Source organism: Lissotriton helveticus, chromosome 11, assembly GCF_964261635.1.
Source record: "Lissotriton helveticus chromosome 11, aLisHel1.1, whole genome shotgun sequence".
Classification (NCBI taxonomy): Eukaryota; Metazoa; Chordata; class Amphibia; order Caudata; family Salamandridae; genus Lissotriton; species Lissotriton helveticus.
In genome coordinates this window covers 693,933,594-694,005,682 of record NC_136072.1, presented here as the reverse complement: position 1 = coordinate 694,005,682, position 72,089 = coordinate 693,933,594, and positions in this window count along the sequence as shown.

The window sequence follows — 72,089 nt, the reverse complement described above, 5'->3', positions numbered from 1 at the left end:
GTGGATATTGAATGACAATATGTATTTTCTTTAAATAAGGGCTTATAATGGACAACAGCATTTGCAGTGAAATAATACCTAGAGATGTGATTATGTGTTTATTATATGTTTATTACTGTATTCTCATCATTGAAAGAACAGGCTTAATCTTGGGAGACCACTGGACCTAGGGGAAGAGTGGGGGGGGGGGGGGGAGGGGAGGGTGGTCAGCCAGAAGGGATTTGTTTTCTCTCTTTTCTGTTTCATGTGTATCGGCAAGTCTGCATATTTTATAAAAATGCAATAAAGATTGAGAAAAAAAAAGAATTAGGGATTTGGAAATCCCTATTCACACATTAAATCCCCCATTCCTTAAGGGTTACCACACAATAATGTAAATTTCACATGCTGATTTACCACTCTTCCAGTAATATGCAACTTCTAATCAGGCATGTTGTGATTTGCAAAAATTGCTCTTATAACATAAATAAGTGAAAACTCAAATTATATTCTTCGATACTGTGATATGTGGCAATATTCCCTCAGGCAACCCTCTACAATGTCCCACTAATACATATAACTAACTTGTCACTTAGGCTACAATTAAGACAATGTAGTTCCTAAATAGGCAGCAGACACAATATTTGGATAGTATTTCAGAATCCTTCTGGCCTTCATAGACCGAAATATTTCCCCATGAACTCTCCTGTTTCCCTCCCATACATTTTACTCTGTGTTTGAACTTTCCATTGTCATTGTTATGCATCTGAATGTTATCACTTGATAAAGTAAAAATCTAAAAATTTGAAGATGAACAATATGATATATATTTTTGAAGACAAGCGTTTTGTTAAATACTTTTCAAAAGAGTATCAATATCAGGTGTTTACTTTAGAGTGAAATTGCGGTTACATTTAGTACTTAATTAAATGCTTTGTACTGAGAACATGACCACATACTTTTTGCAGTTCGTAAAAGGCACATTTTAATTAAACAACCCCTAACTAAAAGAAAAGAAAGGGAAATGCTATTGCTTAGTTGAAGGTTTAGAACCAATTAACATTCAGAAAAACTACAGAAAAAAGTTTGAAGATTTAATTGGTTTTTATTTCGAAAGAACACAGCAGCATTTGCATATTTCCCTTTCAAACAGTTAAACAATAGTAGAATGGAATCCTGGATTTATGTTTTTGTCTTACCTTTTTGACAATATTATGTACATAGGTAAAAGAATAGAAAATCAGGCGTTTCATAACATGGCTTTAGATAGGGTAATCTGCCAAGAACCTGCAGACTTGTGGTCCCATCCAGGTTTCCGGTCATGGGAATTTGCATGTGTTCACATTACACACTTTGGAGGCGGCAAGGAACAGGACTTTGTTTCCTGGCAACCTGCGTAGTGACGTGTCACATCCTGATCAACCCGGACTAGAACAGCTGCAAGAGCAATTTAAGGTAAAAGAAAGCACTGTCAGCTCGCGCAGTTCCGCATTCCGAGTTTCAGTTTGAGTCTCCCAAGGGCAGCAAAATGCTCAGTTCTGAACTGGTCTGGGCCTGCTTGCCCAGATGCTGACCTTAGATTGTGGTCTATGGTATGTACTTTGCATATCTAAGCAAGTCCGTGTAGGGCGTCTTTCTTTAAAATAGTTGGAGTCACTATTAATGACTTTAACGACACATACTGTAACAGAGTATAGCGTTTGCTGGAGAAAAAAATTGTTGGTGCTTTTTTTATTATTTGTACCCTGATAAACTGTCAGCTGGTTTAGAGGGCGATCTGGCTGTGTAAGAAGAGCCGATTTGACAAGCCTTTGTGCGGGCCGGTTTATTCGCTATTTGTCGGCATGTTTTATGTTGCACTGCTGATTTCCCATATATTACCGGTAGCATTGATTACAAAATGCCTACATCGTGCAATAATTACAAACCAGTATAGCATAAAAGGCAACTTCATTAGGACCGGTTTGTAGTTGGCTAAATTAATAGAAATACAACATTGTATCAACCTCTCTAATAGATCAAATTCCTGACAAGTCCCTCTCCCTTAAGCGATTCCCCAAAGTGTACAAACCATTACCCAAACAAGCCCTCTTACCCCGAGCCACATTTTTTCTTTGTTCATTCACCAACCTTCGCTTACATGTGCCACTTTCTCCCTCTCTCACACCCTACAAAGCATTCCCAAGTGAAACCTCCTTGTCCTTCTCCAAAGCCCCATACTTGGTGTTCCACTCACATGTGCTCCTCCTCTCTCCTAACTTGCGAGGGGTGAATACCCTGGCACCTGACTCTCCATCCCCCAAACTATCGCCTACAAAGCTAAACTACAATCACCTGTCCTAATGTGGCATACATTATGACTCTTGCTCACCTTGCTTTATAACAGTAGGGTGGGTGGGTGGCTCTAAAAACTTTCTCTGCCTACCCACGTGGTGAATGGAGTCAGCAAGAAACTGAACACGTCACCCCACTGTCCCTAAATACGCTGTCACTTTACTCCACCTTCAAAGTACTTAGGCCATTCACCTGCTTCATCTATTTGAGGCCCGTTCCAAACTCTTAAAGACACCCATGCGGGGAAACTGACTTTGCCTTGCTCCCTCCGGGTCCCTTCATCATGCAATAATCACATTTCACAAACCAGTATAATGTAAAAGGGCAATTTATTAGGACGATTCGGTAATTTTTCCGATTCGGTATTTTACCGATTCGGTAACTTTACCGATTCGGTAAATTTACCGGATCTGACGATTTTCGCTTTCCTACATCCCAATTGCTCAATACCGGTCGATAACGGCCGAAAATACGATTTTCGGCCGTTACCGACCGGTATTGGCCTACCTACATCTGGCCCTAGATGCCTTATCCCTTCCTCCCCGCTCATGACAAAACATTTCACCCTGTCTCTGCCCAAGCCATAACATAAAACATTCCCTCACCGAACATGCCTCTGCTCTTCCTTCTTTGTTGAGCCATATCCATTTTCCTCTAACTAGCTGATCTGTTTTTGAACTACGAAGCCATATCTTCAACTTCCTCCCTTCCAAATGAACTTATTATGGCGTACTCCTGCTTTAAAATTGATTGGAACCTAGAAACTCAGAAACCCTGAAGGCACCAAAGAACATCCATAGCATACATAATCAGAAAATAGTAACTTCAAGGAATTTATAGCAGCAGACTTCCAAAAGTTTTCGCATCAAATCAAATGTCACTCGTTCTCTCATCCTGGCAATTGAATTGCGCTCTCTGGCCCAACCTCCCAAGATCCTTCATACCAAGTCACCTTCTACTGGAACATATTACAAGTATACCTTTCCATAAAATGACACTGCTAGGCAAAGGCCCGACCACCCTACTCCTCATATATCCAACCGACGGCTCCCGCAGCTGTATCTCGATTCTGGTGCAGGACTTGTGAAAACAAAGAAAAGCCCAATAAAGTAAATGAAACCCCAACACTAACAAAGGACTATTGTTGTCTAAGGCAGAGGGGCGGAGTGTCTGGGGGCATCAACCAATCCCTGGATCCAGGAAGCAGTGAAAAGAACATTGAGGCAGAAGGAGGATGGATACGGAAAAGACAGAAGTCATGAAGGGAAGAGGAAACAATACAGAGAGCAGAACACGAGCCAAATGGACCTACCGGAGGAAAGAATACACCGATTCCGACGAGGGCCCGGCTCATGAAGGAAGACACTGATTCTGACGAGGGCCCCGGCTCATGGAGTGGAGAGTGTGGGACCCCCCAGAGGGAGCAGATGAGCGGGCCCAATTCAGGAGAGTTGCGGCATGGTGTGTAACATGAAGTTGGGATGGTGGGATTGTATTGGGGCAGGCCAGGTGGTAACGGGACCACGGTGAAGGGGAGCACCACATTGTTTGATTTGTTTTGCATTGGGTAACACTGAAAATGCCCCACTGCTCTTTTGGGTTTTGAAGCTTTGATATTTGGTAGAGCGCTGTCAGGTGTGAACCACTACAAAACGTATTTAAGTGGCTCATGAACTAACGCTAAAGGGGGAGAAGATCACTCCTATGACGGTTCTGGAAGAAGGTGATTGCAGAACACTTTCTTACGCTGCTCTTTCTTTTCCTTGAGTCAGGGAATCTGAAGGAAGAAAAGAAGTATCATGAGACCATACAGAGTCTTACTAGACGCAGTGGGTCATGTTATAAAAATACTTTGTGTGTTAAATCAATAAAACTTCATCATTAAAAAATATATACAGCCTTCTCACCTATTCACTTTCCCAGCCCTCCCACAGACACACCTGCTAATTTACCAGCTATTTTATTTGGAGATAAGTACTTGGTTATTAGTTGTAGGACAAAGCATATCACCATACATTCCATATTCTCATAATTCTCATCATTACACAACGGTTCAACTTAAACAAAACTCAATATCTCCTCCTTGTGGATTCTGCAATTGACTTATCAACTAGCTCAACCTCTCTTATTCACACCACACCCAAATGTCTTGTGATAACTGTGACTTCATGTCTTCTGCTTCCAGTGCAAGCATTCAAAATCTTTGCTACTGGGAACGACAAAGCATCAGCTATATTATTGTTCACACCAGGCACATGCTTTGCCCAAAACACAATAGTTAGCAGCAACACCCTAAGGCAGAGATCTTCAAACTTTTGGATGCCGAGAACGCCTGGCAACATTTTCAGGTGTAAGGACCCCCTCCTGACAAAAATTTCTAAACCTGTAGGTAGGGCTACTGGAATTATGAGGCAGTTGAGGACCAAATTACACGACAGGCTTGACTAAATTGTGTGGGAAGAAAATGTAAATCATGTTATGTGATGCCGCGTATTTTGGGATAGCATTGCTTCATTATTTTGACATTAATTTTTTACACACAGTAACACTGAGGAAAGATTTCACCCCATCAGTACCTGTTTATAACCAAAATACAGCAATTAACATCAGAAAGATTTATAGTCAACCTTTGTGAAGGGCCTTCCACTCTGCAGGAATACATGGTGCCACATTAGAAGCTCACCTGGCCCTGGCCGGGAGAAGCAGGGGTCCCTTAAAACCCTGACAGTTTTGCGCAGAGTTAAGCAGTTTACCCATGCCGCTTCCCTCTCACCCCCTCCCTTCCATTCCTTTCTCCTCTCCTAACCCAGGATCCTTCTCTCACTTTGCAGGCCATTTCTTTCACCCCTTTTTACAACTTCTGAACTCTCCCCATTCAACCTCTCACTTCACCTTTAATCACCTCTTGCCCTTCTGTCTTTTCACTGCCCTCAACTCTAACAGTCTCTCGCCTTTATCTCATGGCTTCTCTGGCCCGTCACCACCCGTTCCCCTCAGCACTTCTCATTCACCTCATCAATCCATACAACTTTTTGTCTATTTGTATCTTACACCTCTCCAGTCCCCCCATTCATCTTTCACATCTCCCTTTTGTTCTAACAGAAGCCCTCACCTTTGGCTGAAACTCACTTCTAGCCTGTCCACACTTCTCTTCTGCAATTTACATTTCACCTCATCCCTGACCTCTTCAATCAAATTCCCTCACTCCCTTGCGGTCCTCTCTCATCACCTCATCTCTCCTCACCAAGCATACAGGTTGGACCTGTATGCTCTTCTCAGCCTGTGCAACTCTGCTTATTGTTCCCTAATTCAAGAAGGCATGAGTTGTCTGTTTCGCTGTTTTGGTGCAGGCCACGCAGTTATGGGACTAGCACCCTCCTTTGCTTCGCTCCACCAATAATCTATTGTCCTTAAGGAAGATAAAAAACCTTTCTCTATGCTCTGTAGGTTACCCCATTTGGCTGGTTCTCCTTCTGTGTGTTTCTCATTTGCCTTCAGGCAGCAGAGGGTTATTAGCCCCAGGACGTCTTTTGGTAATAATAGTGAACTACAAATGTAAATAATAATAATTAGAAGCAGGGGAGCCACTAGACCAGAACTTCTGGAGGGGGGGCTAACACTCCCAGCCAGGGCTGGCCTTACCACTTACGGCACACGGTGCAACAGTCTTTTTTGGTGCCCCACCACCGTTTCCTTCTTCTCCAGGAATTCCCTCACTACCACTCACCAACAATGCACCTCATCTCTCTATAGCACCTTTCTGACAAACATTTCATTGTTTTGTAGCGCTACTCATAATTTACTCACACTCACTTCTGTGATCTGCATGGTACATATTCTTTGTAGCAGGCACATTGACCCTCCGCACTGTGTGGGTGACAAGAGTGCCCATGTGAGTGCACGTTGAGCGATGCAACAGTGTGAGACTAGGGTGAGAGGAGTGACTGCAGGTGAGTGAGGTGGCCATACGAATTTAGGTGCGGATGCAAGTTCAGAATGGGATGAATGAATGTATGATTACTGCTGGGCTTGTTTGAGTGAGTTGTGTATTCAGCAGTGAGGGGGAGAAGTGAGTGAAGTGTCACATGAGTGCTGTATGACTGCAGGGTGAGGTATAGGGTGAACAGCGCAAGTGCATTGTGAGTGCAGAGTAATCACTGTGAGTCCAGAGTGAGGAGGTGAATGGTGTGAGTGCTTGGTGATCAGTGTGAGTGCCTTGTGATCGCTAGGAGTGCAGGGTGAGCATGAAAGTGAAGGGCGATAACGAGGAGTGAGTTGTCTGAATGCAGTGTGCATTCCCAGACACTTGAAGTAACTCAGCATGTTATTGACGGCGGTGTAGGGTTTAAGGTCTAAGTTAAACTATTGCTAATAAGGCATTAATCGGGGATCGTGGGTGGAGGAAATAATGTGCTGATCCTGCAACAAACTTCCAGTCCTATGGTTAGGGTTGCCAGCAGATTATTCTGATGGCCCAGTTGGTACAAAAACAAGCAGTCACCTAAAGCTGTATTTTAAGCACTTATCTGTGCATACTTCGAACAGCAAATATAAATAGAAAGCACTTTTAATTGTGTTCTAGGACTGCCTCAATGATCCATGACTGATAATTAAAGAGAACAAAGATAGAAAAGTCACATAATGAATGAATAAATAATTTTAATTTGTAAAATAATTTAGTGTCAAGAGGAGGTCTCTGCAGGATCTTTAACCCCTTCGCTGCGGCGGCTATTCCGCCGCAGCGCCAAGGGGGTGGGGCGGCGGCGCGGCGGTCACGTGCTCGTGACGGAACCGCTCCGTCACGGCACGCGGGTGAGCTGTGCTTGTGACGGAACGGTTCCGTCACGGCCCCGCCCGCTCAATAGAACGCGCCGCGCAGGCGCGAAATCAGCGCCGCACAGGCGCGGCGGCAGGGCCGTGACGGAACCGTTCCGTCACCAGCACAGCCCACCCGAGACTCGTGACGGAACGGTTCCATCACGAGCATGGGAGGGGTTAAACAACACATGCAGGCATTTTACTTTTGGCAACCCTACTTTATATTCCTTTTCATGAAATGCATTCTCACACTACAGCAGTAAATGTAAAATACAAATGTAAGGAATAGGCAGAGTGGGACCCAGGGGGTACTGGACTCAGGAAAAAACACTAAGCCTCTGTAACCAGTTTACAAAGGCATGTAAATATGTAAATAAAAACCTGTGAAAAACTCTGACGGGCGTGCCAGAGATAAGACTCCAGACATAGCCCAGCTGAGACCCCAGCAGCTCGAGTTGCATTGCAGCAGCCTGGGCTGAGACACAGGATGGGGGAAGAGGAGGGTTGAAGCCCCTGGGCCTGAGCAGAAGTGTGACTGGGAATGCATGACCCCCCTTGCATCGCTCCTGGGGGTCTCGCCCTACAGTTTGAAGACTCCTGCCCTAAGGTCATGTGCTTTCTGTTTATTCACCAATTGCACTACTGTTGTGTTATCCACATTGAACATCACTGAATTGTTTGATAATTCACTTCCCCAAACCACTAGAGCTACAACCAAGGGAAAGAGCGTCAAAAAGGCAATGCTCCTACCTTGTTTAAACCAATGTGTCAGCCATTTCTCAGTACTCCGCCTTCTTTCCCCAAAAATGCGAAAACCATGTGCCCCTAAAGCATCCCTCAAAATATGAACTTGCCAGATTGCCTTGTCATCCAGGAAAAACATAGATACTCCATTGCATTTTTCCCAAATTATTCTGCAAATGCATAAATCGTCTCTTACTGCCGGATGTATGACATTACAACGCATACTTTTACAACGCCTACCTTTACAACGCGGTTTTTACCACGCATAACATTACAACGCATAGCGCTTTGGGGTGCTGGATAGTGAATAGTTTAATTTACTATTCCAACTCCAGTCCCCGTGGATAGTAGGGAAGGTTATTGGATAGTAAATTAACCTATTCCCTATCCTAGAGCGCCCCCCAGAGCAATGCGTTGTAATAGTTTGCGTTGTAAAAGTTGCGTTGTAATGGTAGGTCGTTGTAAAAGTTTTGTTGTAAAGGTTACATACCCTTACTGCCATGGAGATTTTTATTTTGTTGTGTGGTAGAGTTCCCCCTGACATTTCCATCCCCAGTCTCCTGACATGATCCTGCCCTAATTCCAGCTGCACCAACCCAATTACACTATTTAGAAAATCTCTTTTTTCTAATGTTTTTCTCTGCAGCATCCTTGCCACCAACTGTTGCATATCCAGAACAATGCTAACAAATGTCAATACTGTACTAGAACTTCTGGTTTCTCTGGGGTTAAAGGTACCACTAACTCCAATGACAGACCCTCAAATTGTTTTAAAGCTCACCTACATTTTCCTGTAAACTTTCTTCCAATGAACAAAAATGTCATCCAAGTAATGCAAAACAGCTATGTGCCCACTGCTTCCTGAAACAGCCCAATGCAAAAATGTACTGAACATTTCACATAGGGAACAAGATATTGTGCATCCCTAAGGCAGGACTATAGTCACATAAATTGCCCCTTCGAATTGCATGCCTAACAGGGAAAAATCAGCCGTATGTACTGGCAATGGTCTGAAGACAAATGGTATTTCACATTTTGCAAGCCTCACCCCCTTTCCACTCTTCCTTGCTAGCTTCAAAGCATCATCCACAGATACACACACTACTCTTGTTTCTTGGTCAGGAGAGATGCAATCATTAACTGATGCCCCTTCTGGTCAAGATAAGTGATGAATTAGTCTTAAATCTCCTGTACTCTTCTTGGGAACTACTCCTAAAAGAGAAATGATCAGATGTGGCATAGGCCATTCATAAAATGGACCTGCTACTCTCCAGTCTTTTAACTCTTTGTTAGATCTGGGGGTCTCTAGTTGGCAATGGTTACCACCTTTGTCCAAATAGGGACCCTTACTTCTAAGTCAGGATAAGGGGATTACTCTCCTCCCTTGGTAGCTTGGCATGAGCAGACAGGCTTATCTCAGAGGCAGTGTGTTAAGCATTTGTGAATATACACAGTAATACAGTGATAGCACTACAGATGGACACAGCACAGGTTTTATAAAAATAGGTATTCTTTATATAGGCTTAAACACAAGACCACAAACGACAAACATCCACAATACTATACTAAAGGTTACTTAAAAGATGATAAAAGTCTCCTAATTCAAGTTGATGGTAAATGCGACAAAGTTCTCAACATAGTTCTTGGATGCGGCACACAAAGTGAAGAAAAGGCTCGCAAAAGGGGAGATGCGTCGGTTCCAAGACCCAATGCTTGCGCAGAGTAGGGGACTCGTCGTGAGCCTTACCGGTGCGGAGGTGATGCGTAGATTCTCGACCTGTTGCGGTGCGCAAGATGGCGCCTTGATGCGATGCGATGCCGATGCGATGATCCAGTTGCGATGCGAGAAGATGGAACCCTTGATGCGGCGATGCGATGATGATGCGATGATGCCCTGGCAGCCTTGCGACGACTCTGTACTTTGGAGCCGCGACAGGCCCTGCGATGCGCTTCTCCGGCGATGCGATGACAGCTCTCTCGATGCGTCGCGCTTCTCCGGCGATGCGACAGCAGACAGCTTCGATGAACACACGCTTCTAGGGAGATGCGACGAACTCTCGCTTCTCCGACGTTGCGATGATTTCAGCTGCGGCGGCGACACGCTTCTTCTCGATGCGTCGCGCTTCCAGCTCCCAGTGGCACGCAAGTGACTGGAGTCAGAATTCCCAGCAAGGAAATTCAGGAGGGAGCTGGAGGTGAAGTCTTTTGGCCCTGAGACTTCAGCAGGAGGCAAGCACAGTTCAAGCCCTTGGAGAATATTCTGTAGATGAAAGTCCTTACAAAGTTCCTTCTCCTTTCCCTTGGCAATGAAGCAGCCACTGCAGGCCAAACCAGCAAACAGCACACTGGCAGAGGGGCAGTCCAAACTCCAGCAGCTTCCTTGGTTCTTCTCCTTGGCAGAAAGGTTTCTTGTTCCAGAAGTGATCTAAAGTCTGTGGGACTGGGTCCCAATATTTATACCCAAAAATCCTTTGTTCTCTGAAGGCAGAGAGGCCTCTGCCTAGTTTAAACCAGTTCCTGAGCACTGGGTTTACAGGAATCTTCTCTTCCTTTCACTGTGCAGGGCAGAAACATCAGACGCCCCACAGGAGGTGGAGCCAGCACAGGGAAGGGAAGATGCAGCTCTGAAGTACTCTGTTGACAAAATTCCCCTTCTCCTTTCACTGTACAGGGCAGAGACATCAGACAAGCCACAGGGGGTGGAGCCAGCATTGTGGAGGGAAGGCCCAGCCCTATTCAGGTCCCAGGTGCACTCTACCCCTCCTATCTGGAGGTAAATCTCCCTAATCACCACTGGGCTGTCCCAGACTGTCTCCTGGAATTTCCCCAGCCCTGTCACACACAAACCCAGACAAGGAATACACAAGTCAGCAGAGGCGGGCTCAAATGGTTAGGCAAGCAAATAGCTACTTTCTAAAAGTGGTATTTGCCAACACAGAATATTAAAATAAACTTTACTAAAAGATGTATTTTATTATTCTGAGTTCAGGCATACTAAACTCGAATTTCTACCATGTTCCCTGAGTCAGTTAGGATTGTAGGAATGTAACAATCTTCACTGCCATTCTAGTCTATGAGAACAGGTAGCCTTCAATAGTGAAAAAGGAAAATGTCTGTCATTCACTACTAGAACATGCTACACACATCAGAGCATGTCCTACCTTATACTTACAATGCACCCTACCCTTGGGCCTACCATAGGGGTGTCTAATATGAAGCAAAGGGAAGGTTTAGGGACTGGCAAGTGGGTGCACTTGGCCAAGTCAACATGGTATTCACAGACTACACACAGGCCTTGCAATGGCAGGCCTGAGATACATTTTACAAGCTGCTTCTGTGGGTGGCACAACCAGTGCTGCAAGCCCACCAGCAGCATTTGCTATACAATCCCTGGGCACACATGGTTCACTGTACTAGGGGCTGACAGTAGATCAAATAAGCCAATCATGGAATCCAATCAGTATATCAATTTAACATAGGGAGTACTTGCACTGTGGCATTGATTAGCAGTGGCACAGGGCCCAAAACATGCAACCAGCAAAAATATGTAAAAACTGAGGAGGCAATCCGTCATAAATGGAAGGGAGACTCACGTCAATGATGTCAGGTCTAACACGTGTCCCCTCCAGCTGAAATGTGGGGAGAACTACCCTTCCCCTTGGGAGTTCTCTTCACTAAGGCGGAAAAATCTGGACAGACCATCAGCGTTGGCGTGTTCTGTACCAGGGCAGTGTTCCACCGTAAAGTCCATACCCTGTAGGGAGAAGGACCACCTCAACAACTTTGGGTTCTCACCCCTCATCTGCATCAGCCATCTGAGGGGCCTGTGGTCGGCCTGAACCCGGAAGTGAGTCCCAAGCAAGTATGGTCTCAACTTCTTCAGTGCCCAAACCAGAGCAAATGCCTCAAGCTCAAGTGCACTCCACCTCTGTTCCCGTGGAAGTAACCTCCTACTGATGAAGGCTACAGGTTGGTCAAAGCCCTCTTCAGTAATCTGTGATAGAACAGCCCCCACACCATGCTCTGAAGCGTCTGTCTGTACAATAAATTATTTTGAGAAGTTGGGTGCCTGAAGCACAGGTGCTGTGCACATGGCAGTCTTAAGGGCATCAAAAGCTTTCTGACAGGTGTCAGTCCAGTTCACTTTCTTGGGCTGCTTCCTGGAAGTTAGCTCAGTCAAAGGTGCAACAATGTTGCCATACCCTTTGACAAACCTCCTGCAGTACCCTGTGAGTCCTAAAAAGGCTCTCACCTGTGTCTGGGTCTTTGGGGCGTCCCATGCCAGGATGGTGTCAATCTTGGGTTGTAGGGGCACCACCTGGCCGCTTCCTACCAGGTGACCCAAGTACACAACGGAGCCCTGCCCGATCTGACACCTACTTGCCTTGATCGTGAGGCCTGCCTTGCGCAGTGCCATCAACACTTCCCAGGGGTGCTGCAGGTGTTCCTCCCAACTGGCGCTGAACACTGCAATGTCATCCAGGTAGGCGGCACTGAAATCCTCCAGGCCAGCCAACACCTGCTTGACCAACCTCTGAAAGGTGGTAGGGACATTCTTCATCCCAAAGGGCATAACCCAAAATTGGTAGTGCCTATCTGGTGTGGAGAATGCTGACCTCTCCTTAGCCCCATCGGTCAAGGTGATCTGCCAGTACCCAGATGTCAAATCAAACGTGCTGAGGTACCATGCAGTCCCTAGCCGATCAATGAGCTCATCAGCTCTGGGGATGGGGTGTGCGTCAGTCCTGGTGACTGAATTGAGCCCTCTGTAGACCACACAGAACTGGAGTTCAGGTGTGGCACCCGGCGAGGCAGCCTTTGGGACCAGGACCACTGGGCTGGCCCAAGGACTGTTGGAAGACTCAATGACCCCTAAAGCAAACATCTTGGAGATTTCCTCCTTAATGTAAGCCCTAACCTTGTCAGTCACTCTGTAAGCCTTGTGCTTCACAGGAGGACTGTCACCAGTGTCCACATCATGGACGCACCAATCTGTGACACCAGGAACCAAGGAAAATAGATCAGAGAATTGCCTCAACAGTTGGCGACAATCTTGCTTGTGATCAGGGGTCAGTGTGGCAGAGAGGCTGACACCATCCACTGACCCATCTTGCTTTGTTGCAGACAGGAGGTCAGGAAGAGGCTCGGTCTCCTCCTCCATTCCATCATCTGTCGCTAGGAGCATGCCCACTTCGGACCTTTCTAAGTGGGGCTTCAGGCGGTTAACATGAAGGACCCTCAAAGGGTTCCTTGGAGACCGCAAGTTCACCAGGTAGGTGACATCACTCTTGCGCTCCACCACCTCATATGGACCAGTCCACCTGTCTTGGAGCGCACAAGGCTCCACAGGGGCCATGACCCAAACTTTCTGTCCAGGCTGAAGCTCAATCAGAGTGGCATTCTGATCGTACCACCGCTTCATCTCTTCCTGGCTGGCTTCCAGATTCACCTGAGCGAGATCCCTAAAACGCCTGGTTTGGTTTCTGAAGGCCAGCCTGTAGCTATATACATCCTGGGGAGGTTTCCTGGGAGATTGCTCCCAGCCTTCCTTTACCAATGTCAAAGGTCCTCTTACCGGGTGACCATACAAAAGCTCAAAGGGGCTGAACCCTAGAGACTTCTGCGGCACCTCTCGGTAGGCAAACAAAAGGCATGGCAAGAGGATGTCCCACTTACGCTTCATTGGTTCTTCAAGACCCGTGATCATGCCCTTAAGGGTCCGGTTACATCTTTCAACCAGCCCATTACCTTGTGGGTGGTAAGGAGTGGTGAACTTCCACAGAGACTTCATATAATTGGAAATTAAGTTTGTACCTCGGTCAGATACAACCTCTCTGGGGAACCCCACACTGGAGAAGATCCCCATCAGTGCACGTCCCACCACGTGGGCCGTCACTGTCCTGAGTGGAATGGCTTCCGGGTACCGGGTAGCATGGTCCACCAAGACCAGGATAAACCTGTTGCCCATGGCTGTCTTAGGGTCCAGTGGCCCCACAATGTCAATGCCCACCCGTTCAAAGGGGGTACTGACTACAGGAAAAGGTTGGAGAGGGGCCTTGTGCCTCCTTCCACTTTTCCCACTTGCCTGGCAAGTTTGACAAGTCCTACAATGAGTATCTGAACTCTTTCTCATCTGGGGCCAATAAAAGTAGGAGACAAGCCTTTCAAAGGTCTTGTTCTGCCCCAGATGACCAGCTAATGGAACATCATGAGCCAAACCCAGAGGGAAGGCTCTGAACCGCTTGGGTACCACCAGCACACGGGCTGACCCAGGCTCAGCAACCTTAGGCTCGCTATACAGGAGACCATTCTCCCAGTAGAGCCAATGTGATCCAGACTGATCACATTCTGCCTGGTTTGTGGCCTGTTGCCTCAAACCTACAAGAGAAGGGCACTTCTTTCGCTCTTCACAAAATTCCTCCCTGGAGGGACTACCTTCTTGCTGCCAATGGGTCAGCTCAGGTAGGTTCCCCAGTTCAGAAACTTGCTCACCAGTGGGTTCCAGGGCATCCCCCTCAGGGTCTGCCTCCTCCTGGACCGCGGGAACAATAGGGGCTGGTTTCCCACGCCCCTGACCTCTTCTCTTTAAGCCAGATCCCTGGGCCATATTTTCAGGCTCCAAGGTCCCTTGAACACCCTTAGCTGCCATAGACCGAGTGGTCACACATGCCCACTCAGGCAGACCCAACATCTCCAAATGCGCCTTCCTCTCTACCTTCGCCCAAGGGGAGCTTTCTAAATCATTGCCTAACAGACAATCAACAGGCATGGATGGCCTCACAGCTACTTGAAGAGTACCAGAGACCCCCCCACTCAAAGGGAACTTGAGCCACCTTGCAATGGCTCTCTGTGTTGTCAGCGGCAACAACTGGGAAGAATGCATGAGGGACTACCTGCTCCTCAGAGACCAAGTGACACTTGACAGCTGTCACACTTGCTCCTGTGTCTCTGAGAGCCTCCACTCTATGGCCATTGATGGTCACCCACTGCCTGTATTTTTTAGTGTTATCAGGCAGCTGAGTTTTAGGCACCATCTCAAAATCTCCTAATGAGACAAGGGACATTTCTGCGGGACCCCACCCACCTTGGGCACCCATCTCCTCCCCACCCAGGGCTACACTGGCCATCTGATGGGGTGGTGCACGGGGTGGCACATACTGTCCTTTCTGAGGACACTGGGGATCATACCAACGGTGTACCACCTGCTTACACTGAAAGCAGGAAACAGGCCCCCTGTGAACAGGTTTACCTGTTGGGGGTCCTGACTTCTTTTCAGTGGGAGGCTAGGAACCCTTACCCTGGTTCCCTTGGGAATTACTTTGGGGACCTTTCTGGAACTCCCTCTGTTTACCCTTGTCCCCCCCACTCTTCTGCTGGGGACCCTGCCCTCCTTTGGCGGAGACTCCCACTAGACCCGTGTGGACCCTGGTACTGACCCAGCGGTCTGCCTCCTCAGCAAGCTTTCTAGGATTAGTCAGCTTGCTATCAACAAGGTGCTGGCGTAGCTCTGGAAAACAATTAGCAGATAAGTGCTCCCTGGGAATCAAATCATAGAGAGCTGAAAAATTATCAACATTGCTACCCCTCACCCAACCATCCATGGCTCTGCAAAAGAAAGACACATATTCTACCCAAGTGGTTCCCTCCAGTTTCTTACAATTCCTAAACCTTCGTCTATAGAGCTCTGGAGTTAACCCATACCTTGTCATCAGTGCTTCCTTCATGTGGCTATAAGACATCCTATGCTCTTTGGGCAGGTCTAACAAAGTGTCCCTACCATCAGTGACAAAGCGGCCCCACAACACCGCTCCCCAATCCTTCTCAGGGACCCGGTGGGCCAACATTGCTATCTCATAGGCTGCAAACCACTGACCAATATCTTCACCTTTGTGAAAATCTTTGATGACATCCTTGGAAATATGTACCCTGCCTTCTGAAGGCACAGATGGTGCGCTGCCACCAGAGGAATTGATCTCTAAGCCCTTGGCCTTGATCTCTAACTCCCTCAACATTCTCTCATGCTCCATTCTCATTCTCTCTCTTTCCAAAGACAACCTGTTATTCTCTGCTTCCCTCTGACCCTCCCTCTTAAGCTTAGCCAACTCTTGCTTTGAAGGACTGGGCTAATTTAAGGCCCAGCGGTGCCAGGGGACAACACCTGAAACCTTCGTGGAGATACCTGTTCCGGCGTACAAATTACAGAGACACGGGACACTTCCTTCGGCGTCAAAGATCAGCGTTTATTTACTGCAGGGACACAGAAATCGCTAGAAGTACAACATAGTGTATGTTCAGAGAGTCTGCTTCAAATTGCAAAAGTGGATCGCTCCTTTTATACACATCTTAGCCATTGCACAACGTAGCGAACAAAAGGTTACAACTCAGTTCCCGCAGTAAACTTCAAAAGGATCGCATTCATGTTTTCAGAAGCCCGGAACATAATTCCAGAAACATGTTGGTTCCCAACTGTAAAAGCACACTATCCCACCATTAGGCACATTTCATTCTAGTCGTAAACGATCTAAGAGAAGGAACAGAAACAGGTGCAGGAAAACAAGGACAGACAACAGATTGAAAGAAGTGTGGGGGCAATATCGGAAGCGTGATCACAGGATCAAAGGATTCGGGCCTAATGTAGGCAAGGCTGAAACAATAGACCGGCAGGGCAAGATGAGCCTCGAGCGGAGCCATCTGCTTTTGACGTGTCACTTCCCTAGTCATAAAGGCACATTCAAAGGAATATGCATCTTCCGCAAGAGCTTGGGAATCCCAGGGTCATCAAGCGGACATTGTCCGTTCGCTGGCTACGTGAGGGCAAGAAACAAAATGGATGCTATATCTAAAATGGAACCCGAAGGTTCAGATGAAAACCCGTAAATAAGACGAACCCTTCCAAGTAGTGTATCGAAAACACGTACATGTACTAATCTCGTCATTTACGGTTCGTAGATACCAGACTCATCCATATGCGAACAGACCCAAAACGTCGTTCCGATTCTCACCGAACCTCAGACGCTCCTTTTGCCCTCATGTAGGCAAGCACTAGTCGATATCAAAATCAATTTTGATATTCATCAGGTCGTTTAGATGTTGCTGGAGCATTATTCTATCCATCAATGCCTCTCTGGTAACAGATGGTCTTCTTATACACGTTGTAGCACAAAGGCTACATAAGGCTGGACCACACTGTACACAAAGACAACACGTGAACAGAAACGTCATAACAACCCCAACAATCATCAGAATCTTCCAACCCCAAGTCGACATCAAACCCCAAAACCATCCTAGAAGCGTCCAATCACCTTCGTCCACGTGTATGGACTCGGAGATTTTATGCAACTTCGAGATGGCTTGATAAACAGTTGGAGCGTTGTCAGGTATGTAAATACAGCAGCTCGAATGGATCACTTTGCACACACCACCTCTATCTGCGAGTACAACATCTAAAACCATATGGTTCTGTAACGTCATCAGTCTATCCGCTTGTAGTTCTGATGTCAGGTTACCAAGAGCACTTGCAGTTATGTTAGCAGTTGATTCCACCACACGAGTCAACCGTCTCAGGTTCCTGCTATTAATCACAGGTCCCCAAAATGGTAGGAAACCCTTGAAGAAGTCTCCTGCTTCTTGACCGGCAGTATCCTCTTTACTAATAACGCCTCTCACAACTCTAGTTTTGTGATAGTCTGAGGCAACTGTGAAAGTCGGTGGCAAAAGATTAGCGATATAACATGTACCCGAGAAGTCACGGGGCAACCACGTATAAGCGCGATCATAGCACACAAAATAGGTACCCTTGGCAGTCAGAAATACAGGGGAAGAGAGCATCGGTAAAACGTACGTCTCAGTACAAGCACTCTTCCCAAGCTGAGCTCTCGGATTTCGACCAAGACCTTGCAGACAAAAATGACCAAGGTGGGGTACAATCCAGATTGGAGACAAGTTCTTAAGCTGTCCATCACCTACTGAAATACTATACTCGGCCTCACTCAGATCCTTGTAGGCTCGCACCTCCTCCTCTGGAATAAGCGATGTATCAAAAATATCTCTATCCAGATCAGCAATTGCTATTGTCAAAGACTTGTGGTACGGGCCAGAACCAAGGTCTGTGGAACGTGGCTCTCGACGGGGGTAGGAATCTAGTGCACTACGGAACATGGTTTGGAATGCCCGAGCTGACCCCTGGGAACTGTAGGGAAGAACTAAATACGGAACCCTTATCCATGGTATGTGACATTAACCCACACACCCAACAGTTGGTAGTGTTCATCACTAACTGATGCTGATGCAAAAGTTGGACAAAGGAATTGTTCATAAATTCCGCACGTCTGACCTGTTCATGTTGGGGCAGAAGATGAAAAGAATGTGAAGAGATAGTGGGAACGAGAACAGAATTCAGATCACGAGAGGGGGAAGTAGGTGAAGTGGAAGGCAACAGTAACTGAATCCCAAAATACACTCCACCCACCAACAACATAAACACAGTTAGGAACAACATGAAAATCTGAAACAAAAAACACTTTGTTTGTAAAATCTTATGCAACTTAGATCTTTGTGCCAACATCATTTCAATTTCTGACAGCTTAGGGAACTCCATCCTCTAAGGACCGTCCGTTACGCTCTTGACGCACCTAATTCTGAGTAGCGATTGTCAATTCCCAGGTGTTCCCAGAAACTGACAAAAGAAACCGACCTAGTGTCAGAGACCTGCCAAACAGAAGTAGGTACACGTTACGGCCCTACAGCCAACCCAGATGGTAGGTTTAGTCAATTAAGAATCCAATTTCATATAAGTCTCCTAGCTACGCAGAAAAGGAATACACGTGATATGTAAAACAAAATTAAAGAACTCAAGATCAGGAATAATGCAAATGTCCACAATGTCCATAGCAACAGGAAGGGGGTAATGTAGATTCAAAAGCAAAAAGGGAAACAAAAAAAAATAATTTTTTATTTGTCCTTAATCACGCGATCGAAGGAAATATCGACATTTTCCAGGTCGAGTTTGTTCTTCAAACAATGGTTCAGGTGGCAAGGCAAAGTTCGATTGTTCAGGTAACAGTTCAGAGCTTGAATTCTCCAATGCTGAAGACAAAGGTACAGTTCCAGATGATTCCTCAAACGTATCTGACTGAGCTGGATCTATCTCTACAGGTTGAGCATCACTAAACGGCACAAACTTCGGGATTGTATCAGTTTCAGTCGGGGCAAACCCTTTTCTTATCCAATTATTTGCTGGCAATGGAAACGGCACTCTCTTCGTGTGGGTGGCGTGCACCCAATGTTTCCTGCCGTCCAACCGAACTGCAGTCCTTGTTGCCAACAAGACTTGGTAGGGTCCCACAAACCTGGGCTCGAGATTTCGTTTTCTCCCGAAACTATGAATCAGCACCCAGTCGCCGGGTTGGAGTCGATGTCCAGGTCCTTCTGTTTGTGCCGGTAGAGCTTCAAAAACCTGTTGATGAATCAAACTCAATTTAGCAGTCAGATCGTAAAGATAATCAATCAACATTGGATATTCAATTCTGCTAAATTCCTTAGGCCTCGGAACCCCCCAAACGTTTGCAGGATGGCCGAACACAATCTCATATGGGCTAAGCCCTACTCGAGAGTGCACAGTCGCCCTGGTCGACAGGAGAGCTAGAGGCAATGCATCAGGCCATGATAACCCACTCGTTGTTTGGATTTTGGCAAGTTTCAGTTTCAGAATACCATTGTACCCTTCTACCAAACCTGCCGATTGAGGATGGTTAGCACTATGAAATTTTTGGCGAATACCCAAACCCGCACACACACTCTTCATCACCTTTCCCACAAACTCACTACCATTATCCGACCATACAATCCGTGGCATTCCGAATCTGGGGAAATATTCTTTGAGTAGAACTTTTGCTGTGGACAGGGCAGTATTATCCTTAAGAGGGTATGCCTCAATCCATCTGGAGAACGCACAAACCACAACTAGTACATATTTTAAATTATTGCATCTCTCCATATGGATGAAGTCCAACTGGATAACTACAAAGGGGCATGTAGGAGGAGCAAAATGACCAGGTGGAGTGGGGGTGCCCTTGCCAGGACTATGCATCAGACATACCATACAATTCCTGACCACTCTCTCAGCACACTTAGTAATCCCATCATTCTTCCATACGGGAGACAACAACTTACATATACCTTTCGTGCTAATATGTGACATGCCATGGGCCATAGTAACAACAGCAAGCACATACGCATCCGGTAACATCCATCTCTGATACTCCGACAAATCAACCCAACATCCATTCATGTCCAACTTCCCCGTGCTTTCTTTCCACTTAGCCTTTTCAGTTTTGGTGGCCTCATTCTGAATCGCTTTCACACTTTCAACTGTATCCTCACACATACCAGTCTCCGCCGGCCATCTCACTGAACTCGTAACATACATTCGGTTTGTCAGATTCTTGGCCGTTTCCTTAGCAATCTCATCTGCAAACGCGTTACCATGACCAACATCATCTGTAACCTTTCGATGCGCGCTACATTTAATGATTGCCACTTGCTTAGGCAATGTAAGTGCATCTAAAAGATCGTTCACGAGCTGTCCGTGTTGAATCTTCATGCCATGAGACGTCATGAATCCTCTCTCTCTCCATAATCGACCAAAACTATGTGCTACGCCAAACGCATACTGACTATCAGTAAACACATTCACTCGCTTTCCTTTAGACAAAACACACGCTCTCGTTAAAGCAATCAACTCTGCAGCTTGTGCCGAATTCTGACTCAATCTCGCAGTTTCCACAACCGTACTCAACGTCACTACAGCATACGCAGTCGTCACCTCACCATTCGGCAACTTGAAGCATGAACCATCTACATACAAAGTACCATCAGGATCTATCAATGGAGTATTTTTCAGGTCAATACGACCCTTCGTCTCTTCTTCAGTTCTTAAGTAACAGTCATGTGGTGCTACATCACCTGATTCCATATGAATCGGCAACAATGTCGCTGGATTCAACACACTACAACGTTTTATCTGTATATGACTTGCCAAAAGTGTCAACTCATAGCCGGACAACCTTGCACTCGTCAAGTGTTGAGTCTTCGTTCGATTCAAGAGAGTGTCAACTGCATGCGGAACCATCACTGTGAGCATATTATCCATGACCAGACCTGCGGACTGTCGAATGGACACCGCAGCTGCTGCTGTCGCCCTTAGACAACTCGGCAACGCTCTAGCTACTGGGTCTAAAGTCGAAGAAAAATATGCACATGGACGCTGTTTGCCGCCAAATTGTTGCGTCAAAACACTTAACGCACAACCTTCTCTCTCGTGAACATATAGTGTAAACAGCTTACTGTAATCAGGAGTACCTAACACAGGAGCCGAACACAACGCATCACACAATTCAGAAAAACTTTTCTGACAATCTTCAGTCCATGGCAAAGGAGTCGGAACATCCTTGCACGTGAGAGCTAACAATGGCTTCGCTAACAATGAGAAGTTTGGAATCCATTGTCTGCAATATGACGTGATACCTAGAAAGGCACGTACTTCTCTCTGAGTTGTTGGCACAGTCATTCGAGCAATCGCTGCAATTCTTTCTGGGGTCAACCTTCTTCCCTCCTTTGACAATAAGTGACCTAAATAGGTTACTTCTTGACAACAATACTGTAACTTAGAAGGTGACACCTTGTGATGTAAATGCCGTAACAATGATACTGTAGCAGTTTTACAAATTTGCTTGGTGTCGGCAGCCACTAACAGATCATCGACATACTGAATCAATGCCGCACCAGCAGGTAACACAAATGCATCAAGTTGACTCTTAAGGGCCTGACTGTAGATCGATGGACTCTCACAGTAGCCCTGTGGTGCGCGTTTAAACCTAAAACTGCGACCACCTAATGAGAAGCCGAAAAGATCTCGGCTTTCCTCAGCAATCGGAATACTAAAGAAAGCATTCTTTAGGTCTATCACCGAAAACCAGGAGGCAGAGGCTGGAATCAGGGTCAGCAAAGCTGTAATGTCAGGAACCACTGGAAACTGTGGAACCACGACTTTATTCACTTCTCTCAAATCAATTACAAAACGGTACACAGGAGGCTTGGATGGGTCAGTTCGTTTCAAAATAGGTAACACAGGACTATTACACACATTTCCCCGAGTTTCTTCAATAACACCCTTTTCGAGCAAGTCATAAATGATCGCTAATAGCGCTCGCTCACCATCAAGAGAGATACGATACTGGGGGATACGTGGTAATCTCACATTTGATTTTAACTGGACTACATAAGGTGGTATTTCCAGTAGGCCCACATCATTGGGACCTGTTGCCCATAAAGACTCAGGAAGGGAACTCAATTCCGGTGGGAGCTTATCAGTTGACAAATACATAGGAGAGATCACTCTCTGACCTAATGTAAGCTCCACTCCCGTAGGAGAGCAATACAGAGTCGCATATAACCGCTTTAACAAATCCAGACCCAAGAGATTCTCACCACAACCAGTAGTCAAAATCAAAGGAGCCTCTAGCTCACGTGTCCCGATCGTAAGGGACAAAGGGCTAGAAACTGGATTGCTAACCGGGGCGCCAGAGAATCCAACAGAAACATTCGTTAAGCCAGACAAAGGTGCGCCAGGGAGTTTCGAATGCATGATGGAACTTTTTGCTGCACCAGTGTCCAACAGAAAAGGCTCAACTACGCCCGATGTGGTAACTGCGACGTAAGGTCCTCTCTGATCAACCGGAACTGATACTACTCCCTCTCTTTGTCTATGGCTGTCCTAGCAATCGTTGTCTGCACCAATCTCATGCTCAACATAATAGTCATCCACATGATACTGTGCAGATCTACCAGACAACGCATTCCGCTGGTCAAAACAATTGTTCGTGTTCGATGGAGGAGCAGAACGCTCATTTTGATTTTGTGAGATGCCACGACCTCTACCTCGAGAGACTTGCTGATAACCACCACGACCTCCTCGAACCGAGACACCATTCGTTCGGTCACGTAAAACAGGACAATTAAACTTATAATGGCCCTCACCCTTACAATATGCACACTGATTATTCCCAAGCATAGGTCTGGATGCTGAGTATTCAGAGCGCGGCTGCATCCTAGAATACTGCACCTGTGGTTGATACTGCACATGCTGCTGTTGCGAGTCACTCTGATTCGAGCGCGGAGGATACGCTTGCTGCAATAAGACCTTAGTTTTTAGCTCCTTCGTTTTCTTTTCTGCACGATCATTCTTCTCTTTTTCCCTATTCTCATAATATTGAGCCGTTGCTAATATCTGAGCTGTAGTGGAAACAGCCCAAGCACTTTCAGAGTTTTTCAATTTGTTGCATAGCTCAGGCAACAGATTGAACACAAACTTATCGACGAACAATCGCTGACCTCCCTCAGTGCTCATATCCTGACCACTATGATCAATAAATGCCTCCTCAAACCTAGTAAAGAAATCGGAGACACTCTCGTCTTTCTTTTGTTTGCAAGCAGACAATTTGTCCCAATTCACCTTCATCACTGGCATGAGTGTTTTCATGAGCGCAATGATTCTCTTCGGTAAATCCGTAATTAACTGATCATGCTTGGACCCACCATCTTGCTGTCCATCGGCCGCTACAATTGCAGCCCAATCACCACCTAACTCAACTGTATGATTCTCATTACGAATCTTCGCCCAAATCGGTTGCGGTACTACATTACCAAACAACATGTCGATATCAGCAAGGTTCATAATGAAAGCATCTATGAATTGGGATAACTCCTTGTAATAACCCGCCGGATTCTTCCGTGGGTCAGGCAAAGATTGTTTCACCTGCAAGACTTCTGATCGCTTCCATGGGAGGTGTATCCAAACTCTCTGGAAGTGTGGCAAAACTGGAGGAACGACAGTAGCATCACCTGGCCTCCACACTGGGGGGACCTCTCGCATAGGATACTGACCAGATTTCAGTTTCAGGTCACCGGAGTCATCGTCAAACGACACTCTCGAAGGCACTGTGGATCTAAAAGCTAACAAACGCTCTAATGCACGCCGTACATCACTACCTGCAATCATACCGTTTGAAAACTGACTCTGAAGCTCATTCATATCAGGCGGTACGATATCTAGCTCATCATTATCCCACTCTTCTCTCAATGACTTGCACATCTCTTCGAACACGAATCTCTGTGTGGGCTCATTAAACTGAAAGAACGTATCGAAAACTATGCGTGAAGTGTACTTAGCAGGATGTCTAATCCACCTACGCGCCATAGATTCTAACACCTCACCTTCCCTTACAGCAGGCATTTGACTACTCTCTGAGAGATTTCAGAGACATCGGATTCAAATAACGATCCGAAAAAAGTGGAGAATAGAAATTAGCAATAGAATGAGGTATACGTTTACGAACAGAAGGAGAAGAGGAAAGAAGAACAGGAGCAACAATATTAGGACTAAATGTAGGAGCAGTGGAAGTAGCCAAGATAACAGGAGTAGTAGTAGCAGTAGACTGAGAGACTGCGGGCAGAGGAGCAGTAGGAAGAACAGGAGCAAGAGGTGGTAAAGGAGGAGGGCCCACTTGGAGAACAAGGGGATTTGGAGGAACAGGGCCAACTACAGGCAGACCAGTAGCCACTGGAACAACAGGCGGAAGAACAGGAGGAACTATAGGGGCTATAGCACCCTGTGCATAAGGAGGTGGTGACTTCAGTAAATAAGATAACAAGGGATCCTCTTTCGATTCTTCTTCCTTCTTATCAGAACTCGACGGCAAGACCGGATAACATCTATCCACCGCCATGCTATGCTGTCTGATAGAAACTTCCCTTTCCTTTTCTGCCGTTTCTCACTGATGCTGTTCTGCACCTTGCATTATCGAAAGGACACTTTCTGTCTTATTTTTCTTAGCCAGCTTGATTTCTTTCTGTCTGGCCTCTTTGCGCCATAACCTAAAGGAATCAAACATTGCTGGCCTAGCTTTCTTTTTAAAAAATTTTGCTTCGAGATTATCTAAAATCTCAGTTTCAAAGCTACCATGGGGTGGCCAACTCAGGACACCATCTTTTCTCGTATAACGAATCCAAAATACGTTATATATAATGGGGCCCACTCCATGTTTACTATAGAGCTCATAAATCGGAGTTCCGACTGGAGGTATCGGACACGAGTCCTCCAACCGGGAATCCGTGTTGCAACATCTAAGGAAACCAAACAAGATACTACGGCAGGCATCATGCACACTAACCGAATTTCAAACTTCAAGGGTTATCAAATTACGATATCCTCGCAAAAATACGAGACCCTCAGTTTAAGGACCAAAAATGCAATGAAACCATGCAATCAACCAAGTTTCAACAACAACAACCAAGTTTCAAAGTACTAAGCAAATATCAAGCAAATGCCAAGTTTTCAATTTTGAAACAAATGTTCCAAAAAGGAACCAAAGAGCTGACCTAAGAACAGGGAGCGACCCACAAATACTTAACTGAAAGACCGATGGCGTCACCAGGAAGCCCGTCTATCGTCTCGCTGTACAAAGGACTACGCCAGGCGCCAAAACAGGTCGACAGTCAGGGCATCAGTCCGTCGCAGCCGTCGGGAAGCGGGAATCTTCACGGGAAAAATCTTCGGACCACTTATTTCGACAACAGGATCGATGAAGCGGGGTGCACCTTCCCTCGGAGATTTCAAACGAAGTTCCTCACGATCGTCAGGCTTTGGACCGGTACCACATGATGTCGCCCAACGTTGGGCGCCAACTGAAGGACTGGGCTAATTTAAGGCCCAGCGGTGCCAGGGGACAACACCTGAAACCTTCGTGGAGATACCTGTTCCGGCGTACAAATTACAGAGACACGGGACACTTCCTTCGGCATCAAAGATCAGCGTTTATTTACTGCAGGGACACAGAAATCGCTAGAAGTACAACATAGTGTATGTTCAGAGAGTCTGCTTCAAATTGCAAAAGTGGATCGCTCCTTTTATACACATCTTAGCCATTGCACAACGTAGCGAACAAAAGGTTACAACTCAGTTCCCACAGTAAACTTCAAAAGGATCGCATTCATGTTTTCAGAAGCCCGGAACATAATTACAGAAACATGTCGGTTCCCAACTGTAAAAGCACACTATCCCACCATTAGGCACATTTCATTCTAGTCGTAAACGATCTAAGAGAAGGAACAGAAATAGGTGCAGGAAAACAAGGACAGACAACAGATTGAAAGAAGTGTGGGGGCAATATCGGAAGCGTGATCACAGGATCAAAGGATTCGGGCCTAATGTAGGCAAGGCTGAAACAATAGACCGGCAGGGCAAGATGAGCCTCGAGCGGAGCCATCTGCTTTTGACGTGTCACTTCCCTAGTCATAAAGGCACATTCAAAGGAATATGCATCTTCCGCAAGAGCTTGGGAATCCCAGGGTCATCAAGCGGACATTGTCCGTTCGCTGGCTACGTGAGGGCAAGAAACAAAATGGATGCTATATCTAAAATGGAACCCGAAGGTTCAGAGGAAAACCCGTAAATAAGACGAACCCTTCCAAGTAGTGTATCGAAAACACGTACATGTACTAATCTCGTCATTTACGGTTCGTAGATACCAGACTCATCCATATGCGAACAGACCCAAAACGTCGTTCCGATTCTCACCGAACCTCAGCTTCAGTGCTCTATTTCTCTCCCTGTCTTCCAGTTGTCTGGGGGACAGGTCTTTGGAAGAGATGCTGCTGCCAGGTGGGGACGGTACCCCTCCCCTGCTGGTAATTCTAGCCCATCAATTGGTCGTTCTGTATCCCCAACAGGCTCCACAACAAGATCAGGGACATTTCTGGCATCTACCCAGGCCCTCAGCGCCTTTTGGTAGTCTTCCTTTTTAAAAATGCCTGGTGTAGCAACTTTCAATTTCCTGCAGAGATACTTGAGCTGTTTCACAGTGTAGGTGTCCAACCTCTCTTCCTCAAAATCAAGATCCATAGATGCAACAGATGCTGGTTTACTCATGGTAGTACGAATTGTGAGTCTTTAGGAAAAATAACAGTTCCAATGAAAAAGGATTCTATCAAAAAAAAGTATGTGGTCGCGTTTGGTCTGCACTCACTAGTAGTGTACATCAATTACTGTATATGAAACACAAACACAAAGTCCAAATCCTCACCTCTGACCAACAATGTTAGATCTGGGGGTCTCTAGTTGGCAATGGTTATCACCTTTGTCCAAATAGGGACCCTTACTTTTAAGTCAGGATAAGGTGATTACTCTCCTTAATAACCCCTGCTCACCCCCTTTGTAGCTTGGCACGGGCATACAGGCTTATCTCAGAGGCAGTGTGTTAAGCATTTGTGAATATACACAGTAATACAGTGATAGCACTACAGATGGACACAACACAGGTTTTATAAAAATAGGTATTCTTTATATAGGCTTAAACACAAGACCACAAACAACAAAAATCCACAATACTATACTAAAGGTTACTTAAAAGATGATAAAAGTCTCTTAATTCAAGTTGATGGTAAATGCGACAAAGTTCTCAATAAAGTTCTTGGATGTGGCACGCAAAGTGAACAAAAGGCTTGCAAAAGGGGAGATGCGTCGGTTCCGTGACCCGGGGGAATGGTTGCGTCCTTCCTCAATGCTTGCGCAGAGTAGGGGACTCGTTGTGAGCCTTACCGGTGCGGAGGTGATGCGTAGATTCTCGACCTGTTGCGGTGCGCAAGATGGCGCCTTGATGCGATGCGATGCCGATGCGATGATCCAGTTGCGATGTGAGAAGATGGCACCGTTTAAGCGGCGATGCGATGATGATGCAATGACGCCCTGGCAGCCTTGCGACGATTGTACTTTGGAGCCGCGACAGGCCCTGCGATGCGCTTCTCCGGCGATGCGATGACAACTCTCTCAATGCGTCGCGCTTCTCCGGCAATGCGACAGGAGACAGCTTCGATGAACACACGCTTCCAGGGAGATGCGACGAACTCTCGCTTCTCCGGCGTTGTGATGATTTCAGCTGCGGCGGCGACACGCTTCTTCTCGATGCGTCGCGCTTCCAGCTCCCAGCGGCATGTAAGTGACTGGAGTCAGAATTCCCAGCAAGGAAATTCAGGAGGGAGCTGGAGGTGAAGTCTTTTGGCCCTGAGACTTCAGCAGGAGGCAAGCACAGTTCAAGCCCTTGGAGAATATTTTGTAGATGAAAGTCCTTACAAAGTTCCTTCTCCTTTCCCTTGGCAATGAAGCAACCACTGCAGGCCAACCCAGCAAACAGCACACTGGCAGAGGGGCAGTCCAAACTCCTGCAGCTTCCTTGGTTCTTCTCCTTGGCAGAAAGGTTTCTTGTTCCAGAAGTGATTTAAAGTCTGTGGGACTAGGTCCCAATATTTATACCCAAAAATCCTTTGTTCCCTGAAGGCAGAGAGGCCTCTGCCTAGTTTAAACCAGTTCCTGAGCACTGGGTTTACATGACTCTTCTCTTCCTTTCACTGTGCAGGGCAGAAACATCAGACGCCCCACAGGAGGTGGAGCCAGCACAGGGGAGGGAAGATGCAGCTCTGGAGTACTCTGTTGACAAGATTCCCCTTCTCCTTTCACTGTGCAGGGCAGAGACATCAGACAAGCCACAGGGTGTGGAACCAGCATTGTGGAGGGAAGGCCCAGCCCTATTCAGGTCCCAGGTGCACTCTCCCCCTCCCATCTGGAGGTAAATCTCCCTAATCACCACTGGGCTGTCCCAGACTGTCTCCTGGAATTTACCCAGCCCTGTCACACACAAACCCAGACAAGGAATACACAAGTCAGCAGAGGCGGGCTCAAATGAGTTCAGGCATACTAAACTCGAATTTCTTCCATGTTCCCTGAGTCAGTTAGGATTGTAGGAATGTAACAATCTTCACTGTCATTCTAGTCTATGACAACAGGTAGCCTTCAATAGTGATAAACGAAAATGGCTGTTATTCACTACTAGAACATGCTACACACATCAGAGCATGTCCTATCTTATACTTACAATGCACCCTGCCCTTGGGCCTAACATAGGGGTGTCTAATATGAAGCAAAGGGAAGGTTTAGGGACTGGCAAGTGGGTGTACTTGGTCAAGTCGACATGTTAGTCACAGACTACACACAGGCCTTGCAATGGCAGGCCTGAGATACATTTTACAAGCTGCTTCTGTGGGTGGCACAACCAGTGCTGCAAGCCCACCAGCAGCATTTGCTCTACAAGCGCTGGGCACATATGGTGCACTGTACTAAGGGCTGACAGTAGATCAAATAAGCCAATCATGGAATCCAATCAGTATATCAATTTAACATAGGGAGCACTTGCACTGTGGCACTGATTAGCAGTGGCACAGGGCCCAAAACATACAACCAGCAGAAATATGTCAAAACAGAGGAGGCAATCCGTCAAAAATGGAAGGGAGACTCACGCCAATGATGTCAGGTCTAACACTCTTCTTCTAGCTTTGTTGCTACAATTTGTTTCAATGCTTTTGCAGATTGCAAATTGTCTGCACACCTTTGAATTTTAGGACCTTGGTATCCTTATCTAAAGCCTTCTTTGAAACCCGACTCAAGTTTAACAGTAGTTTCCCTGTCCGGGTATGCCTTCAGCTCATTTAATATTATTACTTTAAGTGGTGTAGAAGCCCTTTGGTGGGCTGTGTCTGATATCCCCTGTGCCTGTGTAGCCTCCCTTGCTCTCCTGCATTGAGAATTGAGAAACAACCAGCAATTGAGTGCCTCCCCCCACATGTCCAACATTCGTGTTTAAATTTGCAAAACTGACTTGGGCAAAAAACTTTGTTGAAATTCCAGTATGCCCTCATAATGGGATCTTGTGCTCTTGCTAAAGCCCCCGCTGCTTATTGAACAGCGTGATACTGAAAGGGCCGAAACTGAAATGGGTTGTACGTTACCGGGAGGTTGCATGCTGTGTGTGTGGTTACAGGAGGCTGTGTAGATGAAATCAATTGTAGCCATATTTTCCATTTCTTTTCAGTAGGTGCGTAATCTGCTGGTAACTAAAAAAAGAAAAGCTTGCAACGATCCCTGCACCTGGCTTGAAGGTCCTGCCAAGTCATACCTTTCCACCCACCCAAAAATTGCCCCATTTTTTAAGGCTGTTTGCATGCCAAACACCCTGATGGCTGTTTGGTATTTGTAGGCCCAGCGCTTTGCATTTCTTAACCTGCAAATATTCATACACTTCAGACTGAGCTTTTAAGGAATAGAATGCTTAAAGTGAATGAATGAATGAATGAAAATTGCACTTGTATAGCGCTAGACTACCCGGAGGCCTCGCAGCGCTTGTGACTGAGTACTCAACGCGAGCTCGGGCAGTTCAGCAGATTTTACCATACAAGTGCGTTTTCAGAGCTTTCCTGAAGGACATGTGGTTACTGTTACCTCGGAGAGATAAAGGGAGAGTGTTCCAGAGCTTAGCCGCAGTATGAGAGAAGGAGCGGCCTCCCCAGCGGGCTTTCCTAACTCTGGTGAGGGTGGCCAGCTGGAGGGTGCAGGAGCGAAGGGAGCGGGACGGGACGAAGGGTGTAGCCAGAGGATGAAGAATTGCGGGACCTGTACGATGAAAGACTTTGTGTAGAATGCACATAGCCTTGAATTGTACTCTTGCGTCTACAGGGAGCCAGTGGAGCTCCTTTAGGGCATTCCTCGCTGACTGCCAGCGGGGGAGGTTATAGAGTAGACGGGCCGCGCTGTTTTGTGTGACTTGGAGCCTCTGGGTGACGGAAATCGGAGCTCCCATATAAAGAGCATTCCCAAAGTCCAGGCGGGAGAGTATGAGGGCCTGGACCAGAACCCTCCTTGCCTGGAATGGGAGCAGAGGGAGCACCTTCCGCAACATCCTCATAATCCCAAAGCAAGTGGCGGCGGTCTTAGTTGCTTGGGCCGAGAAGTCCAAAGCTTTGTCGAGCCAGATCCCGAGGCTCTTTATTTGGGATTTGGGGACGGGAGGCGAGCCCAAACATGGAGGCCAGATGGATGCAAGGGCAGCGGGAGAAGGGTTGCCCAAGAGAATGATGTCTGTCTTCTCCCCATTAACTTTCAAACAGGAAGATTGCATCCATCTGGCAACAGCCTCGAGACAGGGACCTAAGGTGTGGGACGATCCCTCAGAGTGGTCTAAGGAGACCACGAGTTGGGTATCGTCCGCGTAGGTGACAATATGCACACCGAAGGGATGGACTATCCTGTCTAGGGGTTCCATGTAGGCGTTAAAGAGGGTGGGGCTCAGGGAGGAGCCCTGAGGGACCCCACACCTGAGTGGGTGTTTAGGAGACACCGTCTCACCCTCAAAGACCTGGAAAAAGCGGTTAGCCAGGAAGGATGTCAGCCATTCCAGGGCCGCGCCCGACAAGCCCATGTCCGCCAGTCGTTGTAGTAGCGTGACATGGTTAACCGTGTCGAACGCGGCGCTGAGATCTAATAAAATAATGGCGACTTTTCCACCCCGGTCCAACACAGCTCTCGCCTCCTCCGTTACCGCTAAAAGGGCAGTTTCAGTCCCGTGTAAAAGGGTGAAACCCTGTCTGAGAGGCGCGCAACAGGCTGTTGGACTCTAAGTAGTCCACCAAGATGTTATTTACGTGCCTCTCGAGCAATTTGCTCAGCCAGGGGAGTAAGGAGATGGGACGATAATTCGCCAGGTTGTTCTGGTCAAGATTGGGCTTCTTCAATAGGGCTCTCACCATCGCACACTTCCAAGGAGGTGGTACGGATTTGGAGGTGATGGATGTATTGAGAACGTCCAATATGACCGGGCGGATAACGTCCATAACCTTAGTGAGGGTCTGAGGGGGTGCTGGGTCGTTGGGGGAGCCAGAAGTGATCTTGGTGGTTAGTCCATCCAAGCCAGGAATGTCCAGGAGTTGGATTGTATCGAGTGTGCAAGAAGCAGAGGGATCAGAGGTAGTGGGCAGGCGGAGTTCCAGTTCATTCTTAGCGTCCCCAAATGAAGAATATATGACCTGGATTTTTTGGGAAAAGAAGACAGCCAGGTCATTACAGCGATTTTGAGCACCTTCAGCAGAGGGACGCTCCACCGAAGGTGAGATGAGAGATTTGACGATTTTCAAAATTTCCTTTGGGGCGTTCGCGGCCGCGTTGATTTTCCCTCCATAAAAGGAGGCTTGTGTTGCCTTTATCTCCTGTTTATAGAGCTTTATGGCAGCTCTGTACTCAGCCTTTCTGAGTTGAGAGTGATCATGCCTCCATGCTCTCTCAAGTTTACGGCAGGCTAATTTCATGATTCTAAGGGGCAACTTTGGGTCTTTTTATGGAATTGCAAGAGTGTTTGGGAAGGACCAGGTCAAGGGTACTCGAAATCCAATTGTCGAAATTGTTAGTGGCCGTATTAGGATTTGTTGCCTTCCTAGGTGGGGCCCTGACGAGGGCGGCTTCCCACGCATGGAGGGGAAGTGAGGACCACTTCCTACCTCGATGCCTAGCAAGGTATTGAGAGGAGGAGGGGAGGTTAGTGCGCCAAATAAAAGGTATTAAAAAGTGGTCGGTCCAGGGTAGTGGTGTAGGGGTCTCCACCATTAGATCATCTACATTACTGTAGATGTGGTCAAGAAGGTGACCCCTATTATGGGTTACATGAAAGCCCTTTTGATATAGATCCATAGCTTGTAGATTGGAACGGAGATTGTTAGCTGTAGTGTCGTGGGGATCATCTAGATGTAGGTTAAGATGCCCCAGCAAAGTAAAGTTGGGCGAAGACAGCACTACACTTGCAGCAAGGTCTGTTATTTTCGTGGTAAAATTGTTAAGGGAGCCAGGTGAACGATAAGCTAAGATCCCGGAGAAAGTGGTGGTGGGGGAGAATTCTAGCGAGAAATGAAGACACTCGCGAGATGGAAAGGTGGTAGGAATAATGCGGCATTTATAGCTGTCTCGATATATAATAGCCAGTCCGCCACCTCTCCCAGATTGGCGATCCAGTCTTTTAAGCGTGTGTAATATTTATGCACTGTTTCATATCTGTTTTTTTAGAAAGGGTTGGTATCTTTATAAAAAACGGGAGATGGGATACAGCATCCTGCACCAACTTTTCCAAATAAAACCTAGCAAGAGATCCCTTGCTGTGAGAAGTTGGCCTGGTATATGCTGTCCACTAATTAAAGTGGGCACCTTGCACCAGTCCAAACAACCCTTATGGTGACTTAAGAAGTCAAAGAGAACCTTAGAAAGATATCCAAGTGATAGCTGGTGAGAGCAGCCTTCAGGCTTAGTCTTGAATGAATGGTAAGCAGCTTGTTTTACCACAATGCAAACTTATAGTATTGGTTAAATGAAAGGAAGACAACACAGTAGTTATAAAATATGTATTTATTAACCCTATTTAGTATGACACAGTATCTGCTACACTCAGATAATCACAAAGCTCACAATACTGAAGCATAGACGCAATAGTAAATAGCACTAATACACCTTGGGCTCCGGGGGAGACCAAACCATATACTAAAATAGTAGGATAAGAACCACGACTCGAGTCAAGACAGTTGCTAGAGGATGTAGAATCGCAGGATCCCCACGGTACCACCCAATGTGAGTAATTAGGGACCCCACAGACAATACTTGCATCAAACAAATAAACCTTGAGCTCACTGTTACCAGATCTCTGATGCCTGGGAGCATTCTGCAGCAGCTTTGATTGTAGTAACTCCCATTTGAAAGTATCCCGAATGCTGGAGTAATCAATGCGATTCATGAAAGGGGGTGGTGATGGACTGAATGTACTGAATCATGGAGTAATCATTGCAGCTGGGGTGCCCCTCAGATGACAAGACAAGTTAGCTACAGAACCATTACAAGACCTGTACAGCATTATGTCCTGACATATGAGTGATCCACTTAAAGCACTTTCACGGTTTGTACCGCCTAGAAACACTTCTCAATCCCCACTCCAGCTTCGGAATCTGTATGGTAATTTCTATGATTCCTTAATGTATTCTTTACCCTTTTTTTCATATCTGCCAACCGGGAAACATCCTTTACAACGCAACTTTTACCACGCAGTGCCTTTACAACGCAACTTTTACAACGCAAACCATTACAACGCATTGCGCTGGGGGGCGCTCTAGGATAGGGAATAGGTTTAATTTAGTATCCAACACCTTCCCTACTATCCACGGGGACTGGAGTTGGAATAGTAAATTAAATAATTCACTATCCAGCGCCCCAAAGCACTATGCGTTGTAAAGGCATGCGTTGTAAAAACCACGTTGTAAAGGCATGCGTGGTAAAAGCATGCATTGTAATGTCATACATCCCTGCCAACCTGCTTTTGCTCAAGGCAATACTGAAACTGAAAAGTAGTGAGCAGTTGAGATATGTGGCCATGAATTAGCCATTCCATGGACGGTGATTCTGCCACTGTAAATGGAACCTATCCAGTTTTTCGATACTCAGCATTGTATATTTTTCTCCCCTTTGGCCTTTTCTATCTGTTTATCTGTTAGATTGTATGCAGAAAACGGAGACATGCTGTTGATAAAACACCAAGGCACATAGCCTGCACACAAAGATTGCAGCATCCAGCTTAACAACATATTTGAACATAATTGAGATTGCCCGTGTTGTAATATAGCTAAGTCTTGTTCTAGTATGTCCATCGCAGAAGATACAATGTTGCCTAAGGAATATATCCTGGAGGTCAATGTAGTTAATCCATTGTCTACCACTGCTAGAAATTCTCCAGATTTATACGGTCTATCTCCTGTAGTCTCTCTGCGGCCTCTAGTTGGGATATTTTCCATATTTCATTCTAGGCAGCATAAATGCCAACATAAATGAAACTTTTCTGTCGTAGCTTCCTGGGACCTAGTAAAAAATCCCTAAGATCCACATCTTGTGACAGTAAGGATAAGTGTTGTTTTACCTGTGTGAGTGTTGAGGTTTTCAGCCAATCACGGCACAACTCCCCAACACTGTAGGATGTCACTAACCCTGGATGTTCTCTCTGTGTATAACGTGGATCTGGCCTTTGGATAGTGATCCCTTCGGTTTTACCCATGAATCTCGCCTGACAACTATTCATATCTGTGGGCCAAATCAACCATTCCTTCCAATCAGGGTCTGATCTGTTGTATTGTATAATGTCATATACTGTAATCTCTTTTTGTGATGTTATGTAGCCCTCGGTGTGTGTGATTTGGCAGCCGAGGTGTGTTCAAGTCTTTGTTCTTGGCTAGGCCAAGGCAAGACGTCTGTTGCACTGTCTTGTTCAAAAACATGATCTGTTGAGGGATAAGGCATGCTCTAAATAAAACTTCTGTCTCTTGAATTTGCCATTCCCTGGTACCCCGGACTGATTTTAAGTCTATGGTGTCTTTCTGTAAGTCGTAACCTTGTTTAGACAACTGGGCAATAAAGGATGCAGAGTAGATCTGTTTGGTGTTTGTTAACATGTTTTTCTGTGCTGATGTTGGTACAATCTTATAATTAATATGCGGCTGGGTCAGACATATTAAACCCTGAAAAATATGGGAACTTTTGGGTAAATGTTTTTTGTTTTTAATTCTTTTTATTGAATGTGAACAACAAACAACAAAACATGACCACCAATCCAAGGCATCAGCATAGCAGAAACAGAGAGTACAGATTCCAACAATTCAGAATTATGTAGGAGTATAGCAAAAGGGCTCAGGTCACATCCAGTTCCTCCCGGATTGGATCAATATTGGGTGGAGTGCAAATATCCTCTCGATAGGAGTTCCATGCGTCCCAAATCTTCCCCCACTTACGGGGTCTCCCCCTAGCGACATACACTGATTTCTCCCGGAACATGCACCAATCAAGGTCCTCCATCCATTTCCGCATCTGAGGAGCTCGACCCGCCGCCCACAACTGAGCTATGTGTCTCTTGGCAAGCATACATGCGAGGGTAACCCAAGTCCTACCATGAGTTGTGAGGTCGGTAGGCTCCCAAACATTGAGCAGGTAGCGCCGCGCCTCAAGCGCAATCGATACTTCCAACACCTCGCTCATTTTTTCATGTATCTTGCTCCAGTAATCCTGAACCACTGGGCATTCCCACAAAATATGTAAAAAAGTTCCAGGCAAACCACATCCCGTATGGCAGTCCGCGCTTGAGGCCAGCCCCATACGGCACAGACCGGGGCTCGTGGTATAGGACCGGTGGAGGATTCTAAGCTGTAACAAGCGAAGTCTCATGGAGATCGCAACCTCCCAGGGGGAAGAAACAGCCTCTACCCAGTCTTCATCTTCCAGAACTAAACCATCCGCAACCCATTGTTCCCGGACTCTGACTAGGGGATCCTCAGTGTGATTACCAGTTTCTTATAGACCAGAGAAATCGCCTTAGTGGGAAGGAACCCATCCAAAAGTCGATCCTCTAGCGGGGAGGCCGGCTGCGGCCTTTCACCACCAGGGACAGCCGCCGCCAGCGCGTGTTTAATCTGTAGATACCGATACCTCTCACTGTCGTTCAGTTGGTGCCTGGCTTGTAATTCCTCAAAAATCAAAACCCCCTCTTTGCCCCACATATCCCGGACCGGCAATATGCCGATCAAGTCCCAACGATCAAAGCCCTTCGACTTCCACAAACTGCCCAAAGCTTCAGAGCTCCACAATGGCGTGGACATCGTTATCCTACCGTCCCATTTAAGAGCACGGTTAGCCTCGTGCCACACTCGCGCTGAAACCGACGCCGGACCCAGCAATGGATACCTGCCACGTCTAGCATAAAGAACTCTAAGGAAGTCCCCACCCGGCGAGCCGTAGACCGCATGATTAATAGGGGTCAACTGGGAGGCCCAATAATATTTCCTGACATTAGGAAGTCCGATCCCACCGTCATACGAGGGTAGCATCAATTTGGATAGTGCGATCCGTGGCTTCCCAGTCCAGAGAAGCTGGCGCTACAATGACTCTATTTCGTTAAAATAGGACTGAGGGACGGGATCAAAGGAGTTCTGTAGGGCGTACAAAAACCGCGGAAGAGCCATCATTTTGAATAAAACCGCCCGACCGAGCAAGGAGAGCGGCAACTCCCTCCATCTAATAGAATCACGACGGAGTCTAGCCAAGGGGGGACACAAGTTGGCATCAAAACGCACCTTGGGATCCTTCGAGATGTGTATACCGAGGTAACGAAAGCTAACCAGTTCGATTTTCACTGGACAATTAGCGGGGACTCTGGGAGAGTCTCCGCTCAACACAAAGAGAACCAACTTCGCCCAGTTAATAGCAAAACCAGAGTATCTACCGTAGATTGCCAAAATATCCATAAAAACTATGAGGGACTGCCGGGGGGAAGTCAGGTACAGGAGTATGTCATCCGCATAGAGCAAAATTTTATCTTCCCACTCCGGAGTCTATCGCAAACCTTTAATCGATCGGTCCCAACGTACACAAGCCGCGAGCGGTCAAGGGCCAGGGCAAACAAAAGAGGTGAAAGGGGACAACCCTGACGGGTGCCCCTCCCCAGGTGAAAATCGCGGGACTTATGATTATTCACTACCACTCGGGCCAACGGTGCTGTGTATATCAGACGGACCCAGCGTATGAACTCTGGACCAAACCCAAGCTTTTCCAACACTGCAAACAGGTAAAACCATTCCACCCTGTCGAACGCCATAGTGGCATCCAAAGACAAAAGTACCGCCGGTTCATGTATATGGGAAGCGGAGGCCACCACTCCATGGAGTCTACGAAGATTAAGGGCAGTATTACGGCGCGGCATAAACCCAGATTGATCTGGGTGTACCAAACCGGAGACTACCTTCACCAAGCGGTTAGCTAGCAACTTGGCCAATACCTTGGGTTCCGCATTAAGGAGAGAGATCGGACGGTAGGACGAACACTCCAATCTGGGCTTACCATCTTTATAAATTACTATAATATTGGCTATACGTTGGTCATATGGTAGTACGCCAGTCTCTCTACTCTCAATATACATTTCTTTTAGAAACGGAGCAAGACGGTCCGCATGCAATTTATACAATTCTACTGGAATACCATTCGGGCCCGAGGCCTTCCCGGAGTGAACTCCCCGGATCGCCATCGCGACCTCATCGTTAGTAATCGCAGAATCTAAAAACTCTCTATGTTCAACAGACAGTACGGGCATCGGAATATCTCGGATAACCTCTGCATTCTCCTCCACTGTATAGAGGCCTTGCGAAGCATAAACCCCTTCATAGTAACGAGCCAATTCATCCACGATGATCTGCGGGTCAGACGTGACGCCCGAGCCCGCTGTATGCAGCTCCGGCACCAGTCGCGACCCCCAGTCTCCCTTTTCCAGCCACGCAATCAATTTCCCTGCCTTATCACCATGTTCATAAATTCTACTTTGCGTGTTGTTCCTTCGCCTTATCACGCGCCAAACGCTTGTACTCATCCCGAAGAAGAGCCAGGCGGTGTACCGCCCCCTGTTCTCCGTGTGCTGCCACCTCCCTCTCCAATGCCACCAGCTCCGCCTCAATCCTATCAATATCCGCCCTACTCCTCTTCTTCTGCCCAGAGATAAGGGAGAGCGCCTCCCCCCTGATAACTGTCTTGTAGGCCTCCCAGAGAGAGCAAGCAGAATCAACCATCCCTGAGTTCTCAGTAAAGTATCTGTCCATTGCACGAACCAACTCCTTTTTAATGGTAGGGTCTCTCAATCTCCAGGCACTAATTGGAGCTATCTTGGCCACATTACCTTGCCCCAGTGTAAGTTGAAGCCAAATCGGTGAGTGATACGATATTCCTCTAGCAAGGTGACGCACCTCCCTAACAAACATCGCCTGTGACGCGGGCACCAAAACGTAGTCTATTCTAGAGGAGGAACGATGCGCTGCGGACACATGGGTATACTCCAGTGCACCAGGGTGCCGCAATCTCCACACATCAACCATGCCAGTAGTGGAAAGAAAGTCTGATAGCCATCTACGGGAGGGCAACAACATACAAGAGGGGTTTCTGTCAAGCCCACCGTCAGATACTGAATTGAAATCTCCCCCAAGTACCAGGATACCAACGGGCAATGATAAAAACACCCTGCCCAAATCGCGAAAGGTGTCAGATTGCAAAGCAGGGGGGGACATATATAGAGAGGAATGTAACCAACCTCCCCTCCCAAATCCCTGATATGCCCACGTATCTGCCTCGATTGTCAGACCAGGTCTCTTGTATGGTGAACGGGAAGGAGTTTTTTACTAAAATCCTGACCCCCCTGGAACCCGAAGTGAAACCAGCGTGAGCCACAAATTTGTAACCTCCCCGGTGTAAAGCCATACATCCCTTACCCAGAAGGTGGGTCTTGGAGCAAAACCACATCTGGTGAACGTCGTCTGATTAATTGCCCCACCATAGCACGCTTGATCTTATCTCCCAGACCATCCACGTTCCAGCTGAGGACGGACACACCCAAACCCTGCCTAGCGGAAGCCATACTCATCCCCGGATAATCTTAGTGCATTTCGTGACACCCATGGAAGGCAATGGTCATAAACATAACACAAATAAACAATACTACAAAAACGAAAAACCCTACCCCCACCCTGCACCCCTGCATGCAACATGTGCACATCCTCAACTAGCAGTGTGCCTGTCTCCCCGAAACTAACTAGGTACTCTAAAAGTAGAAAACGGAAGAGGAGGACCCACTACAGGCCACCAACCTCCACACTCCCAACCCACCAACAAAACCATCGCTAAGAGCAGGGAAAGAGGAAGGATAACTGCACTAATACACAGTAGGTCGATGGTGAGAGACACACCCCAATAAAACCAGCACCCTCATCACCAAGTTCAAGTATTACTGGCAGTAGGAAAGTCACTGTTCCTCATTGTCCGTTCTGGTGTCGCCCTCCGTGGCCGGCCCCTGCACATGATCCAGCCAGTCCGCCACGGCCTCAGGATGGTCGAAGAACCATGTTTTCCCAGCGCGCTCCACCCGCAGTCGGGCAGGGAATAGCATAGAGTATTTAATTTCCGAGGCTCTCAGTCTCCTCTTGACTGCCATGAAGCTCTGTCGCTGCCTCTGTACAGTTTGGGTAAAGTCAGGAAAGAAAAGGAGCGAAGCATTTTCAAAGGCCAGAGGACCGGCAGATCTGGCTCTCTGCAAAATGGCATCTCAATCTCGAAAGTTCAGTAGTCGTGCGATCGAAGGACGAGGGGCAACACCGGTTTTAGGTCGTCCACCAGGAACTCTGTGGGCCCTTTCCACGGTAAAAAAGTTACTGAGGCCTTCAGGTTTCAGATGTTTCAGGATAAGATCCTCCACAAAAAGGTCCGGAGTCCGTCCCTCTGAGTTCTCCGGTACCCCAAGGATACGTATGTTGTTGCGCCTCGCACGTCCTTCATATTCATTCAACTTTCTATCAAATTGAATCCGAGATGCCGTCAGGGCTTTCACCTCCCGTTGGAGTTCCGACACATCATCCGTGAGGCTCGTAGTCTTGATTTCAAGCGACTTGACCTTCTCCAACGTTTTGGTCAGGTCGGTACGGATGAGGCCCACCTCAATAGACACCATGTCCAGTTTTGAATCCATACTGCCAAGGGAAGATTGAACCCCAGTGATCGCCGCCATTAGATTTTTCATCGGCGGGTCCTCACCAGAGGGGACACCCTCGTGGCTACCCGATTGAATGCGCCTCTCCTCCAACGGGGAACCCTTGGAAAAGGTGTATTTCTCCGATCTGTTTGACTGAACCACCCTGGAGTTCCTCGTTGTTTTCGACGGCAGTTTCTCAGTGTCGCCTTTCGCCGCCATAGTCACACCAGGCTGGGTATCCCCTCCGCCGTTTAAGCTAGGGCGAACAGCTGCGTCATTTAGCCGAATGGGTCCCCTCTGTGCTGGCAGATTCGTCCCAACTGGAGAGCACTATGCGAACCAGTCCGGGAGCTATGCCCGGAGGTCCCGCTGGCACAGCCCGACTTCCATGCAATCAGTGTCCCCGGGCACTTCCGGTTGCACACGACGTTGTTGTCGAACTCCAGAGTGGGTGGTCCCACACGAAAGGTCCCAGTGGCGCCACCAGTAGGCCCGAAAAGTTCTGACGACAATTTGAGGACACCGGGGCTCCAAATTCGTTCGAAATTTCACCTGGTGGCTCAGGCACTAGTTCCCCGCCTGGCGGCAGGGACAGGGCTCAGGATAATGTGCCGGATGGCAAGTCAGGATGTGGCGGTCGGCGGAGCCGATGCTCAAGCGGCCATCTTAGTCGCTGGCGCGGCTCCTCCTGGGTAAATGTTTTTGAACTGCCTTTCAGCGGTGTTGGACATTGTTCCCACTGGTGATAAGTGAACACATTTCTAGGTTTAGCAGATTTATGAAAAAAATTATTACCAAAATGTTGATTACAGTATTTCACTATTAGAAAATGCAGCAGATTTTTCTAAATCAGATATCATGTTATTTACAGTCTTAAAATCCCAATCATCGGAAAATGTACTTGAGGTAATGATATCACTTAATTATATTTTAAATAAATGCTGAATTCTTAAGAGTTTGGAAGGACCAACTTTATTGAAATCAACCTTGTCCCAAACTATACCATCAGGTATAGAAACTGCTGTAATGTTCACTGATGACAAGTCTCTTTGTTCTCGATGAAATGATTGATGTTGTTTTAAAATTAAATTCACCTTTTGGGCTGAAGAGCTTTGTTGAAGGTATTTCCCATTAATAAGCATGCTAAAAACTATTACAAAGTCTAACAAGAAAAGAAAGAATAGTACCCCGGTGATTACCCACAGTTCTACCCAAGGTGATACCTGGTAAGTCTTTTTAAGAAAGTTCAGACAGACTTTAACTTGCTGCTTGCGTGATTTTTTGGCTGCCATCACTTCAATTTCACTTGGATACAAAGAAAACATATCAAAGTTTATGAAGTAGACAGAAGCAGTTCGATCAATTGTTGGTATTGCATCAGGATTTGTTGAAATCGCAGTTTGCTCATGTGGAGGCATGTTGATGTAGACATCCGTATTTGGTCGTATTGCAATTTTTTTTTCATTTTGATTCTGAATATTATCTTTAGGTTCAAGGGGGTCGAGTTCCATAGCATTGTTGCATAGTCCATCATTCCATACAGGAGACTCTTTGAACATGATGAGTCTTTCCATTTGAACTTCTTGAATTGTAGCAAGAGGAGGGCGTCTGCTTCTCAGCATCAGCCACATAGTGTGGTTTAATTAGGTCGATTGAGACAAATCTTTTCTCCTTTCTCCCAGCAAGAAGCGGTAGAAGTACACTTCTTGTTCCTTTAACTGCTAGGACTTGTACAGGCTTTCTGTATGATGGCCCAAATTCTTTCTTGTCCGCTATTTTCTCTATGACCAGATCCCTGACTTTTGGGATCCAGACAGGTCTCTCTCACTCGAGCAGAGTGGTCGCTCCCAGTGTCCCCTGCCTGCACCTGGTATCGTTGGACTTGCATTTCCTTTGCTGGAATTACTTCTGACTATTTCATATTGCCTGCGTTTAGCCTGCTGCTCGCCGCTTTAGCTGCATTTGCATATTTGTCATTTGTCAAATTCATATTGCCTGCGTTTAGCCTGCTGCTCGCCGCTTTAGCTGCATTTGCATATTTGTCATTGAAAGTGTACTTTGTACTCGGTTTGCGCGTCTGTGCTCCCCCCTCCGCCTCCATTTTGTTTATTTGTTGTTATCGTCCTCGTGGACCCGCCCCGCCTCCCAGCTGAGATGCCCTCCCACTGAATAGAACAGCGCTCTCCTCCCTAAAGGCGCCGTGACTCGCTCCTCTCACTCGAGCAGAGTGGTCGCTCCCAGTGTCCCCTGCCTGCACCTGGTATCGTTGGACTTGCATTTCCTTTGCTGGAATTACTTCTGACTATTTCATATTGCCTGCGTTTAGCCTGCTGCTCGCCGCTTTAGCTGCATTTGCATATTTGTCATTTGTCAAATTCATATTGCCTGCGTTTAGCCTGCTGCTCGCCGCTTTAGCTGCATTTGCATATTTGTCATTGAAAGTGTACTTTGTACTCGGTTTGCGCGTCTGTGCTCCCCCCTCCGCCTCCATTTTGTTTATTTGTTGTTATCGTCCTCGTGGACCCGCCCCGCCTCCCAGCTGAGACGCCCTCGCCCCTCCCCCTCCACCATCCATATATGCCCACTGCATCAACGCGCAGCGTTTACGCGCAGCGACCGTGCCCAATCCGCGCCGAAGGTGCGCCAAAGGTAAGCCCGTCTACGCCCGTTCGCGCCTGGACCGCGCCCAGCGCCAGACCCCCTGCCCCTCGCGCTCCCCAGCCCTCCCGCATTACCTATGATGCAGCCACCCTCCTAGCCCTTAACCCCGATCGCTCCCCCACCTGCGTCCAAGCCGCTCCTGGACACACCCATGGACCTTTCTCCTGCTACTCCTGCAAATTCAGCGGCACCGACAACATCTCCACTACGATCACACCACAGACTCTCGACCCCAACCACCTACAGTGCATCCTTCTCAACACCCGATCGGTCCACAGACACGCCATTGACCTATGGAACCTACTAGACACCATCTCTCCAGACGTCGCCTTCCTAACAGAAACTTGGATGAACGCTTCCTCCGCCCCAGACATCACCATTGCCATCCCTGAAGACTATAAGATCACACGCAAGGACCGCGCCAACCACACAGGAGGAGGAATCGCCATCGTTCATAAGAAATCAATCCGCATCTCTACCAGCTCTGACGCCAACCTCGCTAACTCCGAACACCTTCACTTCCAGATCCACATCGATCCCAAGACCACACTCAGAGGCACCCTCCTCTACAGACCACCAGGACCCCGCGCAAAATTCAGTGAAGACATCACGGACTTCATCACCCCACACGCGCTCCCCTCCAAAGACTACATCCTTCTGGGAGACCTCAACTTTCACCTCGAAAAGATCAACGACCGCAACACCGCCACCCTCTTAGACAACCTCGCCAACCTCGGACTTAAACAACTGGTCACTTCCCCCACCCACATCGCAGGTCACACACTCGACCCCATCTTCACCTCCAGCAATCATGTCTCCTTCAGCCACACTACGGACCTCCTCTGGACTGACCACAGCTGCGTTCACTTCACCTACAACAAGCCGAAACCCACCAACCACCTCCAACCAACTCTGCAAAGAAACTGGAACAAAATCACCTCGGACCAGATCTCCGCCTCGCTCCTTCTAAACGCCCCAGCCCACTCTTCTAACGCAAACGAAGCCGCCGCCAACTTCACCCTATGGTTATCCAACACCGCCGACACCGTAGCACCACTGAAAAAACGTCAAAGCAAACCTAGCAGCAAAAAGGCCTCATGGTTCAACGATGATCTTAAGAAGTCCAAGAAACTCTGCCGCTCCCTTGAAAAGGCCTGGAAAAAAGACCCAACCACTAGCACCAAGGACGCCTTCAAAAACGCCACCCGCACTCACCACCAACTAATCCGAAAGGCCAAGAAAACAGCATTCAAGGATCGACTTGACAACAACGCCCACAACAGCAAGGAACTTTTCAACATCATCAAGGAATTCACCAACCCTTCAGCCAACTCCAACGACATCACCCCCTCCCAAGCCCTCTGCGACTCCCTAGCCTCATTCTTCCACAACAAGATTGCAGACATACACAACAGCTTCGACAACCAAACCGGAAACCAACTCACCCTACCACTTGCTGAACATTCTCCCCCCGTGAACACCCTTAACGACTGGAACCCAATCTCCACTGAGGACACAATCCGCCTGATGAATTCCATCCACTCAGGATCCCCCACAGACCCATGTCCTCACCACATCTTCAACAAAGCAGACTCCGTCATAGCACCGCACCTCCGAGATGTCATCAACTGCTCCTTCAACTCCGCCACCTTCCCGGAAGACTGGAAACACGCTGAACTCACCGCCCTTCTGAAAAAACCCACAGCGGACCCCACCGAACTCAAAAATTACCGCCCCATCTCGCTCCTTCCATTTCCGGCCAAAGTCATCGAGAAAGCTGTCAACAACCAGCTCGCCGCCTTCCTCGAAGCCAACAAATCCCTCGACTCCTCACAATCCGGCTTCCGAGCAAAACACAGCACTGAGACCGCCCTCATCGCAGCAACAGACGACATTCGAACTCTACTGGACAATGGAGACACAGTCGCCCTCATCCTCCTCGACCTCTCTGCAGCATTCGACACAGTCTGCCACAGCACCCTTTTACAACGCCTCAATAACATCGGAATCCAAGGAAAAGCACTTGAATGGATCACCTCGTTCCTCTCCGGAAGAACCCAGAGAGTCCGCCTTCCACCATTCAAGTCCGAGGCCACTGAAGTCATCTGTGGCGTACCACAAGGATCCTCACTCAGCCCCACCCTCTTCAACGTTTACATGAGCCCCCTCGCGGCCATCGCCCGCCAACACAACCTCAACATCATCTCTTACGCGGATGACACTCAACTAATCCTTTCTCTCACCAATGACCCTAGCACCGCCAAAACTAACCTACACGAAGGAATGAAAGAAGTTGCCGAATGGATGAAACAAAGCCGTCTGAAACTGAACTCAGACAAAACAGAAGTCCTCATCCTAGGTACATCCCCCTCTGCATGGGACGACTCCTGGTGGCCGGAAGCTCTCGGAAAAGCACCCATCCCGACAGACCACGCACGTAACCTAGGCATCATCCTGGACTCTTCACTCTCAATGAACAGACAAGTCAGCGCCGTATCCTCTTCCTGCTTCAACATTCTTCGCATGCTCAGAAAAACATTTCGCTGGATCCCCACCGAGACAAGGAAAACAGTCACCCATGCTCTGGTCACGAGCCGACTGGACTACGGAAACACCCTCTACGCAGGCACTACCGCTAAACTCCAGAAGAAACTCCAACGAATCCAAAACGCCTCAGCCAGGATCATATTAGACATCCCACGCAACGAACACATCTCTGGTCACCTTAAAGACCTCCATTGGCTACCCGTCAATAAGAGGATCACTTTTCGACTGCTAACCCACGCACACAAATCACTCTACGACATCGGACCAGAATGCCTCAACTCACGACTGTCCTTCTACACCCCCTCCCGCCAACTACGATCTTCCAGCCAAGCCCTCGCCACGGTACCTCGCATCAACAAGACCACCATGGGAGGCAGATCCTTCTCATACCTGGCTGCTAAAACATGGAACTCACTCCCCGCTTACCTTCGCCTTACCCAGAACCACCTAGCATTCAGAAAGCAACTTAAAACGTGGATATTTGACAAGTAATCCTCCTCCCCTCCTAAGCGCCTTGAGACCCTCTGGGTATGTAGTGCGCTATATAAATTCTATGACTTGACTTGACTTGACTTGTCTTGTCATGAATGATTTGACTTCCCCAGTGGCAGTTCGCTTCAGGTGGACATTACTTTGTTGTCTCCTGGATTCATTCAGATCATGTCTAGTCTAGTCTGGATATTTGCATTGCGCAAACATATCACATCCCCTGAGGGAGTCTCATGGCGCATGCGGACAATCCCAGAAAAAGACAGTGAATGATCCTGAGAATGGATGCCTAACTAAAAAGCCACGTTTTCAACAACTTTCGGAAACTCATATGTTCGATAGTTGTGCGGATGTTTAAAGGAAGTTTGTTCCATAGGAGTGGTGCCATGTGGGAACAGGCACATCCACCATTTCTAACTGTTTGAACTCTAAATGGCGTGATTTGGAACTTAGAGCTAGATCTCAGTTCTCGCCCAGGCTGGTACCATGTCAATTTTCGGTTCCAGTATTTTCGTCCTGTGCCATACATATGCTTATGGACCAAACACATGGTTTTAAAAATGGCTCTTTTTTTTTAATGGGGAGCCAATGTAGACTTTTTAGGCATGGCAAGGAGGGGGATCGTTTTGGTAATCCCAAAATCAGACAGGCGGCGGTGTTTTGAACAACTTGTAATTTCTTAATGTGGCACTCATTTATGGCAAGTAGAAGGGAGTTACCATAATCTAGCCTGTTAATTATAAGGCCCTGAACTAGGACTCTACGTGCTTCCTTTGGTATCCATTTGAAAACTCTGCGTAGACTACGCATGATTCCAAAACAAGTCCCGACGGTGTGGTTTACATGGTCCTTCATGGATAATTTATTATCCATGTGGATTCCAAGGTTGCGGACGGATTCCTTTGGGACAGGGCATTCCCCCATTTCTGGGGGCCACCAATCTTGGGTCCAATGTACACTGGCTTGGCCAAATGTCATTATTTCAGATTTAGCACCATTCAGTTGTAGGTGATTCAGACTCATCCAATTTTTTACCTCTACCAGGCATTTTTTGAAGCGCTTTTTGGTGTCATTTATGTCATGGCCAAGGGTGACTAGTATTTGCGTGTCATCAGCATATGATAACACGTCAAATCCATATGCCCTAATGAGATTAGCTAAAGGGGACATATAAACATTAAAGAGCGAAGGGCTGAGGATGGAGCCCTGCGGCACACCCCTTGTAACTGGCCGTGTGCAGGCTAAGATTTCATCTGTTTGCAGTGTGGTTGTTCGATTTGATAGATAGCTGATAAACCATCTTAAAACCTGCCCTTTGACACCACACTCCCATAGTCTTCTGACCAAGATGTGATGGGAGATGGTGTCAAAGGCAGCCGATAGGTCTAAAAGTACCAGAATGCACGATTGACGTTTGTCAAGGGCAAATCTGATATTATCGGTAACCTCGATCAGGGCTGTCTCCGTGCTGTGAGCAGCACGGAAACCTGACTGAGAGGACACGAGTAGATTGTTTCTCTCAAGATAGCCTATCAGCTGTTCATTAACAAATGCCTCTAATACTTTCCCTGAGAAGGGTAGCAAGGAAATGGGGCGGCAGTTTGAGAAGGTGTTTACATCCGCACCGGGCTTTTTTAATAGAGGTTTTACTCTTGCCGCCTTCCAGATTTTAGGGAATTCCGCTTCTGTCAGGGATGTGTTTAGAAGGCAGGAGAGAGGATGAACCAGCACTGGAGCGAGAGTAGAAAATAGTTTAGAGGTTAACTGATCGCAGGGAGAGCCTGATTTAATTTTCCGTCCTAAACACATGGTTTTTTCATGGATGGCAAAAGGCTTTTCATCCACCCCTGCGCCTTCACAGTCAAGATCAGGTACCCACATTCTTGTCCCAAATAGGACCTCATATGGAGTGACTCCCCCTAGAGAACTTGTTGGCATGTTGTTCAAAGCCCGCTGCACTCCATACAGATGTTTTACCCAGCTCTCCCCTGTGCCTAACACTCTAGCTGTTAAATACTGCTTTTAGTCTCGGTTTTTCCTCTCCATGACAAAATTTCCCTCGGGATGGTACAAAGAGGTGTACGGCAATGCCACACCCAATCCTCACATGGCCTCTTTGTAACCACGAGAGCTAAAAGCAGGGCCCTGGTCAGAATGTAATGTGCCCATTGTGTATGTCTCTATAAAGACTTGCAAATCTTTTATAACAGTTCGAGCGTCAGCCGAGCGCTGTGGCCACACCCATAGGAATCTTGAACAGGAAACCACTGCAACCATGATATACCTGAAAGTCCTATCTTTTTGTAGGGGGCTACAGTGGTCCAAGTAAACACCCGCTAATGGCTTGTCAGATATTAATAATGGTGTCTGTGCTGGAAGTTTTACGGTGTAACCTTTCATCTACTGGCAGATCTCTCATTTCAAGACATAGTCTTTAGTCTGCTTTGTTAATCCAGGCCACCAATAGCGTTATTTAAATAAGGAAACAGTTGCCATAACTCCTGCATGTGCACGTAATGCTTCCTGTGCTGCTAGAATTCAAATTAACCTACAATCCATGTTTGGAATTTCTCTATCCTTCACTCCAGGAATGTGAGCAAATGGAATATTATTGGCATCTAACTTGTAAGAGTACTTGAGTGGAAACCTTTTTGTTACGGCTTTGCTGTTTTTGCGTGAAACAAAAGCTACCATAATCTCACCATCTATTCTCGTCTTAGAATGAGTGAGTACAGCTACAGAAGCCGTGTGTACAGTCCCCTCTGCGGCTTCATCAGCCAATAAATTGCCTTCAATGTGAACGATATCACGCTGATGACTCAGTCTATGTATCACGTGAGCCCTCGGTAGTTCGGTTTTCAACTCCACTACCTGTTCCCATAGCATTTTATGCCTAATTGTGCCACATTTTGCATCTTTGAACCCGTTTTGAACCCTGTGCTGCAAATATTCATTATATGATCGCACACAGCAAAAGGAATTGCAAACAATTAGTGTGGGGAATTCTTGATCCGTATTTACCAGTGCCAGCATCAAAGCTTGTAACTCTGCCAGCTGTGCCGTGCAGTCTCCTAGAGATTGAGTTTTAGTGTAACTTGGATGGAACTTTCCATCCCGCACGTGACCTTTAACAATTGCACATGCCGCGCTATATTGCTTCTTACTTCCTATGGCCGGTTGAACAGATCCGTCAGTGTAAATTATATATTCATAGTGATCTAAAGGCATTATTTCGTTTGGAAGAGGATATTCTTGTTCGTATTGCAGAAATGTGGGTGTCTTTAAATTTGGGTCGTACCTGTATTCCACATCTATTGCAGTGAGAGAATTAGCCCATTGTATCCATTTCAGATGTAAGTCTTTAGCGTAAGGAAGGCTCGCCTTTGGCGCAGCCTCTAAGGCTGGAACGGGAGTCACTACCATTATTCGTTTCCCCTGAACCAGTGCTCTTTCTCTTACTACAGCAGTCTGTACTGCTGTTAGAATCTTTTCTGTAGACGCAGTGTACAAATGTGATTTTATGCAATTGGTACTGTATCACTTTCAATAAATGTTAGATAGGTGTACCCAGATTGACCTGCAACTATACGGATCACTAGGTTGCGTACGTTTACGCGTGTCTGTAAGTATTTGGAAGCTATCATGTCAGCTTGTAAGAAACAAAGTGTATCTGTGTGTTCCTGTGTCCATTGTCTTACTGAAAAATCAGGTTTTATAAAGTCGTAGAAAGGTTTTTACTCTTACTGCATAGTCTAAAATGTATATTTTACCAAATTTTAGGAATCCCAGGATTGATTGTAAATTTGTGAATGATTTTGGAGGTTGGAGCAGCGCGCATTGTTCTAAAAAAATTGGCTGGCTCTTCACTTGAAAGTTTGTATCCTAAAAACAGGACACTAAGGTGGGCATTTTTAGATTTTTTAAAGTTGAATTTCTAGCCCTCAGATGCAAATCCCAAAATTATGATATTCATTCTGTTCAAGTGCTCCTCCAGGTCATCGTACATCAGATAAATATCATCTACATAGGAAAACGCCTCTTCATCCAAATTTTTGAGTAACTCGGTTACTGTGGACAAAAACAACCCCAGGCTGTTCTAATACCACTGGAGGAGTCGACAAAATTGCCGCTGGGACCATAGCGCTGAGAATGCTGTTATATGCCTGCTTTCAAGAGCTATATTCTGGCATAAAAATCCATTTGAGATATCAAGGGTCATTTTTAATTTTTTCTGCACAATGTTATTCATTATTGCATTTTGGACGGCAAATGTCTTAGTGCAAGTGTTTAAATGTTTATAATCTAAAACTAAATGATATGAATTGTCAGGTTTCATGACTGGAAATAAAGGATTATTCACTGGTGAGGTGCAATTTTCGATCACTCCTTGGTTTTCAAGTTGATCTAAGATCTCCCTGACCTGTTTTTTAGCTTCATGCTTTATTGGATACTGCCTTTGTGCAGGTAGAGTATTTTTTAAAGGAATTATGTGGTGGGTTGAATCCTCATCCCATCCAACATGGTTTTTGTATAATGCTGGAGCCTGGGCTACCGCCCACTCCTGCGCATGTGTGATGTAAGTGCCTGGGAATATGGTCTGAGAAATGCCGGGAGAATTACTGTTTCCCCTTTAGGGAAATCAATGAAGAATGCTGGTGGACAATCTTGTTCAGCTAAAAAAATGTCATAGGCAAATATCAGGTTCTCCCAAAAGAGACCTCCCACTGTTCTACACTTGTGCCCCTCCATCTAGAGCATTATCTCATATACTTTAAGTGAGACACTTACCCTACTATCGGGTGTTTCTACCGTGATATAATCATTCAAGTCCGCTGTCACCAGAAATGTAACTGAATCTTGATGTGTCATATCTATGTCAAACAAAAGACATTCTTACTGCCATCCCAAACTTTGCAGAAGCCTCTTTTACACAAAGGTTCTACCATCTCTTCCCTGCTCCACTTCTTGCAATTCACACTAATCTAAAATAGCTAGAGTACATTTAATTTAGTTGATACCTTATTTTTACTTTTTATCAAAAGTTCATATTCTGTGCAATTCTAGTAGACAACTATAAACTGCTCTTGTCACTTTTCTCTTCACAAACATCATTATTTGTAAGATCAAATCCATGTTTTCCTCCCCAAAGTCTCCGTAAGCGATGGTTGTTGAATAACACTAATAAAGCTACCCTTCAAAACTGTAACCAAGATGCCATGTATGTCAGTATATGATAGATCTTTTTGTATTAGAGCTTTGATAGCCATCTTTTTTAGATTGTTGCTTTTCTTTTGGGATAACATTCCAGTTTATAATTTGAATTAAGGGTTGGCACAAGTACGGACTGCTGCAAAGTGAGTGTGATATGTAGCATTTTGAATGAGTTAGGTATTGTTATTAGAATAGCTGGGTAAGTGATACTTTTCCTACTATGCATGCAAATAATCAACTTAAAGACCTACATTGAAACACACAATTTACAACCTTGAGGCCTTTGGTGCATCCTTGTACGGCTGTGAAATCTGGGGATTTGTGAGCACTCAATCTTTATCAATAGCAGAAAAAATGTTAATAAGATCGCTCTTTGAGTTACCTGCAAGCAACCCGATAGTTCATTTATGCTTCGATATGCAGTCGAACTGCGTGTCAGCTTGAGAACTGCCTGCCTCATGCACAAAGCCGTACACACAGGGAAACCCGACTACCTGGCCGCGAAACTCAAAAGGGCTGATCAGACTAGAAACCTCAGGAGCTCAAATACCCTACTTCTCATCCCTATGAAAATACACAAACAAAAAACCTCTGCACAATCGTTCGCCGGAAGCGTCCCCAGAATCTGGAACTCAATCCCAGCAGATATCAGAACTTTCTCGTCCTTCACAAAATTCAAAAAACACCTAAAAGTTCTCTTCCTCAACCGCTCCCTCCTGAAGGGATAACCGCCACCTCAACACAAATCTCTACTCATTGTTGCTCCCTGACATTATATCACAATGACCTTCGTCCTATCCGCTCCCTGACCACCTCCTGATCTTCACCCCCTAAGGGTTCATCCCAAAACAAAGTGCACTAATCGAGGTTATCTCAGGTCACATGTACTACCTCAATACTGCACAGCAAACTTGGACTTCCCTATCCTATATGTATAACACTGCTCTCTAACCTCCTCCTGTTCCTTTGGCTCACCCTTAAAGGTTCATCCCAAGACAAAGTGCACCAATCGAGGACTCGCGTACTACCTCAATACTGCACAGTACTCTTGGACCTTCGAACCTATTTGTATAATACTACTCTACTTTATGACTCTTGCAAAAAATTGCTGTGGCTTCAACCCAAGACAACGTGCACTAATCGAGCCCAATCTCAGGACTCAAATACTACCTGAATACTGCACAGCACACTTGGACTTCCGAACTAATATGTATAACAAGATAACAGGCTCTATTATATGACTCTTGCGAAAAACTGCTGTAAAGCTCTCCGATACCCCCGGGTCCGGCCAGCGCTATATAAATCTCCTTAAATAAAAAATAAATAAAGAAGATATGGTCCAGTGATGTATTGCCCAACCAAATGTGCACAGAATGTTGACGGATTGGCAGCGAGTATGGTCGACAGCAACATTAAACTCATATTGTGTGGGTCTCAAAGACCATATTTCCCTGGTATGTGTACGTAAAATTCCATGGCTGAATTCTGTAACATTGCTATTGATGAATCTGGGGTTGGAGAACCTTTAGGTCTCTCCCAAAGAGACATGTTCAATCTAAAAGCTACATTAAGATCAATCTACTGGGAATTTGCCACTGGGCAAACAATTGCGGATTGTGGAGGCTCTTTGACAATGGAATTTTTTGTTGTCAAACCATTTCTATGCTTCAAGCCAACCATAGATTAAATTACTCCTCCTCTGGCATGTAAGCTAATAATTCAGTTCAAATACAGGACTCTGTCGACCAGAAAATTCTGTAACAATTGGTCAGGAGACACTCCTGGGGGTGATCTATGCCCCGCTTGTGAATAGGCCAAAGAATCTCTGCTGCACATTTTTGTTTTTTGTCCAGCATATCGATATCAGAGGAGAAAGTGGGTAGCCCCTCTTTGTAGGAGGCAATTTACTAGACAATATATTAATGTACATAGAATCCTGATACAAGCAGATTGGTGGTCTTCTCAGTCGTCAGATTTTCAAAGTCAGCCTGCATCTGGCAATGTAAGTGGATCCAAGCAGTAGTTGTTTGGGAATTAGTTACATGCTGGTCATGTAAAAAAAAGAGTGCAATATGTTGATTAGAGCAAACTCATTCATGGTTTTATTGTGTTTTCTTATCAATCGAACACTCTATGATTAATGAATTGTGGGATTTTATGCTTCTGTTTGGTTATTTGATATTGCAGTTTAATGCAAATTTGCACATTTTGCAAATGTGAGAAGTAACCTTTAGGTACAAGGTAGGCCTGATGCCAGATTGCCTTTAAGGTAGTACTATGTAAGTTATCGTTGGCACTTGTGATTTCAAACTCCAGTTCATCTGATGCTGTGAACCCTACGCTGACTTTGCTCAGCACCACATCCTTACCCTTTTATCATTCTTATTCTTTCTACTATAATGTATTTTATAAGCACTTGCACTCTTTGCGGCCCCTTATTGCACTTTAAATTGTATTTAGTATGATGATATCATGTTTTTAATGGTGTGTGTACTTGACTATGGTTATGACAATTTTTCATCAATGTTCATATTCTTTTGATCTCTGGTGATAATTATGACCATAGGGTACGATGATGTTATTCTTTTTTATATAAGTTTGTACCTTTATGATCTTGGAGATCGAAATAAAGTTACTATGCGGAACTGGATTTCAGCCCAGAGTATACAATATTAACATTTTCTATTGTTAACATGATTATTGTGAGCTCATAGATAGTATGCAACTCAGAAATAATATAAACAAAGATCAAATAATACAAAATGCAGCATTGGTTTTTCAATCAATAAGCTGCTTCAGTGAGTAGGCAAAAATTACAAATAATTATTATTAATACTGAATTATATTGAGATCATAGTACATTGCAAGAACTCATATCTGCAATTGTGATTTTTGCTCGATTTGTCTCCTGTGCCAGTAGAATGCGGCAAAAATATTGGGCCCTAATCACAAAAGTAAACTGAGATGATAGTCTAACTTTATGACTTTCAGTATTCACAATGGGAAAAGTTAGACTTTTTTCTCAGTTAAACTTAAATTTTGGTCTAAAGTTTAACTGAGACAAAAGTCTAACTTTACTACTCGTAAATGCTCTATGTGAATACTGAAATTCATAACGTTAGACTTTTGTCTCAGTTTACTTTTGTGAATCGGGCCCGTTGTTTGTTGCAGGTAGTATTCAAAGTCTGATAATTCGCGAACAACAAACAGACCACAACCAGATTAGCTCAGATAGTGCTGACTTCATTTTTGCATGGCAGAATGGATCGAAATTCTCATTTCACATTGATCAACGTTCAGTATTCAAAATTCAATCTTCAGTGATCTCTATTCAATAGTCCATCCACCACACACCATTATATTTCTTTAAGTATTGAGTCTGCCAGTCATCAAGTGTTGCTGCCAAACATATACTGCATGTGAGAGAAAGGGTTACTGGTTGAGGGACATGAAACCCTACTCAAGCAGCAACCACAATCCTTGTCAGGGTGAAACAGAAACCAACCCCAAATTAACCTTTGCATAAACCTCTTGTAGCTTGGCACAGAACAGTCATGCTTTTTTAGAGGCAATGTGTAAAGTATGTATGCACTTCAAACAGTAATAAAGTGAAAGCACTTGGTGGAGCAGTGGAGAAGTGTGGCTCAATGGTTAGAGCGGCAGACCCTGATGCAGAGGTCTAGCCCGGGACCAGGGTTCAATTCCCTGCCTCAGCGGGTCTTGGGCTCAAAATTCCACGGACCTGATAATTCTCGCCTCGGTGCCTATTCCAATCATGGAGTGCAACTCTGGGCAATAGCTTGCTTAATCTCCACAAGGTCCCCGACAACGCTAAGGATGCCTGGCCTCCACCTTGGGGGTGCCCAGGAGTGGACACCTCACAGGGAAAGCCAGGATGGGTTCCACAGCGGTATTCGTACAAGCGCCTTGAGACCCTTGCGGGTGAGTAGTGCGCTATACAAGTATCAATTTACATTTTTACATTTACAAAGCACAATACTAGAAAACTACCACACAAATTTAGTAAAATAGAGTCCAATTTAATAACTAAATCAAGACCAAAATGACAAAATCCAATCAGTAGAGCTGAAGATATGCAATTTTAAAAATGTAAGTGAAAATAGAGCCAAAAAGCCTAAAGTGTCACTGAGGTTACCTGAGCATGTGAAAACAGGAGAAAGTCACAAGTTCAAGTCGGCTGTGATGTGCACAAGTCCAATACAGGGACCAGGTTAGTCAGCTGAAAAGTTTCCTTCTCAGCTCTGTGAGAAGACTCCCATTGCAGAGTGTATCACGAGGACCCAAGAAGACAGTCGTTGATGTAGCGCAAAGGCAAGGCCTGGTGTCACCAATATTCATCACTGTAGAGCAAAGATCCTGTTGTCATCATGGGTGGTTGGGCCGTTGCTTCGTGATGGCATGTTCCATTAGTGGTTGATGCTGTAGTGCAAAGGGTCAGACTGACAGAAATTTACATTGGCCGGCTGTGTGAGTGACAAGGTTTCAGTGCAAACAGGACCGTTTGTGGTAGCAAACAGCCCAAAACTTCAATCCAGCCTCTCTGATGCCGCACAAAGGGTCAAGGACATGAAGGACACATTTTGAGGGTCAGGGGCTTGCTCCAGATGGATCTAGGTGCTGGTTAAGGTGAGTTTGTCCCTGTGGCTCTGAACAGGAAACCAGCAGACTAGCCCTTGAAGTCACCCTGGTAGGTATGTGTTCAGGTGCAAGTCTAATACTTCTGACTCAGACAGGAGGTCAGCAGGGCAGTAGTGCAGCAAGGCAGCTGTCCTGCAGAGTGGCATTCTTTTTAGCAGTACAACAGTTCTTCCTGACAGACTCTCCACATGACCGACTGTTTACTGAAAAGTTGTTGCCTGAGGTTCAATATTTATATCAGGTGTCTCCTTTGAATTGGGAGAAGCTTCTAAAGATGTCCCTTTGAAGTGTGCCAGTTTCCTGCCTCCTCTGTCCTGGCTCCAGACTAACTACAGGGGGTATACAGCCATTTGTGTGGAGACAGGACACAGCCTTTTTAAGTGTAAGTATGGGTGTTCCCAGCTCCACCCTCCCATCCTGATAGTGATGGTCCATCCAGGCCCACAGAAACTCGCTATTGAGTTTGGCTGTCTAAGAAGAATACACAAAGCCCAACTGTCAGTTACACCCGGTTTTATGACCCAGAGACAGGCTGCAGGCACTAAATGGCTAAGGCAGGAAAACGTCAACTTTCTAAAAGTTTCAAACACAATTTGATGGATTACATGCTTGAATTAATCCTATGTACTGGCGATCGCTCAGGGCAGCATCCCTCCCATTGTTTTTTGCCCGCCATGCCACCTCAGTTTGGACCCAGCCATATGCAAATCAGCCTTGACACTGCTCCAATCAGAACAGTCCAGCCCAAACTGCCAGGTCAGGTTATCAGTGAACTGGAAAATAAGCAACCCAGGACAGGTTTTACCCTCATTATGGACTCATCAGCCAGGTATAGCTTGATTCTAATGGCACCGTGAGTACTGGGCATACCCTTCACACTTAGGGAATCAAAACTCAGTGATGGCTAGAATGCTTAAATTAATCTCAGCCACTGATGGTCACTCGGGCCGCATCCCATTTATCGTTTTTGCCCCCCATGTCACCTCAGTTAGGACCCAGCCATATGTAAATCAGACTTGACGCTGTTCCAATTCGAACAGTCCAGTGTGAACTGCCAGGCCAGGTTTTCATCAAACTAAAAACAAGCAACTGAGGGCCATTTTCACCCTTATTATAGACCCATCAACCTGGTATATCTTGATTCCAGTGGCACCATGACCAGGGAACCCATGTCTGGGCATATCTGTCACACTTAGAGCATCAAAAAAGAGTAATCAGTGGAATAACTAAATTAATTTCAGCCACTGGCGTTTGCTTGGGTCGCATCCCATCCATCGTTTTTTCACCCACCATGAAACCTCAGTTTGGACCCAGCCATATGTAAATCAGACTTGATGCTGCTCCAATCAGAACTGTCCAGCCTGAACTGCAAGCCAGGTACGCCCTGAACCAGAAAAAAGCCACCCAGGACTGGTTTCCCCCTTATTATGGGCAGTTCAAGCTGGACTGTTTCTATGAGGAGCAGGGTCAAGACTAATTTGCATATGGCTGGGTCTAAACTGAGGAGGCATGGTGGGTGAAAACTGATGGATTGGGATGCAGTCCCAAGTGATTGCCAGTGGCTGAGATTAATTCAGGGATTCTATCCATCTCTTTGTTGTTTTTCTTTTTTCAAAATGGTAATGTGAAATCTGACTTCATTACACTCCCAAAGACACCAAACATGAACTGGTTACCTGTTCCCATTTAAAAGTTACAGCTTATTAAATGTAATAAGGCAGCTCCGATGTTATCCAATGGGACAGATATGCCTTGCAGTAGTGAAAAATGCATTCAAGTGTTTTTTACTACCATAATATGTAAAACCTAAAAGTACATGTACCACTTTTTAAATACGCTGTACCCTGCTCTCTGGGCTGTTAAGGGCCTAAGCTAGTGCATAATTTGAGCTGGTGGTTTCAGGTTCTTGGCACCGGCACTTAATTGTCAACACTGGTGCTTGTGACAGTTTGCCACATGGTGGCACTGTCTGGCTAATTTAGAGATGACCACAACAACAGTTAATTAAATATACATTAAAAATTACTATTATCTGCCACCCATGCTATACTTATCACTTTTGGGGCCTGGAATAGTCCAAGTTGTCACGCTTGTAGGCGTGTGATGGTTAGTAGTTGTGATGTTAATATCATTGGCAGCATGGCAGAGCAATGTGTGGTGCAAGTTGCAGTGGCCTCCTGACAAGAGCCCTTGCACTTATTTTTCTACAGTGTAAGCACTGGCTATGCAAGGGTGACTAACATGTATTAAACAGGAAGGTTGGTGTTAGACCTGGCCCTTTTTGCAGGTTTATCCCCAAACATTTAGCCTTTTGCCTCCTATTGTTCTGACCCTGTTTTGCTTGGCTATAGGACTCTGGGCACTTTACCACTTCTAGTCAGTGCTAAAGTGCCTGTTTGACATATTTGATTTAATGGTTAGTCCCTAATAAAGTGCACAGTGAGTGCAAGGGCCTAGAAATCAATTGCTAATAGTGGGCTTGCAGCACTGGTTGTGTCAGCCTGTAAATGTATATGAGACCTGCCACTGCAGTGCCTGCATGTTCAGTTAAACTGCCATGCTGACCAGGCAAGTGCACCCACTTGCCGTGCCCGAACCTTCCTTTTTATTATATGTAAGGCACCTCTCAGGTAGCCCCAAGGTACCCCCATAGTCAGGCTGCAATGTATGTGAAAGGTAGGACATGTACTGGTGTGTGTTACATATCCCGATAGTGAAATATTGTGTATTTTATTTTTCATGGTTGAAAGGCTGTCTGCCACTTGAGCTATCTTTGGAGCTGTGCTGTGACATTTTAGGTAACTTTCAACTGGGACATGATAGAAAAATTTAGTTTATACTCTCTGAACTCCACACCGTCTAGTAAAGGTGGTTTATAAAATATGTGTTTTAAAATTCCACTTTTAGAAAGTGGGTATTTTTTGCTTTTTGCTTTACCATTGAGTGTGCCTCTGCCTGGTTGTGTATTCACCGTCTGGTTTTGGAGTGACAGGAGCTGAAGATGTGCATTCACTTTAGACAGTCAGAAGGGGGTTTGAGGTGTGTCCTGCCTTGCCTGGGTGTCTCCTTACTAGGCTGAATAGACCTGGGCTGCATTGAGAGTGGTGGGAGGAGGTCTGCTATCACCTGAATAGGCTGTGTCTCCTTTTCACAATGCTGTCTCCACCCCTGTGGACCAGGGAGGATAGAGCTGGTTTGTACTGAGCTCAGAGACTCTGAAGCAAAGAGAACAATACGGAAATGGGTAACATGTATGAGACCTAAAACCCCAAGACTTTATATTACTTCTGGAAACAAGAGGACCTTGCCAGGAAGAAGAGATGAAGAGCTGTGTGAGGAGGGCTATCATTTCTGTGTGAGGGTGGGTTGGCCTGCAGTTGCTCTTTCTGTCTGTTGCTGAGGAAAAGGACTGACTCTTTTTGCCCTGCTGTGGGATCCTGCTTATTTAGAAATCTCCAAGGGCGTGTGTGTGCTTGCCTCCTGTTGGAAATCTCAGGGTGATAAAAAAGACTTGAAGAAAATATCCTTGCTACATCTAAAAAGAATTCAATCACAAAACATCCCTGTACCCTGGATCATAGTTAGCAAACGTCTAAATCGACATGAGAACCCAAACTGCTGGGCCAATACTTTGATTCCAACACACCTCCTCTCAATTTAAGGTTAGGTGTACGTTCTCTAGTGTCATGCTATCCATACCAAACCGCTGTTTGTAGCTATACATGGGAGACTCCGGGTAAGATTCAACTCAACACATCCATTGATGTCTGTCCCACAGAGACAGTCCATCCATCCACACTCAAACCATAACCAGATGAAAAAATGTGTGGCGGAGAGGAAGGCACCTCACAGGCGAACCACCCTTGGGGATCTTGGCAGATTTTACCAATACTCAGCCCCCTTTCTCATCATCGGTTGCCATTCCTTTTCCAAGACAAGAACAGTGTCAAAGCAAAAACAAATTGTGCGAACAGAAAAGTGCTAGACAGGGAGCTCAAGCAATTAGCTACCTGATGTGACAGACAAAACAAAGTGAAATATAAAATCAACAGACACACCCAATGTACAACTTTTATTACTAACTAAGGTGTGTACTGGTGAGTTAAAAAGGCTGGTAGCTTACTGTTGCATACCACTACCTGTGACTGACATGTTTCACTGCCCGGTAGATATTATGGCAGATTCATCACGGTTCAACATTCTGTCACTGCACCAATGTTGGACATCATAAAGTAGGAAACCTCAACCAGCTATGTCCTCTCATACCAGCTGGTCGGGACAATGTTCTGCCCAATTGTCGATTGTTGTATCAATCGCACATTACCGAACCAGGACCGTATCTCATCCCAGGATGCATTAACAAATTGCGATTCGCAAAATGAAAATCGCAAAATGTTAATGCCTTCCCATTGATTCCTATGGGCCTCTAGGCCCATAGGAATCAATGTAATGCCATTCCTTAATTGCGAATCGCAATTAAGGAATCGCAAATACAGAAAATTAAGAAATCGCAAAAACTTTTGAGATTTCTTGATGCATAGGAATTTGCGATTCCTAAATTGCGATTCCTTAATTTTCGCAATTTAGGAATCGCAAATTCCTACAATGATGCATGTGGGTGTATATCACATAAGAATGCAGAATATAAAGGAACACAATTCACTTCTCACTTATTTCTCAGTGAGACGTCCATAGTATTTAATATTACTATATTCCTTCAGCATTATACATTTCATGCCACAGTGAAGTAACTTTCAATATACAACAAAGACCACATAAAGAACACACAAACACATTACATGGGACTGAAAATAAAAGCGCACCCATGGTATTTGCCTCTGATGATACTCTAGTGACAGCGCTCAGTTCAATATGTAATGTTGTTTGGTTTTAGGAAACAATAAGAGTCCAACACTCCCCTCACATGAATCCACAATACATGGATTCGCCAACGAAGGAAATAGGAAAATGGAGTCACTGAGATTGCCCAGTTTGAGCCTCTCCTGGTCCGGGTAACTCGAAAAGATAACAAGTAGTCAGGGAATGCACTATGATACATGAAAAAACAGGTATCCCTTTCCACCTACACGAGACAACAAATGTGTCACCAATAGGGAGGGACACTGCACTATGGTTATATGTGAAAACAGCTGAATCTTTGGATAGTATAGCATTCGGCGGAGCAAATTCCACACTCGGTTAACTGCGGCAAAATAAACTAATGGTGGTGCCACAACATCCTTACCAGACCCCCCCAAGGGGCACTCCTCAGCGTCACTAGAAGTGTCCATAATTCTTCCAGGAAACTCCCAGAATAATCAGCAGCGCTGCAGGGAAGCAGATGTGATTTTATCCATTTCCACTTTCCCCTACAGTGACCTGCCTATGTTTTGTTTATTTACTGTTGCACACATCTCACAGATGCACACACCCACTGCCTGATTTAGAACAATATTTCTTGCTATGGCATCAAGGTGTACATGCTATGTGAGAGCTATACTGGCTATGTGTGCATCATGAGAGTGTATACAGGGAAGGACTACACTCTAAACCATGTAGGTTGCCCACCCAATCTAGGTGTCACAGGAAAGATTATATAGGAGCTTGACCAGTCACTCAATCACAAAAGTTATAACTAGGCCTGGGCAGAGTTCACAGAGTTCTGCTATGCAGAACTCCACAAAGTGACAAGAAGCCTCTGCCATAAGTGGCAGTGTGAGGCAAGTCACGCTGCTGATGCTGATTTTGCGTTCTGGGGATTTGTCCCATGTAGTAAAATTAGCAGGAACAGCACCACATGCAGCGCAAAAGGGCGCAGCTTCTTACTCCCACACGAGTAGATGCTCTACACAAGCAGCAGCTTCATGATTACAAGCAGCAGGTTTCTCAATGAGAGCAGTTGTGACCTGTTGCGACTGTCCACGTTGGGAAATCACCCCGGGAGGTGATGTACCTCTATATTTTCCTCACTCGCACTTGCCAATGCCACGAGAGAGGCAAAACTCCACTCTGCATTGTTACATGGACTTTTTCAGGACTCTGCACTCTACGCAGAGCGTGGAGAAGGTAAAACTCTGCAAATTCCATGAACAGAGCAGAATTTTACACCTAGGCCTAGTTATAACCTTTATGTGGATAACTTCTATTTGGTAGTAGAGCTATTTAGAGAGCTGTACAAAGCTGGCAACGGGGGCATGCAGAACAGTTTGTTGTCACAGCAAAAGATTTTCAGAGGAGCTTGTTCATAAGAGTCTCCAAAGACCCCAGAGCACTGCGTTGTACTCCAGAAAACTGCTCACAGTCAGGTTCTCTGTTAGGCATGTACGTGCTCACTACAATTGATGATGATAGCACTTTTCCTGTCACTGTTTGGGGTCAGATGGGCGAAGTGCACAAGCCCACATGTATTCTTGATTACAACACGTACATGGGAGGAGTAGATATGAATGACCAGGTACTTCCGCCTTAGAAAGCGAGTCATAAAACTTGCACTTGGTATAAGAAGCTGTTTACCCACCTAATCAAGATGGCAACAAACAATGCAAATGTTGTTTTTCGCCTTTCCTTGATTTTCAGTTGACCGTCACTGAAAGGATCAACATTTTGTCTATAGCATTCCTGAAACAGTTAAAATACTTGACCATGATGTTGTAGAGTTTGCTCTAGGGAAGGAGAGGGGCAGGAGAGTTGTGTTTACTCTTCCAAGTGCTTATCTCGGCCAGCCTTGTGTTTTCCTACTTGCTTTGTGTTGTATCATACAAAAGTGACATATTGGCAAATTGATTGAGGTGGAGCTGCTGGAAGGTAAACCTTTCAATGGCTGTACATGGACACCTACTTTCCATGACCTCTACTAGGCAAGCAGCCATATAATTTTTGTTCCTCTACTTGAGGCAATCATGGACTTGCTTATCGTCTGCTCAACACCTTTATCTGCTGTCAAAACATGGTAGGTATTCTGTTAGTTGCTTGACTAGTGCATTATAGTTCCCACACTGCACATAATGGTGGATGAAACATAAGCCACATTATCATAAAGTACCCTGTATGGTAAAAATTAATCTTAACTATATTTTGAAGTGCTTTATACAGAATTAACAAGGACCACCCTGATTGCCCATGAGAACCAAAGTAAGTACAATATGTCAAACACATGTCTCATGGGACTCATTCACCAACACTTCTACTTGCTTTGAAAGGGTGCAAACTAAATTAGTAACTTGTATCATAATCAATGTTATTGGAAAAGGATACAGGACACAATATAATGCATGATGATGATTTTCACATGTTTATTATTAGGACAATATACATTCCAGTATGTGTCAAATGAGTGCAGACCACGCAGTACTCAGACACTTATTTAATTTCTATACAACAACATCAAAAAAGACAGTGAACAGATTCTAAGGTTGTATGTGATTTTATATCTAAAAAACATAAGCGGAGATCCTGTCTTTTCACATATGGTATCTCCTGTTGAACCATAATAGTTTTTGAAAGTAACTTAGGGAGGGGATGTGGATGATTAAGCCCTTAGTTTGTTTTTGGGTCTCATCAGGACAACAGTCGTCTGACTGGAGTTCTACAGTAACTGTAGACTCTTGGGAACTTCAAATATGCATCCTGTAAGCAATATGTTAAAGAATACAAATCAGAGGGCCTGATTTATGGCCATATGTATCAAATTCAGACTTTGCGATTCTCAAACTGATATTTTTTGCGAATCGCATTTTGAGAGTCGCAAAACCCGATGTAATGAAAACTTCGCAAAAAGTTAGCAATTCAAAAAAAATCGCAGATTTTTATGCGAATACCAAATTTGCGATTCCTTAATTGCAAAATCGCAATTAAGGAATCGCAAATTGGAAATTCAGGTGCAGCTTGATGACATCACAACCAGGAAGTGTGACTACCCATGCTGCACCTGAGTTTCAGAAGCAAAGTGAGAGGCTGGAAGGAGGGCTGAGACACCAGTGCACTGCTACAGAGACAGGAGAAATGGCCACACAGTATAAGCAGCAGGGGTAAACAACCAGGAAGAGAAAACAGAAGTTTTCTGAAAGGGAGCAGGGGGTGCTCATCCAGGAGATGGTGGTGTGCCAGGAGCTGCTATTTGGGAAAAAATCCCTGCGTGTGCGAGAGACACGCAAACGCAGAATCTGGGAATGACATCCAGGAAAAGGTCAACTCTATTGGTGTCACCCACCGCAGCATACAAGACTTGGGAAAACGCTGTTATGACATGCGCCAGCGGTCTAAAGAAAAGGTTGCTACCAGGTTGGAGGAGGCAAGAAAGACCGATGGTGGGACGTCCACTGCCACTGATCCAACACCACTGGAGGAATTGGTCGAGGGGACCCTGCGGCCGGAGAGGGTGAGTAGCTTGGCAGACCTTGACAGCTCCGAACCCCCAGACCCCAGACAAGCTAAGAAGCATTCCATCACACCCCTGATACCTCCCTACTTGACCCACACACCCAGGAGAGCCCCAGGTACCCAACAGAAATGCAAGTCCAGTGCATGCACACAGGCACACACAGCAATGCATTATGGGAGATGTAGTCACATGGACCAAACAATGGAGCAGTGACAACCTGCAAGGGTCAATCAGTATGTGTGTATCAGGAAAGGCAAAATACAGACAGTTAGGACCCATGTAACTCCAATTGGTGTAATTTATTGCATGACAAAACCAAGGCAGGACACCAAATTAATGTGTGCGTATATGTCTACAGCACAACCAGAAACACAAGGAGGGATGGCAGGAGGGGAGGACGAGTCCCACAGGGCGGATGTGTCAGGGCAAGAGGAGGACGAGGAAGGCAGCCCAGTGATCCCAGAAAAACGCCCACGGCACATCGCAGTAGCACCATTGCCACCACTGGAGTCAGAAACACTCGACACAGATGAGGATGTGGAGCAAGGCCAGGGCCTCTCTGACAGCACAGAGCACAGTCCCCTGCATGTCCCATTCCAGCTATTACAACCAGGCGCAGGGCACGTCCGTCCATAAGCACAGCTGCTGCAGGAGAGGACACGGTCTTCAGAGGGCTTGAGGATTACATGCTGGAGGTACAGCACCTGCAGGCAAAGACAATAAAATCAATTCAGCAGCAAATTAGGGTGGGCTTCATGGGCCTGATGGGTGCGCTAGAGGCACTGTGTGCTGAGCTGCGAGAAGACCGCACAGCCAGGCGCAGGGAGAGACAGCGCCTCCAAACACACCTGGACTTTTATACAAGGGCAGTTAACCGGCTGTTGGCACACTACAGCAAGGACGCAGGCAGGGGACTAGTACAGGTCACATGTGCGGTGGACCAGCTGCGGGCAGCAGCAACTCCTGGCTCAGGAGCCCTCTGCTCACTGGAGGAGGATGGGCAATCTAGCCATAGCAGCATCACTCCACCCCTCCCACAGGACAGGCGCCGTAGTGTGAGCAGGGTAGGGCTGGCGATGCTACAGGAGAGGGCACTGTGCACTCAGAGCAAGGGGCTACAAGCCGTCAGCACTGACGTGGAGGTGCCCTGACTAACACATGACAATGGGTGAGTTAACCCATTGCACACAGACCCATGTTAAATATGATTATTGTGCACTGTGTGTTTAACATGTGCTGGACATTTAAAACTATTTAGTGCTCACTACATGCTGTGTGATGAGAACTTCCCTGTATGTAAGGAAATTAAAACACAGTCTTGCAACAATCAGTAACATTGTGTCATAATTTCTCACCTAGAAATAGTTCTGTGGGATCTCATCTCGCCTCTGGCGCCTGGCAGGCGATCCAATGACACCAGCTGGCCTGCATCTTGGAGGTGGCCCCTTCTCATCAGATGATTTCCGAATCAGTGAGCTCCATTGGGCTGCCTTTCCTGGTGGCGATGTTGTGCAGCATGGCACATGCATGTTCTTGCAACAGGTCTGGGGCTGTACCGGAGTGCCCCTCTACTCTTGTGTAGGCAGCGGAAATGGCTCTTGAGTATCCCAAATATCCTCTCAATGGTACAGCGGGTGGCTGTGTGGGCACTGTTGAACCTCCGCTCCCAAGCGGTGGCAGGATTCAGGTACGGGGTCAGTATGTAGTCAAGGACAGCATACCACTGTCACCTGTAGGGTGAGAAGAATCAGGACTGTCCTGCCGCTGCTGCGCTTCACTGGTGTGTCCTTGTTACCAATGTATTTACCTAGTAAGTAGCCATCAGCAAATTCACCATTTGTGAGTCATTGGTGAATCCCACTGTGGCGAAAGATGAATGAGTCGTGGGTGCAGCCTGGGTATTTTGCTATGATGTCAGTGATAATATGCTTTCATTGCACACTACGTGTATGTTCAGGGAATAGTAGGACTTGCGATTCCTGAACACATACTCGTCTGAGAGGGGGGATATAGCGACATGGATCTATGCAGCCAATGACGTGGGGGAATTGTGCAATCTGATAGAACTCCTGCTTTGTTTGGTCTAGTGCCTGTTGTGTGCTGGGGAATGGGATGTGGTGATGCAGCCTCTATACCATTGCATCAAGGAAGGCGTGGAAGAAGTGCGACAGTGCACTCTGGGAGACCCCTCCTGCTGTAGCTATCCCCCCCTGGAAACTTTCTGATGCCAGTAGGTGCAGTAACCACAGGACCTGTTCATGGGTGTGGATGGTGGGTATCCTGCATGTGGGATGTTCAAGTATGGGTTTCAGCTCCGCTATTAAGTCCAGGATGATGTCTTCGCCCAGCCTGTAGTTCACATGGATCTCCTCCACAGTCCGCTGGAACAGGGTGATGCGTGGTCTGAAGTTCCTTTTCTGGCGTCTCCTTCTCTGTGCAGCAGCTGTGATTAGCAGCCTCCTGGCTATCACATACAGCCCAGTCATTGTGGAAAAGACCTGTGGCATTGTGGGACTCTTTAAAAAGGTTGCACCTGGTTACCACCTGCTCTTCGCAATTTGGGATTTCTTTTTAGCGATTTTTGCTATTAGCGTGTTAGAGATTGATATTTTGCATTTTTATTTGCAGAATCATTTTCTTGCAAAATTGATAATCGCTAATTTTGCGATTAGCAATTTCGCAATTGCTTTCACTCTCATACATAGGGTGCCTCTGTTTAGCGATCGCAAACACCTTTTTTTTGCGATTCGCAGTGTTTGCGATCACGAAACAGCTTCATACATATGGCCCTTAGATCTTGCCAGATCTGATCCTGCTGTCTCTTTCTTGACAGTTTCGCAGCCCGCCTACTTTGCAGTCCACTTGCTCTAATTAGATGTTAGTGGGTCCTTGGACGAAAGACCGCCAGAGTGCCGCCAACTTCGCTAGCAATTTTCATCAGCGTTGACTGCATCATAGGCAGAAGCGGCTGTTGGAGGGAGTCCACCCAAGATTACTGCTGGGCCAATCATGATGTCCCTTTTGGTCAGGGAAACTGTTGCAGTGATACCTTCTACTTTGTGTTGGAGGAGTCAAAGGAAATGAGGTTGAAATTTACCTTTTTTCTGTTTCCCACTTCTGTTATCATCTTGAACCCCACTGCCCGTGTCCTCCCTTTGCTACTTCTACATGACCACAATGCTAATCAACTACATAAGGTAAGCTTATTTTATACTTGTCTTACAATGAATTATGTGTTGACATTTGCTTTATTCTTATGTATTTTTACATTGCTCTTACATGCATTTTTTATGTGTAATGCATTAGTATACATTTTACAACTTATCAAGGTAAAATAAACCCACCTTTATTGACACTTAGAAAAAATTATGTTGTTATGGTGGTTGTTGGTGCTGTTCCTTTGGTGCCTGTGGGTGTGCATTCAATAGTCTGTGTGTGTTGTTTGTGTGCAAGGCAATATGTAATACAAGGGGAATATAACATTACCTACATATATTTTAGAAGTAAACACAACATATATGTGCATTAACACATAAGTCAGTAGTACCTACCAGTCTCTACTCCACCAGGGACTCACTCCACCAGCAGACTGCAGCTAGTACAATGTCATTAAGTATAATGGGATTGCCCTCTGTCCCTCAGAACCTGGGTATATATTAATAAACTACAAGTGGTCCTGTCGGGTGTCACAATTTCGACAGTAATTGTGAAAAATGCTTTTTATTAATCATGGATAGAAAGGGTCCAATAATGATCCCTAACAGGTTGTGTGTGAGAGCTACTATTAGTGATTCCCTACTTGCTTCTGCACATTGAAATTTTTAATGTCCACAAACCTCGACACTGAAGAGTAATTGGCTGTTCATTTTCACAGCTTCCAGGGAACTGCAGTAACAGACCCTGAAGTTCAAACCAACACATTCTTTAACAATGGAGGTGACATCATACAAAGGAATGGTCATGCAGGAGAGATGGATTAACTACTACAACACCTCCTCCCTTTCATCAAAGAATAAAAACCAGAAAGAAATAGAAAGAAGAACACAGAGCCTGGGCAATAAAAAGGGGAGAAGAAAGAAATAGCCAATGCATGGAACAGAAAGAGAAAATACTATATAAGTACAATAATAAGAATACAATATGGTGATAGATCCAAACGATTTGGTGGAACAATTCTCCTCCCAATCGTGTGTTAAATGGAATATTTAAGAGACAACTTGGAAGGCTGAGGAGGTTGCTGATAAACATACTTGGAATCAGCACGCACCCTGTGAGAAGGCTCCGACACATCTGAATGTGAAACAGATTCCACCAACTCCTCCCGTTGACCCTCACAGCAAATCATGAGGTAGCATCAACTTTGACAGGAAGATCAAACTTGGATAGAGCCTTGGACACATTATGAGGTAACTATATTCTCACCCAATCACCTACAAGGGCACTGGACTTGAACCCAGCACCATCCGAATCTTTAGACCTAGTAGGTGTACTCACATCCATCTCACAAGAACCAACCTTGGAACGCAAACCCAATTTCTTTATCCGGGCAGGACACATGTGGAAAGCAGCTACTTTACAACGCAGCAGCTCAAATGGACTACCGCCCGCAGCTGGATCGGGTGCAGTGTGATGCGCCCACAACATGCTTTGCAATGCCTCCTTGATCTCAAATCTGCTAAAAACTGCCCAGTGCACTCACTCAAGGAGGATGAGGTTCATGCGCTCAATGAAACAATTGGCTTGTGGGTGATATAAAGTCACCCTGTGGTGTACAATCCCCGTTTGGCACAAAAAATAGGACATTTCCTTTGACGTAAATTGTACCCTATTGTCTGACATGATCTCTTTTGGGAAACCTTCCCTGGCAAACAAACTTTGAAAAAATATGATAACTTCCTGAATGTTGGGATCGATCATGAAATGTACCTCCCATCACTTAGTGTAGTAGTCAGCTACCACCAAAGCAAATTTGTATTTTTTTAGTACAACATTGAAAGGATCCACAAAATCAGCAGCCAATTTCATCCAAGTTCCACTAGGGAGCTCAACCTTCTGAACAGGAGGAGTGACAATCTTGATGGCTTTGTCACTGGTACAACATGTCACACACCCCCTTACAACATCATCCACCTGACAATCCATGGATGGCCACCAGTAGACTCCACAAATCCTCCTCTTAGTAGTCGTTTGCCCCAGATGTCCCTCATGACTCTAATCAATTACACAAACACTCAAAGCTTCAGGGGGAACAAAAGTATCCCCCACATGATTATTTCGCCACCCTCCAATGTAAGCTCATCAGCAATCTTGACAAAAGGCTAGACTTCACCAGCCAAATGCTTCTCTTTCAGTCACCCTAAAACAATGTGCTCCTTAACTTTTTGGAGCACTGAATCAGACTGCATGGCGTCAAACCACTCTCGTTCTGAAAAAACAACCCACATTGCAAACATCAACATCGGCAATCAAAAACTCTTCATCTTCATCACCATCAGCCTGTTCTGGTTTCTCAAAGGTAGTAAATCTGCCCTCGTTTTTTTCTCACCAGGGATGTGTGCCACTTCAACATTGTACTGCAAAAATGTGAGCGCATCCTTTCGACCCTACCCTTAAGGATGTTCCCATTATGAATGGGAATAAGAGGCATATAGTCAGTTAACAACTTAAAAGTTTACCCTCACAAAAGCACTTAAACCTTTCCACAGCCCAACAGCACGCCAATAGCTCCCTTTTAATAATGGAGTAGTTCCTCTCACTCTACCATAACACTCTAGAGGCAAACCCAACAGTATGTTCCTTACCATGCTTGAACTGAGTGATCATGCCTCCTAAACCACCCAAACTTGCATCCACCAACACAATGCACTGGTTGTGAGGATCAAAAGGCATGAGAATCTTGCAAGTCCCAAGTTCTTGCTTCATGTGATCAAACTCATCTTGGCAAACTTGATCTCAAACAAAAGTGACCTTCATCTTGAGTAACTCTCTCAAATGTACTGTTTTTGCGGCAAGATTTGGTATAAATTTAGTGTAAAATACACGCACACTCAAAAACAAGCAAACCTGATCCTTGTACGTGGGAAACAGGGCATTCACAATAGCCTCAAACAAACCTTCTCTCGGCTCAATTCCTTCACCTGATATGCGGTGACCTAAATACTCAATAGATTCTACCCCAAAGACACACTTAAGTTTGTTAACAACAATCCCCTTCTCCTGCAGTCTGTTCAACACTTCTGTAAGATGTTTGTCATGTGACACTCTACATTTCCCAGCAACCAAAATGTCATCTTGAAAAACGACTGTGTCCTCAACTCCCTCTAACACCTTCTCCATTGAAAAACTGAGGCTGCTGAAGTCAGCCCACAAGGCATTCTTTTAAATTGAAATGTACCCACCGGAGACACAAAAGCCGTCAACTGCGTGCAATTAGAATCTAATTCCACCTGGTGATAAGCAGAAGCAAGGTCTATTTTAGAAAAAATACTTTGCACCAGTAAACTTTGAAAGAATGTCGTCAATGCGAAGAAGGGGATAAGAGTCGACCCATATTTTCTTGTTCAAACTGCGCAAGTCAATGCACACTCTCAAACTCTCATTCTTCTTGCTGGCAACTACCAACGGAGACAACCAAAGGGACGACTCAATCGGTTCGATGACACCCGACTCACACATCCTCTTAAGTTCTTCCGAAAGATCATCTCTGATGCTAAACAGTACATTGCTCAACTTGTGCTTAACTGGGATAGCCTGGTCCATCACCATGATTAAGTGTTTGAATCCTTTGACACACCCCAACTTATCAGCAAATAACACTTGTGACTGCTGTCATCCACCACAGACTCTTGCTCCTTCGTACCTGGCCTGAGGGTCATGCCATAAATACCCTGGTGATACTACCCAAGGATATTCAGTCCTTTTTTTGCCACATAAACCTTTCCCAGAATGCATCTATCCTTGAAGAATAAAGTGGTCTCAAAAAATCCCTTTAACTCAATCTTCCTTCCTTCGTAAGAAACTGGACTTCTATCTGGTGGATGGAGTTGCTTATCCATCCAATTACACTCAAGCAACTGAGGAAAATTGAATTTTGCCTTGTCATGTGTGCCTACGTGTTCCCCATCCTATGTAATATGTGCATGATCGATATGCATATGTTCCCCCTATGACCGAATAAAGACGCAATTATAGTTGTGTCCAACGTTAGTATGTTAGCTATCCAGTCCCTTTAGAAGCAACGTGAATTAGGCTTCTAGGCCTATGTTGCCCACGTTTTACATTGTGCACGTTAATTCATCGAATTGTCCCCGTTTCAAGGGCCTCAAAGGGCCTGAACACCAGATTCAAGCTCCAGTCTCCTGAAACCACTCCGAGGAGCGATGCAGCCCCTCCCGCATCCCTGACCCTTCGCTTACTTCCTGCCGCGCATCGCGGTGCCCGGCCTGGCTCTGCCTGCCTGTCTGCCAAGAATATGTTATGCCTACAGTTATCAGTTCAGCTCTCCGTCTTCACATTCCTAAGCTAACGAACCGCATAAACATCTTCAGCTATAGTCTAGTCTTCCTGTCTCCATGCAAGAGAATTACTGTATTAATATCCATAGAAGATTCATAGCACACGCAATACATGAAGAATATATGCCCTGCACCAGCCTTAGTGTCAAGTAGCCTTTGCTCTGATAACTTTTAGATCCTATCAACATGTACTCCAAACACAAGATACCAGATATGCTATAGGTACATGTCGTCCTGACATCGCAG